Source organism: Zonotrichia leucophrys, chromosome 4 (genome assembly GCF_028769735.1).
Source record: "Zonotrichia leucophrys gambelii isolate GWCS_2022_RI chromosome 4, RI_Zleu_2.0, whole genome shotgun sequence".
NCBI lineage: Eukaryota > Metazoa > Chordata > Aves > Passeriformes > Passerellidae > Zonotrichia > Zonotrichia leucophrys.
The window spans coordinates 47,500,317-47,572,405 of record NC_088173.1 but is presented as its reverse complement, the minus strand read 5'-3'; the positions used below and the strand labels follow the sequence as shown (position 1 = coordinate 47,572,405).

General features: G+C 36.3%; 1 long non-coding RNA gene across 1 annotated transcript; it reads left to right on the top strand.

Annotated features, from left to right (window-relative positions):
- The first annotated feature begins 13,284 nt into the window (after positions 1–13,284).
- On the top strand, positions 13,285–58,256 carry LOC135447440 (uncharacterized). Its single transcript, XR_010440121.1, has 5 exons — positions 13,285–13,367; positions 14,728–14,853; positions 24,162–24,215; positions 25,561–25,656; positions 58,193–58,256. It is a non-coding gene; the product is annotated as an uncharacterized LOC135447440 (long non-coding RNA).
- The last annotated feature ends 13,833 nt before the right edge of the window (positions 58,257–72,089 follow it).

The window sequence follows — 72,089 nt, the reverse complement described above, 5'->3', positions numbered from 1 at the left end:
CTTAAGGGGCAGTTCTAGGGCAAGAGCTGTCAAGTACTTGGAATCCAGGCTGGAAATTCAAAGTCACGGTGGTAAAATAAAAATTTTGTGATGAAGAAGATCAGTGAAGACAAATGCAAGTGATAATATGGGGAATAATTAGGTATGCAACAGTGCTGCTGAAAAAATAACAGCACACTGCAGTCCAAGTCTGCAATATGTTGCTGTTCCAGGAAAGCCAGAAGTCATTCTGAAATGTATTAATTAATGTGTAAGAGTTATTATACTGTATTTGAGGCTGGTCAGGCCTCAGCTGTAGGAAGGTGAAGGGCTCAGAAATACCTGTAATAATGCTGATTTTGGAGAGAGAAAATAATGAAAAACATTTTCGCTACATAGTAAAATTTTAAGGTGGTGTGGGGATATCAGCCTTGCAATAAAGTTTGTTAGAAGATTTTTTGGTTCTTTGAGGTTTTGGTTTTGTTTGATTGGTTGGGGGTTTTGTTATTTTTTGAGGGGTTTTGCTAATAGAAATAGAAAAGAGCAATTTAATTTTTCTAATATCCAAACCAGCTTAAAAAAAAAAAACTTTCCATCTGGAAAGTGAAGCCCTCAAGCAGCTCCTGCAGGAGACACCAGTGGTGTTTTAAAACAAATCCAAACAGAACCCAATCCCCAAATACTACAGGGATGGATATCTCACCTGAAATATGGGACAAACAAATTAAGTTAGCATGTCATACAGATATTTGATATATCATAAATAGACTGTGAATTACTTTAGAGTAGAATTAAGGTTTTCTGCATTTAATCATAAATTTGTTCTTTCTGTTGCTACAAATTTAATTTAATAGTCTTTTTAACAAAAAGTTCTAGGTTTCAACTAAAAATTATTTTTTTCTGTTTTGTAATAAATTTTTACTAAGTTTTAATAGCTTTAATAAATTATAGGTTTCAAAAAAAATCTTAATTTGTCATTGTTATTCAAAACAGATATTTATTTTCCATTTAAAAATAAAATGTCTTCACATTCCTGGCTAAAACAAGGAATTAATCATTGGCATACACAAAGCCAAATACACATTATTCAATTCCTGTTTGCCAATGAACCCTTTTTGTACATCTTTGAGCAAAGCCTAAATTCCAGCTGTGCACCATTAAGTCATACAAATAGCCCTGAAGATTTGGGTCTTTTAATCAGTTAAACTCTAATTTGCCTTTTTTAGTGCTGAGAGGAGGTTTGTCAGCCCTGCTTTGAGTTCAGAGTGCATCTGGTACTGGATAGCTGATGGTAAACAGGGAGAAATTCTGCTGCTTAATGTACCAGTGGATTAATATTGATATACATATTTATAAAACTTATAGATGTAAATAAAATATAACAAAAATTATATATAACTTTACATCTTAAAAATATTAAACTTTCATTTTTAGAAATTATATTTTTAAAATATATATAGTTATTTCAGAAAAATACTCAATGGGCAGGTCTTATAAATTGATTACTTGATTATACCATAGGCCACCTGTGCTGCTTCAGTGTGGTCAAACTCAAATCCAATCTCAGGAGAGCAGCACAGAAAAAATACAGTAGCACATATAAAAACCCAATATTTAGGAAAAAAAATTATAGCTTTATATTTAAAACATAACCAGGTTGACCCTTAGACTGAGTGTAGAGATAAACATTTGCTTGAGTATATTCTGCTATGTACTATATATATAAAATTTTTAATATGTATATATATAAAAGTATATACTTGGAACAGGAATGTTTACAGTGCATTGCCTGATGACCCTCCCTGTCACCTGTATTTGCCAAAACATCAGAATTGGTAATCTACTTGTTTTTCAAAGTTTCCCTGAGCTTTTCTCTATAAGTATTTGGAAATTATTTTGTCTTTTTAATCAACTTTCAATCTGCCTCCTGAGCATTTTATAGCAAAAATGGCCATTAAATATTCTCTCATAGTTTAATGCAGGAGTCCAAGATGGCTAGAGCTGTTAGGTGTAATAAACATTGTGAAGGGTCAGTAAATGACACATGAGCCTCCTTTACAGGCTAAACTAACCCAGAGGTCCTGCACTGGGGTGTCTGTGTATGATGTTGCTGTGGGAATTACCTGCTCACCACTCAGTGACTTTTGAAGGACTACAAACAGGGTAATAAGACATGATTTAAGAAACCTTTTGAAAATTAATAGCCAGCTGTATATAGTGTTTGATTAACTATTTTAAAGAGTGTTTGATTGATGCACGCTGTCAGCAAAGGCTCTAGCTAATTGTCCAAGTCACATTGTCCAAGCAATTGGATTTTATTAGTGATTAAAGATATGTGTGTTTGTGCATTCAGTGGTGTTTCAGAGGAAAGCCTTCCTTCAATGTCACCTTTCTTTCATTTGCTTTCACCTACATACCAGTTCCTCTGATACTTTGAGATGCATGCATGAATGGTTTTGCGATTGATACAGAATCAAAGAGTGGCTGAGGTTATAAGGGACCTCTAGAAGTCATCTGATCCCACCCCCCTGCTCAAGAAGGGTCACCTTGAGATAATTGCCCAGGACCATTTCTTTGTGGCCTTTGAGTATCTGCATGGATGGAGACTCTACACCTTTTCTGGGCAACCTCTGCCACTGCTCGTTCATGCTGATAGAAAAAAAAACCTTTTTTCCTGATGCTCAGAAGTAACCTCTTCTATTTCACTTTGTGCCCATTGCCTTGTCCTGCCATTGGGGGTAACAGCCAAAAGTGTCTGACTGTCTCCTTGGCACTCTGATATTTGTACACATGGATGAGATCCCTCCGTGTGTAATCCTTGTTTCATATATTTATCTTGTCTGATTGTGAAGGGAAGTTTACTAATGAGAATGTCCACTCCTATCCTTGTTTCATTTTCTTTTTTTGAAGTGGACTAAATGTGCAGAGAAGATTTAGTGATTGGATTAGTGCGCTATCTAATTCTGTGTCCTCTTTCAGAGGGTCTAAAACATTTTGGAGTTTTTAATTAATTGATAAATATGCAGAAAGTATTTTGGAAGGAAAGACCTCTGACTCTCCCAAATCTCAAGGAAGTTTTTCTGCTCACAGGACCAATTCATAAGAGCCTGTTTCCATGCTTTCTGCATTCATGGCTGATCTGTAAGTACTAAAAGCTCCAAGAGGATAAAATGTGAAAATGTGTGCCTCAGACATGAAAATTTGCATGAACTATGAAACCATCTTTTATGTAAGGTGAGTTCTTCATAGTAGTTTACAGCTTCTGAAATCTCTTACTGTATAAAAAAACCTTCAAGTTTATCTCTGAAAAATACGTGTACACAGAGTAAGAGAGCAGGAAATAAACTGTGTGCTGTATGTATCTATCTGTCTGGATATATCTAAAATCTATATTGACTGAGTAAGAATTTCCCCCTATCTTGCTAATGTACATTGTAATTCAGTCACCTCTGCTGTGTTGACAGGATGGAAACTAGTAATTCTCATTGCTTCTTGCAGTTCACTGCTTTTCCCATTCCTTCTCTGCAGTTGAATCAATTTTTTTTTTAAGGCATTATTAAGTTTTCCCTTGGAAATGCTAATTTTCTGAAATCAGAAGATTTCTTCATTATGGCTTCACGAGAAATTTTTGATTGACTGCTGAATGCACTGCACTGTGTGCCCGGTCAGCCTTGCAGAGCACTGACAGATTGGTCTGAGGGAGGGGGAGAATCTCATCCCATCCATCCTCAGAGGCCTTGCTGAAGCCATGAGTGGGGGAGCTGGCATCTTTTGACCTTGGTTTGATCACACAAACTCTGTTCTGACTCCTGTGGATTTACTCAATTTTAATTTCACTGCCTCTTTTACAGTGTCCAGTCCCCCTGGTCTTCTGACCTTTACTTGCAACACTTCCTGTAGTGGGGATAAAGTACAACAACGTTACATGTGTCCTGATAATTCCATGTTTTCACAGCTCAGATGTGTTCACACTGCCTTATACTCATGAAAGAGCTCTGTGCATTCCTTAGATTAATGCTGCTGAGTGCTTTTAGGGCTCCTGTGGTTGCCGTCAGTATTAGCTGGAGGAAATGGTTTCTCTGGAGTAGAGAGCAGCAGATTTTCTGAGAGCAGAAGGATTCTGAGTCCGAGGCTTGAGCTCACAGCCAAGTGGCGGTGCCAGAGCTAGTGCCAGTCTTGACACAAATTTCAGACTTGTTTAAGTGAGAACTTTTTACAAGAAAGTGCAAAGGAAGGTTTTTGCTGTTGATGCAAAGGCATGCTGTCTACAGGGAGGCAGAATGGAAAAAATCAGGTGGGGAAATACACTTATATGGAGTATGTAATATTTTTACCTGATCTCCACTGCATCTTAGCTAAAAATCAGGTACTTTTACAATGCAACTGTTAAAAGTGTGAATGAAGAGTAAAAATGCAGGAAATTTTTTGTTGTAAATTCATATTTCTCTAATATTATTTTTCCAACAGCTTAATAAAACTTTGGAAGGTTATCAAGGGCATGATAAGGAGGATAAATCAGATGTCTGAACTGATGTAGTCTCACTGTGATATGCCAATAGCAATAATGTATAGTGTGGCTAGGACTGCCTATCATCATTTCTTGTGAGTTGTGATAAGTGCCTGTCATGGTTTTAAACCCAGCTGGAGATGAAACACCACACAGATGCTCACTCAAGTCCCCCTTTCCTCCTCCCACCCCAGTGGAAGTGGGGGGAGAATTGAAGAAAAACTTGTATGTTGAGACAAGACCAGTTTTATAATTGAAAATATGATAAAATATTATAATAATGGTCATAATGCTGGTAATAATAATGGAAAAAGAAAACCCAAACAAGTCAATCACAATGCAATCACTCACTGCCTGTTAATTGGTGCCAAACCTCCCTTCCCCAGCCCAGACTGGCTTCTCTTCCAGGTAACAGCCCCAGTTTGTAAAAATGCCACGGTTCTTTATGGTGTGGAATACCCTGTTGGCCAGTTCAGGTCACTTGTCCCAGCCATGCTCACTCACACTTTTTTGGTTTTGATCTTGATTTTATTTTTGCGCACTTCCTCAGTAGCAGAGCATGGCACAAGGAAAAAAAAATTCCTTGAGTTAGGATAAACACAACTTAGCATAGACCCCAAAACATGGTTGTGATACGAACAAATTCTCATTCTGAATCCAAAACACAACACTGTCACAGCTACCAAGAAGAAATTTACCCCAGCTGAAGGCAGGATAGGAACAAATGAGTTCAGAATTGAAGCAGCACTCTTTCCATTCTGATTTTACAGACAAAATCCTGCCATGTTGGTTTAAAAATTCTGTTTTGTTTCATTTCTCGCATGACTCCTATGAAAATATATCTAATATTTAGGATTTGTGCATGTGTCTTTCCCACTTCCTCCTCCCCAGTTCTGAAGAAAATGCATTTTGAAGGTGGTTGTTTCCTAGGCTATAAGTATTTACCATTCAGCTACTTGGCTGCTGTTTGCTTGCTTGCCCTTTGGATCAGCATCTGTCTAGCACACATCTTTTAGTGTAGCTGCTTGCCATGTGGTGGAGAAGGAGTTCTCCTTCCAAAAACCCCTCTTGAGTTTGGTTTTCTTGGTCTCACTGGAGGAGATTGTGGGGAGAAACAGCAGGAGTGTGAGTCATGCTCCTCGAGGCGTTTCTGAAATGGGAGCTTTGTTGGAATCCATAAAGTCAGAGGGTTTTTAGCAAATGGTTAAAAAAGAGTATGTAGGCCTTAGGCTGAAGTTCTGTTACAGCAGAAAAGTTTCCCAAGCAAGTAGAAAAGTTTCCCAAGCAGTAGATGTGACAAATAACAATAGGACTCTGTAGATTTGGCTTTAGGATGGCAACAAGTTTATTTAATGTATATCTTCAGAAGATTACTATGAATAGAGCTCTGTTCTTTGTCTCTTATGAAATAGTCTTTGTTTTAACTACCATTACGTATGTTTTGTAAGATTGGATGGAAGGCTTGTCAATATGTCTTGTTTTTGTGTGATTGGCTGAAATCTAGACTGAGATGATTTTGTCTCCTTCCGTATTACCCCACTTTCTGGGACATTTCCCTGTAGACCAGCGAACTGTTAACATGCTGTCTCCATTGTAACAATGTTCTGAGACTGATGCGCCAACAATAAAAAAGGCTCTTCCCTGGTCTGGATTTGTCCAGTGTTGTCCATATTTGGACTTTTTGCCGCGGCAAGTGGGTTCCTCTCTTAAGACGTGGGTTCCTGATGCCATTGGACCTCTAGCTACCCTTTACCCCAATAATACCCCTTCAGCTACTTGGCTTCTGTTTGCTTGCCTGCCCTTTGGATCAGCATCTGTCTAGCACACATCTTTTAGTGTAGTTGCTTGCCATGTGGTGGAGAATGAGTTCTCCTTCCAAAAACCCCTCTTGAGTTTGGTTTTCTTGGTCTCACTGGAGGAGATTGTGGGGAGAAACAGCAGGAGTGTGAGTCATGCTCCTCGAGGCGTTTCTGAAATGGGAGCTTGGTGAAGGCTGTGCTGTGCTGCCTGCACTCCCAGCACAGTGAAGCAGAAGCTGTTGAGTGTAGGGAGAAACAAGGAACTTGTCACAGCTAACACAAAGGTTTTGGAATGAAGTTTTTAAGGAGTAATTGATTCCACAGTGGTTTACCCAAACAGAGAGGGTAATACCATGGGGCTTCAGCCGCCTCAGTTGCAATTGTGAAATGTTTTTCAGCATTAAAAGGTATCATGAGTTTATTTTTCTTGAAAGATACTGTTCTATAAGGAGCTCAGGTGTTTTATATAAACAATATTAGCTCCTGAAAATAAATCTACCAGACTCTTCCTTCTCATCTCTTGTATTTGCAAGATGAAGGAGGGAATGATGCATCTGACTCTGTGTTCTCAGAAGGGTAATTTATTACTTTATGATCCTATATTATTTTAAAGAATACTATACTATAGTATAGAATACAGAAAAGACACTTCCTGAATGTTAAAAAGATAATAATGAAAACTTGTGACTCCTTCCAGATTCCCAACACAGCTTGGCCCTGACTGGCCAAAGAGTGAAAACAACTCACAGCAGAATCCAATGAAACAATCCCCTGTAGGTAAACAATCTCCAAACACATTCACAAACACTAGAATCCAATGAAAAAAATCACCTGTGGGTAAACAATCTCCAAACAATTCTTATCTCATTTGCTTCTCCTATGTTTTACTCATGTAAATGAGTAAAACATAGGAGAAGCAAATGATATAAGAACTGTTTTCCTTTTCTCTAAGACTTGTCAGCTTCCCAGAAGAAAAATCCTGGGTGAAGGAATTTTTTCCGAGAATGTGAATGCCACACTCATCACCCTGGCCTCTCCCTATAAGCCATTCTTGACTGGGTTGCTGTTCTGTTTACCTTTGTGTTTATGAATGCATTAATGCAAAGACCTTAAATTGAAACTAATACAGCATAATGTATTGTTATTTTATCAGGTTAGTCCCACAGAAAAAGGTATGTTTCTTCTGCTTAAGCCTATAGCAGTTACAAAACAAGGTGGAACTTGAAAAATTGAACTGAAGGACCTTTACTCATCCACATTAATTCCCATTCAGTGATACTTTTAGCTGTCATACATTGAAGTTTTAGATTTTATTCAAGATCATTACTGCAAAATAAAAATAAACAAATGCAAATAGTGAAATGTTTACAGCTTAAACTTGCAGGGTTCTTGGAACAGTCATGGCTTTTATTATTATTTTATCTCCTTGGAATAACTGAGATGTTGATAGTAATAAATTAGTATTCCTTTAGATCATTTAAGACATGGGTTTTTTTTGTTCTAATTAAAGTAATTTTATTAGTGTCAGTTTTATTAGTTAAAGAACTCTTTATTCATTTAGTTTTACTCTTTCAAAGTCATCATTATCTTAGGTTATGCAGCTGGAAATTACAGCCACAATGTGAAACAACATGGACTAATGACTACAATAGAACTTGCAAATTTGGAAAAATGCATTAATAAAACTTCAGCTTATTCCTATCGGCAAAGATATATTTCTTTAATCCTTTATTGATTCAATTAAAGTATGGTTAAATTTCCATACAGTAGAAATTTTTTATCTTGGGGAAATAAAAGTAATTAAATTGGAAAATTAACATAGGACATTGGGATTCACATAAGTGGGTTGTTCTGAGGTGAGTTTTCTGTGTGTCAAAAGGTTTCAAGTGTGGTGGCAAAGCAAGCAGGGGGTCCTCCCTGACTTTTACTCCTTGATCTTTTGTGGGATACTGTACAGCTGTTTATTTTGTTGGTGTCCTGGTGTTTGACCTTTGGCTTATCCTTGTGTGTTGCTCTTGATATTGTCAGTGTTCTATAAATATAAAGATTTTGATGGTATGTAAGTTTAGGGTCAGTGCCTGGATGCCTTCCAGAGTTAGTGGAACCAGTGTTCCACTCTGTCCAGTGTGGTGGTACTCTGTGTGTTGTGGCCAGCTCAGCTGTGACATGTGCTGTGACATTTGGGTTAGCTGTGTTTTGAAGCTATGTAGACAGATATAAGGCTAAGGTAAATGTTCACGTGGGGAATGGACACAAATGAATGACTGAAGATGTGTTGTTGAAAAATGTGCTTTTACAGCCAGAACATATCTAAGTATTTCTGCTGAGCATATATTTCTTTATATACTATACCTAGAGCTATAGATACAGCCCATCTGTTGTATCATAAGTGTAAAAACTGAAGAAATAGTATATGTTATATTTGTTTGCTGTAGTTTTAATTGATGTTTCTGTGCACACCATGCAGATAATATCATTATACTTCTGTAGACAGGGACAAGCCCATTTACACCCTCTTCTATGGATGTTTGGCTGTCTGTTAAGTTCTGAGAATTACTTATAAAACCATAAGATAGACAAATGGAATAAGTTCATAATTTTGGTCTGAAACTTCTTAACCAGTTTGCTAAGGCAGGATCACAACTCTGTCTCACTGTGTAGACTTAAGAGGAGAAGAAAGCCAACAATCTGCTCAAGATTCCATAGCCGGTCATGTAAAGCTGTGTTGTGGCCTCGTTAATCAAAGCAGAAAATAAAGATATAAAGGATTATTGAAATATATCTGGAGCATAGGATCAAGTCCAGAAAATGGAGTTTGTAAGCCATATGTAGGTTGTGCCTAGGATTCTAATAACGTTAGTGCTCTGTTATTCTAGCACGTGTCAAGAAATGACATGGTGTGCTTCTGTAAACCTCTCTAATTTCGGTTTTGCTAAGTGATTTCTTGTTCATTTTCCTTAGAATTTTAAATTAATTTTAGTTTGGTTTCAGAGAAAAGTTTATGAATAGATTAGTTTATGTGGAAAATTAGTATTGTGGAAGGTTTTTGGATTTTGCTACACTTTTTATTTTCAGAAATATTTGAAATATTTCTTTGAGAAAATAGACTTGTAGTTTAAGACGGTTTTGGTGGTGGATAGTGCCTAAAAGAGTACAGCATTTCCGTGATGGATCATCATAAAATTTTATCTTTTAAATATTCTGGGTTGGAGTAAGCAACAAGAAAAAAAAAATTAATGGTTAACAGAAGGTAACAGACATCATTAGAGATAAGTGAAACTGTTCAAATCAGGCTTTGAGACTTCCTTTTAAATGTGCTATTTCAATATTTACAGAATGTTTTCTAGTAGATGCAGATATTTTTCCTCTTGAGTTGTATATGAATGTTATTTTTTAAACAACAAAATATTATTTGGATAAAAACCATGAAACAATATCTAAATGTGATGCCTATGATGCCTATGGGAAGCTGATTCTGGGAATTTAGGGGTTTTACCTGTGTTTGAGAGATTCAGTATGGTCTGTCTCACAGAGGAAGGCAAGGACAGCATCTTCAGGGTCACTGATGTATATTTAGTATACTCTGCTGGATTATTAGCTGGTGTAGGAGGAAATGCTTTTATCAATAAAAATTGAGTAGTGAGAAATTCAAATATATAAAGAGAGAGATAAAAATAATTCTACATCATTTGGAGTGAAGTATGAGATGTTCCAGGTTTCACTGGGCAATCTTGCCATGCATCTGTCCTTAGGACATTCAGTTCTAATTCAAAAGCAGCCTTGAGGAACTTGCCATTGCATTTAGAAGCAGAAATTAATAAATATAGGATATCTAGCCCATTAGTGTACTGTATACAATGAAAGTGTTTTGGTATGGCACCTGCTTTTTTTGTCCCTTATTGTTTATTTAATTTATCCATGATTTTAATATAGGTTTTTAAATCTGTTATAAATGGTTTTCATATTTTCTCATTTATCATTAGTCAACGTACTTATAACAACCTTGGACATCTCTCATTTTGTCTTTGCCCTCTGCAGCTGAAGAGGGGAAAAAAAAGGTTTTTGTTGCCTTAAACACCTTAGAGCAAAAAGTGCAAAATCTCAGTGCTTTTTAACTGAAAATTTTAGAAATAGACTGTGAAACTTATTTAGAAGTAAAACTTTTTTAAAAAGTACAAAGCAAGAAACCCCTGGTTTCCTGGTATACGTAGAAGGCCAGACTATGGAAGTTGTTTATATGTTTTCCTCACTTTGAAAGTAATGGGAATTAGATAGCTAAGTGCCTTTTGAAGTCTGACCCAAACATCCAGGTGAAAATTTGCCAGAATCTCAAGAAATGCTGCTTATTTTCCCCCTTTCAGCTCTGTGACTTTAGAGCAGCTGAACTGAGGTCGACAATTAAAGTGCTTCAAGTTGCCTGTGAAGGAGTGTGTTTGTCTTGAGAAAACAACACTGTAAATGTAAATTTTGCTCTCTTTATTTTCAAAGTACTCATCATCAAAGAGTCTCTCAATGACTCCAAAACTCTAAGGAGCTCATTGCTCAGAGTTGTCTCTCTGTAGACAAGTAGACAGAAATATTTGGATTTAAAACTCTTAGGCAGGGGGTATGTTTGTTTAGATGTAAGCACCTGGTCAGTCCTTAAATTGCAGCAAAGTTCATGATATGGACTTCTGTGTGAAAAGTCATTCCTTCTTCTGTGGAACAAAATAACTAAATAAGGACAAAACTTCTGCAAAATGTATTCCACAGTTCCTAATGGGAAAATATTCCAAAGTAATACATTACACTTCAAAGATTTTTTTCTTCTCTGATTTTATGGGCTGAGACTACGTGAAGTTGGTGTTTTTCTTCAAGCATATCATGTCTTTGGCATTTTTTTAATGATTTATGTCCATATGTTTATGTGTTACTCAGGCTCTTAGAAGCGACTTCTTCAGTATTTCAAGATATATTTCTCACACAATAAAAACCAATACCCTCACAATTTTATTTTTTATTAATATATATCCTTTACCATTTGTCCCTCTCTATATATATATATTATAGGCATTCTTTAGACTTCAGAGAGAAATAGGTTTTTGGTACTGAGTAAAGAAGTAATTCCATAAAGAACTGAGCAAGTAATTCAGTTGAATACTGTGTCTTTAAAGATTTAAAAGGATTTAAAAATCCTTTATATATTTTCTTGTCTTGGCTGTATGAAGCATTGTTATTTGTTGTTATCATGGTTATTGCAATATTTTCATCTCTTTGTTACATTCTTCATCAGCTGCAGCAGGTTGTGTAAGATTATCTGAGTTTTATGTCAGCACAATCTCCTCTTTTTTTTTTTTTCCTTGTGCTATACAGAGCACCCTAGACTGTTGTAGAGGAAGGTTGAGTGGACTGTTGTCTCATTTGGATAGCAACTTGATTTTATAAAACCTTTACTCCTCTTTCTTTCATGTTCTGAGTCGTTTTGTCCAGGCGGCCACTTATTGCTGTTGTTTCTGGTTATATACCATCTTCATTAAATGGAAGGTTTGTATCATTTTCTTTCTTCTAAATGCAAATTTCTGAGGCTCTTGGCTCATCCCTTGTTTCACAGACCATAATCACCTAATCTATTTAATTGAAATTTCCTCGTAATTTCCTCGAAATTTCCTACTTCTCCATATTTGACACAATGTCAAGTGACTCTGCTCGCAGAAGCAGAGCGCGTCCATTTTGTGTTGTCTTTTCTTGCATGCAATGGCAGTGGTTCAAAACCACTTCTCAAATGGCCCTCAGCCATGTGGACAGCTAATTGTTTGTATTCCATTCCCCCTGAGTCAGGAGAATATTTGGCTTAGAACATGAGAAAATAAGGAGCACGAGAAATCTAACCAAACTGATGAAATAAGATGGTTCAGAAAATTGCAATATCCAAGAAAGAATTCCCTGGCCCACCCTCACCTCTAGTGTTATGTTGTTGCTTAGCAAAATAATAGACTGCAATCTTTAGTTGTTTATTAAACTAATGCATCGACAGAACAGAAGAGAATATTTCTGGTGGAAAAGACAAAAATGATCACCCAGTTTAACTGCCTGTCCATTTCAGGGCTGCGTAGAAGTTGAAACATGTTGTTAAGGGCATGTTGTCCAAATGCTTCTTGAGCATTGGTAGGCTTGGGGATCAATCACCTCTCTAGGGATCCTCTTCCAGTTCTGATCACCCTCCCTAAAGGTGATGCCTCAGGTTTTAGGTTTTATATTTTTCAGATTCTGTGCTGCTTTAGTGTCTAGTTCTGAGCTTTATATGAGGGGATGGTGAGCTCTCTTCACAGAGTAGGCAGACAGAACAATTCCTGCTCTAGCTGGGGACCAAGGGCAACTGATCCAAATCTCAGGCCCAAGAGCATAAACAGCAGTGGACTGAAGAGAAAACAAGAAGGATGGGACTTCATAATCTAAAGCTATAATTGGACCATGAACTCCAATATGCAAATGGACCAGAAGTTATAAAAGTTTGAGACCCCACGACCTGTTGTATATTTTGGGTTCACTTGGGGTATAGCCCTGGCTGGGCTCTTGAGCTGCCCAAGGTGGATCCATTGAGGCCTTTTAATAAATCCCTACTGTATTCTTTAACTCTGTCTAGCCTCTGTTCTAGGTCAGCCTTCAGAAGGCATCGAAGGAATGCTTCCTAATGTCCAGTCTAACTTTCCCCTGGCACAGCTTAGAACTCTTGTTTCCTGTCAGTGGGTACCAGAGAGAAGAACACAGTGTGGAGACCCTGGAAGACATCCCCTAGGTTGGGGAAGAAACAACAATCTTCCCTGAAAAAGCTGTTAAGACCCTATTGGCACCTTGTGGAGGGATAGAATGTAAGAGAATAGTTCAGAAGGTAGTCTCACACCTGAGGAGTTGCAGCTGTAAGTAATTACCAAAGATTAGGAACAGCCCTGCCCTTAATAGGCCACAGCTGCATCCAATAAGGAGATGAGTGCTAGAAAAGAGTGGGTTAGCTGGTGGTGAAGAGAGTTGGAGTTTGTTGCTTGTGCTGTGAAGAAGAAGGAGTCAGTGTTGTGAGGAACTGCCCATGAGAAATCACCAAGAAGGTATGGAGCTTTGCAATATGGCAACAGCTCCTTCCCTTGTTCCTATGTCCCTCAGCCACTTCCTCCATATTTCTTTAATGAGCCTCATCTTTGTAATGCCGCAAGACCAGGCTGACCCCTGGCCCCTCGGGAGGGAGAAACCTGGAGACTCCCCATGAGGGGGTCTGGGACCCTGGACATCTCACCATAACGCTGAATTCAACATCTGTGGATATTGTGCAAAGGTCCTTTTTGCTTCCTTGCCCTGGGCTTTATTAGCATCAATTCAACCTGCAATGACTCAGTATTTCCCTCTCTGTGTTCCCTTCTCAGGAAGCAGCAGGAAGGAATGAGGTCTCCTGTCAGATTTTTTTTTCTCCAGCCTAGGGAAACCTACTGTTCTGTTCCTAATAGGGAATTCCTTCCAGCCCTTTCACCTGCTTTGCTGTCCTCTTCTGGACTGTAAACTTGTTTGTTTGGGGTTTTTGGAGAGCACAGTTTAGTTTCCTTTTGAAGATGACAAAACTAAGAAGCTTTAGAATTACTGCAAGTTTGGTTTGGATTTGTTTTAATCAGTAAATCTTCTGTCAAATTATTTCTTATTCCCATAGTTTACTGCTGAGATCACACTTGTCTGTGCTTGATGGTATTGAGAGGCTTGATGCTACTGAGGGCTTTGCTCAGGTTTTGATTGAGTTTAGCTGCTTCAGATAAATATTGCATATTTATTTATAAGCATATGTGGTCTTCAACATCCCTAAGTCTCTCAATTCTTTTCTCTCTGGAAGCCCAACATGAACAATTTATGTCAAAATGTCACACACATTACACGGTTATTTGTATGATGTAATCTAGTTAAATCAACTGGAAGCTAAAAAAATAGATATTTCTTATATAATAGTGGTTTTAGAGGGTGAGAAAAACTTGTAGCCCACAGCACAAGCAGGTGTCAAAAATATAAGTTTTCAAAATGTACTGTAACTGTTAGGAACTAAAGTAAGAAATGTATTTAACATGACAATGTATTGAAATCCACATTAAAAAAAAAAAAAAAAAACAGCAAAAAACCCACAAACCTCACCTCCAACCCTAAAAGTTGAGCCAACCCTATATAATTTTTTCAGAGCTAACTTCATTGAATTTCTCTAGTAGACTTCTCTTGAGTTTTTTTACAGAAGTGAGAGAGCTGATGTACTTAAGGCTGTTAAAATATGGATGGGAGCAATTTCATTCCATTAACATTTAAGCAGTGCATTGGAAGTACAGCTGTACCTTACAGGATGGTATAAGTCCTGGTGTAAGAGAGTAGATGAATTATAAAATAAATTTGGTGGCAAATGGTCCCTGAAAGGTATTCATTTGATCACATCCTTTTTTACAGGATTCCTACACCACTTAGCAAAGCTGGTAAAGTTATTTTTTAGCCATCAGAGAACAGGAAGGAGAGAAATCTGCTAAGCAACCTCTGCTATGCTGCATGCCAGGCTACAAAATAGCTGTTCAATAGGTAAGCAGATCTTTCCCATTTAATTATAAAATAAACAGAGGTGTGGAGATGGTGGAGGTGGAAAAAGCTGATGAAATTCTCTAGGAAGGGAGGAACTCTGCTGTATCTGAGTTCTGACACAGCATCTATTGTAAAACCATTTGTTTCAAGTCAGCTGTGAGATTTTTGGTTAGGAACTGTGCTGTAAATACTTAAGAAAAAAACCCCAACATTTTCTGTAGAAAGAGATTTGTCTTTGAAAAGGCTGTCCAGAGCTAGAAGTCATTTAGTTTAGCTGTATATAATCAAGGAAATGCAAGGAGAACCAGAGACTACATAAATTCCCTGAAAGACTTATCTGAGAGAGACTTAAGGTAATATACTGATGAGTACTGTGGAAATTTGAGTTTAAATTTGCATATTTTTTTTCTTGGACACTGCATTTCTGTATTCATAAAGCAGAATGAAGTAAGAACTGCATTCCCTGCATAAGGAATTCTTTTCTCTTTAGTGTAAGTCAGCATTGAAAGAGACACAACATCCAGCCTCCAACATTATTTTCCTTTCTCTCTGTAGGTCAACTTATTCATTATTTGTGGAAATTGTGGTCAGTGTGTATTCTTGAAAAATGCTGTTTATCTCTGAACATTAGTAAGAAAATAGGAAAGCAGCTCTCAAGAGTTGGCAAAAAGCAGGAATGCATGAAATAATGCATAACTTCAATTTTATTTTTCTCTAGTAACAAACTGATGTTGCTTTCTCTGTCGGGAGCAGAGAATGTGCAGGATTTGGCCCTTGTTTAGGAAAGCCACTTATTAAAACTTGATATACTGAATTATTTCTCTGCCCCCTCCTTCATGTAATGCTTCTAAAATATTTCAATGGTGTATTTTTTGTGTCGTTGAAATTACAAACTAGATGCTGAAGCAATCAAAGGTTGAAGTGTGCTGTTCAACATGCATGTATTAGACCTGCAGGGGTAGGTAGAACTTTCATATACAAATACAGTGACTGAATTTAGTTCACAGTGTGTAAATGGACTGTTGAGAAGATTTTTATGTTGCACCCTGATGTCCTGTAATGCATTCATACTGTGAAATGCTCATTTGTTGTGCCATAGTCCTGCTGTATCCCTGAGATTTTTTTTTCAGTGGCCTTCATCTACAGATGAAGAAAAGCAGGGTATGTTAAATAAATACAGTGGGAGTTTTTCAAATGACTAAGAAATAAATTAAGTAATCAGCATTTCACCTGCTGTACAAAAATGGATGTCATTAGAAACACTACAGGGTAGGTTTCCAGCACATAAAGACTCTGAGTAGCTGCAATCTTTGATAATGATGAGAGTTGCATGTTTAATTCCCTGTGTGCCTCACTGAGAATTAGTTAGTAGCTGTATGGGACTTAAGATCAGCTAAAGCTGTCTGTAACTCCAAGTTTTAATTTCCTAAAGTTGTGCATACTTTTTTCTTTTGGCTTACAGATCTGTAGACACTCTGCTCTGATATTTTACATGCAAATTTGAGTCTTGCTGGAACTTTCTGTCTCAGTCTGAGCTGATGAGAAAAGCCCCATGATAACCATATGTTACACTGACTCTGTAAAGGGAGCAATGGGATATTCTGTACTTTTTGTAGCTGTCACTGGATAGGTAACTTTTTCCTGAACTGAGTATTTAGGCCCCCATGGAGAACTGGATTTAGAATCCTGTGCTTCCTGAGATACAGTGATTTTGATATGAAAACAAAAGAAAAAAGTTTAAGACAGAAAACAATATTCTGTACAACTGTGAGGGGACAAAAAAACTCAATAGCTGGAAATGCATCATGAGGATAGTTTTTTCCAGCTTTCACAAAAAATCAACATGTGAATTTGTCTCCTCTATCATTTTCATTTTTCTTCTTGAATGAAGGATAATAGATTCTCTGGGATTTTTTTTTTTTTATTTTTCAGCATTTATGTTAAAGACTAGGGTAGGTATCTTCAAATAGCTTCAACAGTGTTTACTTGCTACTCCTGTTACTGAGAGAGCATTCCCTATGGTTCCCTCTTAGAACCTGTGACAAGTTTTCCCCATTCATTGACAATTCTGGATGTTTTCCTGTTCCAGTAGTTAGTTTGAAATGTGCTCTGACTATTTTCAGACAAACAGAGACTTGCTGATTTTCTGTTTCAAAACCTTGCTATGTGGTTAGCATTTTTATTTCATCTCATTTTTCTAAGCAACAGTTGGTGCTTGGTGAAAATGAGCAAAAAGTTGCCAATCAGACTTTATCAAACTGGGATTAAAATTACACAGATTGTACACAAGGGTAGCAGCTATTTACCTTTTATTTCTTTGTAGATCCTGTTCAACATTGTACCTGATCTAAGACTTCTCAAAGGCTTTCAAGACCTACTTGAATATAGTGCCCAAGATTTTCTTAGATATTAAAAAAATTGTAAGCGCAAAATTGTTTCCCCTTATTTCTTTTTTGCTATGTACTTTAAGGTCATACTGAAACCACTTATATATTGAAACTAAATTTTAGAAAATATTTCCAACACTCATGAAAATGATAAGGACAGCAGCAATCATGGAAGAATTCTTATTTGGCATTAGGATTTGACTTGATGACCTTGGGGGACTTTTCTGACCTTAGTGATTCTATATTTTTAATATATTTAAGCTATGGTATAGTTAAACATAAAATAGGCGTGGGGGGATGTGGAGAGATCAAGCCTAAGAGATTGATTATATGAATTTTTTAGGATAAATAAGATGAGGAATATTTCACGGAGTAAATGTGTAGCGAGTGTCACAAAGAGCTCAAGATGGCCTTGTCTGCTGAGGAAACACCATTTTAGTTGTAGAAACAATTTTTGTTTTGCCAGAGAAGCAGAATTTTCACAGTCACATGTTATTTCTGTATCTAATAATTTTCACATGCATTTTGGTCATAGGAACTTGTTTTGAGCATATTTGACAGCCTGTTAAAGTGTCAAAGCAAAATCACATTGAAACAAGCAGATGGATTGCGTGCCCAGATGAGAGAGATGCTGCCTTACTTGGTTATCCAGCAAAAATGTGATAAATGTCCTAGGCTCGGGAGAGGTTTATGTGGAGTTTAAATCTACAGTACACATCAAGGTCAATCAAACACAGGTCACAAATCTATAGGATACCAGCCTTCATTAAAGCTCCTAGTGTCACTGTCATATTTTCTAAAAAAAAATCCCTTCACCAGGATTTCTTCTCCTGGGAAGCTGAGAAGGCTCAAAGAGAAATGAAAACTATAATTATCTGATTGCTTCTCCTTTGTTTGCTGCTTTGGAATCTGGTCTGGAGATTGTTTACCAACTACTCATTGATTGGTTTCATGTGAATTGTTTTAACTTATTGGCCAATCACCATCAGCTGTGTTGAGGCTCTGACGAGTCACAAGTTTTTCATTATCATTCTTGCTAAGCCTTCTGTTGTGTATCCTTTCGCTTTAGTATAGCATTCTTTAATATAATAGAATATCATAAAATAATATGAGAACATGGAGCGAGGTTCTCATCTCCCGCCTCATCCTGGGGACCCCTCACAAACTCAACACTCCTAGGATTGCTTTTGTGTTGCTGTTTGGAAGCAGGGCTTAGTGAGACTTCTCTGTAAAGATCTTTTCTTCACTGATTTGCAGACAGATGATGTTTCTGTCCATTGGACATCTAGTTTTGCTGCCTGGCTTAACTTTCATCTTAAAGTATTAGCTTGAAATAACACCAGCATATGTTTTAGAGAGTATAGGGGAAAATATTTCAAGGGAATGTGAGAGAGTAATTTGGATGGGGTGAAAGAATGAAGGCACAAGTAAGAGAGAAGAGGGCAGCCAGGGCGTAGTTAGTGGGACACTTTTTATGCTTAAAACAGATGTGTAACATCTTGTCTTCAGGTTGTTTGCAGGTGTTTGGTTTGCTGCAGTGTGTTATCTCTTCTTTCGGATAATTTGGGCTCTTTCTCAGTTGTGTTGTGATTAAAAGACAGTGCATTTTCTACTTTGTGTAAGAGGAATCCTGGCAACTTGCCACCCTCTGTCAGAAAGAAAAATTGTGCCCAGGTAGGGCTATTTTGATAAAAAGACAGAATGGTATAATAGGGAGGATAATATTGTTATAATTTGTGAATGTCATCAGGAGTTGATGAGCACTCTCAGAGTGAAATCATCACATAAACTATTTAATTCTCAGAAGCTGAATATGTGAGTATTTTGACATCAGCCATCTACTGAGTAAATCAATGTTAGCTGAATATTTCTTACACAAGTTTTTTGTTTTTTTTTTCCATTTTCCTTCCCCCATTAGGAATTAACAGGGCTGATTGCAACAGCTTATCAATATTACAGACAAATCTACTAACCACCAAGGTGGTCCTCTTGCTGATGATTCAGGTTGCTAAAGAAGTTTTTATTTATGTAAATTTATATCTTCTAGTTTGTTAATATTCCCACACTGGGTGAATGTTATGTACAAGGAGCTGGTTTATCTGGTATGAAAAGAAAATCATCATTTTAGACAAATATTAGTCAAAAATCTTATGTGCATTTATTTATAATAATAAAAATATTCAGACTACCTGAACGCCACCAAGGAAAGTTTAAAATTCATTTCTGTTGTTAAATAATATTAATAGAAATTTCCTTACTTACTACGATGATGGCTTCTTCACTTTTTTTTTTTTTGTATAATTTCTTCTATTCCATAGAGGAAAAATTATGAAGGAAATTTGAACTATGAGAAAGTAGATATGCAAAAACTGGGGGGGTTTAACACCTACTGTGACATGGTTACCTGTATTAAAACCCAAGGGGGATGAAAGTGAATGGAAAGAAGGAAAATGTCATTTGGGAAGCATCATTTGCATTTTCAAGATTGTTTATTAAGCATTTGTTTTAATGAGCAAATTTTTGTCATTTCATAGGTGTTTGGCAATTATCAATGATGGTGTCATTCCCAGACCAGTCATAAATATTTACATCCCTGTACTGAGCTTAATCAACTAATATATGTGTGTATATATATATATTCTCCCTATTTTGCTGCCCCCAGAGCATATTTTTCAGTTGTCAAACTCTTTCTTCTTCAGGGCTGTAAATCAGTTCAGAAGAGTTAACTCTAATGATTTAATTAAGTCTTTTTATTATAGAATATGGCATTAATTTAATTTCTAATTTAAGATGCTTAAATAGCCTTATAGACTCAATTAGGTGAATCACATTGAATATCTATCTTTCAAATAAATAACATGGGCCTTTGTATAAATGGCATCTAATCTCTAATTATCTTTTTGTAAGGATTTCCTCTTAAATATTTTATGTTTTGTAATGTTCATGTAAGATCTACCTAAATATTCTCAAGGGACTTCCTTCTAGAAAAGTTGCTGATAGACATTGACTGTGAAGGGTGAATGTACTTAATGCATTGAGTATTACAAATATGAATAACTTGAGTTCAGCACAGGGTTCTAGAAAGCAATTAATATTTATGGAACAAAATATTTGAACATGTGCATAATTCTGAATGCGTGTGTGTATAGACTTCTGTTATGTACATAAATTTGCACATCATAGTACCTTTATGAGTCTGAGACATATATGACCAATTTCTTTAATATGATAACTAAAATTATTTTAGGCTAATGTAAAGACAGACCTTTTACTTACTTTTTTGTGTTGTTAAATTACCAAATTCATTCAGAGAAAGATTAAACCAGAACTCTTCATCCCCTGTGATGGCAATATGTAGTAATGAAAAGTTACAGTGCTTTGGGTACTTTTCATTCAGTTTAGTTTTGCCATTTTAAAATTTATCATTAAATTATTATGATTAAATTCCATTTTAATGAAATCCAAGGTTGAAAAGCCAGTTTCTTTAATGTCTGTTCCTTACCCATTGTTTGTAAATACAAATCATGGCTGTTCTGATTTTCAAGCTTATTATGTCACAGTTTCATAAAAAAAAAAAAAAAAAGGAAATGGAATTACTGGGATGATAAAACACCCATTTCCATAGTAATTGTGTTTTAACACACCAAGCACCATGTCTAGTGTTTTCCCTTTCTGTAGTGCCAGTTGGGTTTTTTTCAGATGGTTTGCTTTCAGGGCTTTATTTTGCAGAAGGGAGAATGGATTTTAGAGATCTGTCAAGTGCTGCTAGCTGGAGGTGTCTGAGCAGATGTGCTCACTTGATGTGTGTGTAAAGGACATAAAAATGAACAGCAGGAGTGGTAAACATGCATGAGGACTGTGCATCATCACAGCTATGCCAGCTCCTTTGGTCCCTCATTGTCATAATTTACTTGTGGGGAATTTTGGAAGGAATTTGAGGTGGGACCGTTGACTTTTTACATGATGGAGTTTATTTTTTTATCTTTTGTATAGGCAGGAAGGGTTAGTTTGGCTCACATCTTTACTGCATGGCTCAGAAGGTTAGAAGACCCTTAGTTATGAGACTTTCTAAGGAGTTATTGACTAATAAAACACTGCTTACAAGGATTTTTATGCTTTTGACCTAATCTTTAAATATTTCATCTTATGGACACATGCTGCAGTGTAAGCTTTCTTTCCTTGCACTTCAGATTCCAACACTTCCTTAGCCTTTTAAGCCTTCCAGCAGTTCTTTACTGATGAAGACTCAATAGATTTTTGCTGTTTGGTATCCCAGATGCCCTTTGAAGCAAGAACCTTGTTCTTACAAAGAAGAGAAGGGCAAGTTCCCTGCTCTGTCTCTGCACAGTGCTTTGTGGTGGTGTTTGAGGGTCCCCAGGATGAGGGAAGAGATGAGAATCTTGACTCCATGTTTCAGAAGGCAGATTTATTATTTTATGGTGTTATATTGAAAGAAAATGATATATTAAAACTATACTAAAGAAAGAGAAAGGAGGCATCAGAAGGCTGGCAAAGAATGATAATAAAATCTTGTGACTGCTCACAGCCTTGGCACAGCTGGACCTGTGATTGGTCATCAAGTAAAATCAATCCACCTGAGACCAATCAAAGATGCAGCTGGTGGGTAAACCATCTCCAGACCACATTCCACAGCTATCAGATAATTATTATTTACATTTCTTTTCTGAGGCCTCTCAGCTTCTCAGGAGAAAAGATCCTGGCAAAAGGATTTTTCATGAAATATATCGGCAACAGTACTTGAAAATCTTGGGATGGTGAGTGGACAGGGCTGTGCTCTCCCACAATTCACCTTTTCAAAATTAAGTTTTCAGTGAGCTGTGACAGAAGGAGAGAAAAAGGATAGGAGAACAAGGCAGGGAAATTCCACTTGCACAGATTAGCCTCGATGCACATTGATCAACCACAACAGTAAGAGCTTTTGAGAGAGGCTATATAGCAAAACAATAAATTTTCCATTTTATAACAGAATGGAGAAAAAAGGACATGTGTAACTTTATGAATCAAATTAGATAGCCAAAATTGAAAATTATATGCAATAATAAGAAAAAATACTGCTTTGTTTATTTTCAAAAGAAGCAGAAGTAAATTTATGGAAATTGCTTCTATTTTCCAGCTCCACTAGCTTTCACAGAAAATCCCATTAACAAAAGATGAAACTAAACATATATTTTGTAATAAATGTGTGACTTTTCAAAAAATGAAGAAATTATTGCAAGAACCTGAACTTCAACTCTGCTTTTTCCTTTTTATTTTATTTTCCCATTGAGGCAATTGGGAATTATTTAATTTGAATATCCACAACAGCGGCAGCTGAAATATTATTTTCACTGACCCACTCCAATTTAGAAAAGTCTCTTGAGATGTGTCCTTGGTGCTGGTTTTTGGGGTTTTTTTTTTGGTTACAGTGTTTTGGGAAGAATCTTTTTATTCCTTTGTTGAACCTCTGTTTCAGGGCACCTTGGATCAAGGCCTTGTCACACCGATAGTTTCCAATTTAGTTTCACTTAGCCAGCTATTTATTTACAGCTCCAAAAGATGGGTTTGCATGAATATACACAGAATAGAGTAACAAATCAAGCTGCACAATTCATCTACCTGAATTCCTGTACTATACTAAGTCCTCTGATCCATACATTGCATTTCAGCCTGCCTGCCACGCTTTACTTCATAACTGGAACCTTTGCAATATTTAGTCAAAGTTTCTTGACTTGCTAGCAGGAAAGCATGAGTGATACACCCTGGATTGTAATATCACTGAAATCTGTTTAACATTAGAAAGACGTAATTGCATGAACTTACATTTAGAAATTACAATATTAATGCAAAAGAAAAATCAATGTTGGCATCATATTTGTGTAAACTACTTTGCCATTCTGGCATCATGCCTATTTAATTAATATGTCAGTATCATTTAGTCCCTTACAAGAATAGAGATGTCTTTAACTAATGACCATCAAAAAGAAATTGAAATGGACTCAATTTCTTTATATCAGTGTGCTTCTTTATATTTCACTTATTTTATTTCTCCTTTCTCCATGATTTCTTGTAGGTGCTTAAGCAATTTGAGTATAAAGAAATCAGCAGAAATAGGCCAATGCATATTTAATTTTGACCTATAGCCTCCTTCGTGGAATTTAAATCTCTTATGCTTTCAAATTAATGGTAATTTATCTGAATGAAGAATCATGTTAAATATGCCAGCAATGCAGTTCTGGCTAATCAAAGGAAAGCAGTAATTTTGCAAAACTAAGGTTCCTGATTGAGCACCTTTATTTTTATGGGAGTGAAGATGTTTGTGCTCAGACACTTATGCAGTCCTCTGCTTACATAATGTGTGTCTGACTGAATATGCATTGAAAGCAGTTGGGTGACCAGTGCCTATCCATCCCCCCTTAACTCATCCTTTCTCCTTTTCTTTTGGACAATAATTTGCTCTGAAACAGACCCAAGGATAAGTTTGATGGATGTGAAGCTTTGATGATAAATCAAGCTTCAGACACACATTCATTAAAACTGAATGGCAAGTCTACCATAATAAAAATCAAGTGTCTCAAGTGTCTAGAATGGAAACATCTACAGATGTTCATTCCTAGAATATCCAGCCACCTTTGGAGCACCCCAGATAATTTTGCCTATCCTTTTTCATAAGGTTGCAGCTCAGGATGAACTATAAAGGCCATAATATTTCATTCCTTTATAGTCTCTTAGTTTATAATGCCTCTGCCTGAACTCATGTTTGAAGTCTCTGAGGCAAAGGCTCTTTTTTTTTTTTTTCAAGAAATGTCCGTGACTAGAGCTCCTGATGGTTAAATACTCCCAACAAAGCATTGAAATGCTGTTCTTCTACAATTTAAAGTAGCTTTGTGGTTGAACTCATTTATTTTAATATTTCTGTTGCAGACTAATAGCATATTCTTCTCAACCAATCAGCCAGTCAAGACTAACCACTCAGAGGTAATTTGTTCTTTGATATGGGAAACTCATTGGAAGTTACTTTTTTATTCAGCAGATGAGCAATCTTCTGATGGCTGCAAAATTCATTCTGTAACATGAGACACGCAGAAAGTTTTAAAAAAGTAGAGAAGAAAGTGCTTTGATGGTTTCATAACAATTGAGGCTTTTATCTCAACCTGAAACTTGAAAAGTATTCTAAGGAAGCAGCACTTTGACTACAAGACTGTAAATGCAAAATAATGATAATGTTTTGTTGTTCTGTGTACTTTGCTAAACAGACTTTCATTTGGCATTTATTTTCTAGTACAACATAATAGATTATTATGATGTCTTGGTTTTTTCCTCTGATTATTGTAAGCACTTACTATGGTTTAAAATAATAATTCAGTAAAAGTTCCACAGAGTAAAGTGTGTAGCAGCAATACAAATTATTCAATTCACTGTGATCTGGAATACTATTCTGCTCTGATTAAAGCACTGTAACTTTACTAAAAATCCAAATTGTCTTGATTAAATAATAATAATAATTTTATATTGATTCTCCACTCCAGCTAGTGATGATTGATTTTTTTGTATATCATTGATCAATAACACTAAAGTCAATGTTATTACCTATATATATATGAGAAAGATAAAGCCTACTTCATTTTGGTTTACTTGTATATATGTGAAAATGAGATTTTGAGCTTGAAAAATCTATTTTTTTGTAAAAAACACAACAAGTAGAGGACGTGTCTTTTAATAACTTTAAGGAAGAAAGGTGAAATCAAGGGCTTTAATAAGTTTCTCATCAGCCCTCCACAAACTCCTTCTGTAGAAACAAACACAGATTCAGAGAGGCTGGCTCACGCATGTGATTATGTGCAGGGTGACATGGTGGGAAGTGGAATGAAAATGAAATTACAAAAAAGAAAAAGTAATTATTAGGAAGAAAAAAATATCTTGGATGGCAACTTTAGGGTGGTACCTGTTTGTCGGGGGCTAATCAATGAATTTTTCCATTCTGACCAGTAGAGTCCTAGGCAGTAAGTTCTACAAAATCTGTTTGTTGTTTGCTTGCAGCTATTTTTCTTCATCTTTTTTCCCTTTTTATCCTTCCTTGACCTTTACAGCATAACATAAAGGTCATCTGATGTCTTGAACTAATGGGTGTACTGGGCTATATATTTGTGTGAACATAAGAAACTTCTTTATTATTCCTAGCTGTTTATCAAGCAAATGTTGTATATTTATATTCACGACATTATGCACTGCTGTTGCCCAGAGTTAGAAAATTGATTCATATGGAAATAGCTGTGAGAAATTTGAGATATAAATGCTCTGACAGCATCCATATTCTCCGCAGCATTGTCAGGAATTTGTCTGGCATATTTGTAAGTCATCAGAAGGCATGCTGGTTCAGAGACTCCCACCTGGCTTCCTCCAGCTTGGATGTGTAGAGGTGAGTATTTCTGACGTGGGTTACTTCTCAGAGCTCTCTCTACAAAACACCTGCTGCTGTTACCCCTGGGCCATGCAGGCACACCTTTCTGTCACCATCATAATTTCTGAAAAATCCCTTCACCAGGATTTCTTCTCCTGGGAAGCTGAGAAGCCTGAGAGAAAAATGAAAACAATATTATCTGATTTGCTTCTCCTGTGTTTTGCTGCTTTGGAATGTGGTTTGGACATTGTTTACCAACTGGTCATTGTTTCATTGGTTTCATGTGAATTGTTTTGACTTAATGACCAATCACCATCAGCTTTGTCAAGGCTCTGGAGAGTCATGAGTTTTTCATTAGTATCTTATTAAGCCTTCTATCTGTATCCTTTCTCCATTCTTTAGTATAGTTTTAGTATAGCATTCTTTAATATAATATCATAAAATAATAAATTAGCGTTGTAAGAGCATGGAGTCAGATTGATCTTTCCTCCCCACGATGGGGGACCCCAGAAGATACCACACCTTTCAGATTTCTACCAGTGGAAGCACCTTGTGGCAGGGGCCATTCATTTTTTTGCAGTCTAAAGCAAAGACAGAAGGGTCAGTTGGGCGAGGCAAACTCTCAGGCTGTGAGCTCTGAGGAGCTGGGATGTGCAGACTCTGGCACAAAGAATCTTATCCTGGCTGGCACCTCAGGATGATCAACAGCAGAAATGTTGTTCTAAAACCTCTGTGAAGTTTTCAAAAGTTGGTTACTGCCACTTTGTGTCCACAAGGCAAAGACTTATGCACATATTGATTTCCAGCAGGAAAGGTGGAGTGCTTTTCCAGCCTTCTCTTTTCCCAAGACATTGCCAAGGACTATTCAAATTATCACTTTGTTACACGCATGGCGAATTCCTCCCCCACAAACCAGGCAGTGTGACACAGCATTCCCTTGACAAACTTGTGAGTCTGTGGTTTGGCTGAACTCTGTTGATATGCATCTAATTTTCAATTCACAGCAGTTTACTGTCCTTGGGCTGATGTGCTCAGGACAAGTCAGACTCCAGAAAAATCCTAAGTGAGGGCAATTTAAGCAGTCACCTAAAAAATCTGAACAGCAATAAAATAGAAATTACAGTGACTTCTATGGAACTTGAAGGTGTTTCTTTATATATGCTTTTAAGACTTTGAGATAATTGTTGTCATATAGACAAATAGCGTGATGCTAATAAATGTCTCCAAAATTAAAATGTGAATGTTACAACAGTTTTTTTTTTATTTAACTCTGCTTATATTTGACTTGCAATATCACTTACTCCATAGGTTTTGTGTGTCATAAAAATGCTGTGCAGCTGAGTATGGCCCATGAAAGCAGCATGTAGGATATGAATGCAATGCTTCAGCAGCAGTAAAGAAAAGCAAAATACATATTTTCTTTGTAATCCTAATGGAGCACTTTTTTTAACTAAGCATCAGGGAGCATGTATTCACAATGTGTATTACAGAAGTTACATTTCTCATTAATTATTTTGTAGCTGAGTTCCTTTCAACATCAGACATAAAAGTGAAGGGCTTTTTGTTTTTGTATTAATTAGGATCTTTGTGATAAACCATTTTTTGCTCCGATGGCTGATAAAATAATCAGCATTAGAGTATGTGTATGAATATTCCCTTAGGGTTCCCTTCAAAGACTGAAAATGAGGAATAATTTCATGAGCATGAAGAATTGTTCCAGAAATGTATGACATGTTGTTTGATAAACACTTGTGAGGTAAACCTTGTAGTATGCAATATACAAACAAGGTATATGTCCTTTTAAAATTTTTGATTAGAGTAAAAATGTTTTCTTCAATATATAACAAGGGAAGGTTATTATAGCCTAGGGGTTTCAGTGATTCTGCAGATTGGCATATTCTGTGTGATGTGATGCTTAAATTTTTTCTTCTAAACTTAGAGATTTGAGGATTGTAGAGCATGTTAATATTCCTCCTTACACACAGGGAAGCTTCACTGTTCCTTGAGATCAGAAAGGAGCCAAATCTGGCGTACTTAGCCAAAGTTCCCTACAACATACAATATCTGTTAGCATTTTTTTTTTCAGTATGAATATTTATACTTTCAAATTGTGCCTCTGTATTTATGATTTTGGCAATCAGCCTGAACTTTGCATACAGATGAACAGGTCTTTAAGACCTGAACAAATGTGACTTAGGATGTTTAGAGATAGATGAACATTTCTGATGCTCTTCATCACCTAGTACAGAGTAGGTGATAGATGTTACTGGTGCAGTAACATGTACGTGTTGTAGTTACACTGAAAAAAAAAATCACATAAGGGTTGTGTTATTCAGGGAAAGGTTTACCTGTAAGCAAATCTTTACCATTATAGAATTTGCAGAATTCTTTGTCTGGTCATTGGGGAATTTGTAGGGAAAAAAATATAAATCTGAGATTATCTACTGCATCTGAAAGTTTACACTCTGCCCCTTAAAAGCCCATTTTATTATGCAGCTAATGGAGAGCTCACGAAGTGGGAAGTAGTGTGGAAGTAAGATCTACCTGCTTGCAAGGTATTTTCATCTGCAAAATAGTGACAACAATCCACTGGGTTTGAGATGCAAATTTTTGCAAGAAGAGAAGAAAGGATCACATGATGAGGCTGTTCCTGAACGCACCAGTGAACATTGCACTACATCTTGGTTATGACTTTTAATTCTGTATCTGCAGTTTGTGTTTCCTCCTTGCTTCACTTCAACAAAGGTGGTTTTGGTCAAATTATGGCCTCTTGGCCACTTGTGTAATTTAATTTTTGTTAAATTTCTATCTGTTTGGGGTATGTTGACAGTTCTTGGTTTAAGCATGGCTGAAAGGAAGCAACAGATTCCTGAGTATATGGCCAAAGTTATATCTTCTTGAGATATAATTTTTTTTCCTTTGCAATCTCCATCCTGTAATTTAACTCATTTGTATCAGGCTCCAATTTCAAGTGCTCATCAGAATGAAAATGCAGATGGGAATTTTTGTTTCTGTACTACCTAGAGAGATGGTACATTAGTTGAAGTATACCTTATTATAGTGCCTGCAGTACCTGTTGTCACACTCCTGTCTTTCTCATGAGGGTTCTTTTATTTCTGTAAATCTTCTGTAAATCAGACTCTGATACATGGGTTTTTTCTAATCAAACTTGATGTCTCCTCTTTTGAAGATGTGACCAAAGTAGCTTGCTTAGTGCATGCTGATTGACATTTTGCATGGAATTTTGCAGTTTGTGCCCATGTTTCATTAGGCTTTTGTCATTGTTTTCTACTCTGGCTATGTACTGTAATGTCTCTGAGCATGACTGATTGTTGTTTCTCTTGTTAGTATTACATGTACTGATTTCTGACATAGATTTTTTTCTAAAGAATATCTAGACTCCAAAGAGATGAGGGTTTTTTCAAATGCTAAAACAGCTACTTTGGTATTGGAATATGAATCCCAATATTATCAGTTAGATTGTGCCTGGGCCAGTCTGACCCTCGCTGCTGGGCCAAAGGCGGCAGCTGTGGTGTATCCCCCCAGAGACACCTTTAGCTTGCTGGTGGTTGCAGCTGGGCACTGAACAAGTCCAGGCTTGTTAGGAACTCCATTTACCTTAGGAAGAGGCTTCAGGTGAAGGTGAAGAGAAAAAAGTAAGGATTCTGCTGGAGGGTTATATGCAGTGGTTTATTCCATGGTTACAGAGGTCTGAATCTTGGGAAGACCTCCAACAGAATCAGGAGCACATGGCGTGCTTCACCTTTTAAGCTCAGGGGGAGGGGAGGGGCCAGGTGGGCCACCAACCAGGTGGGAGGGGTGGGGTCTCAAGGGACGAGGGACACCTAGACAGGCCAATGACCTCTGGGCCTGAGGGGCATCCTTTGAACTCGACCAACCACACAACGCCTTTGCTGGAATGTTAAACCTGATTGACAGGACTCACTCAGCAAGGGGGCAAGTGGAGAAGGGAGACCGGTATTGGCACACCTGAGAAGGGACCCGGGACCTGGAAGTCTAAAACAGGACATTACAACACACTACAACACTTTGGTGTTTTGTTGGTATTTATAACAAATTGCAAGTATGTGACAGTCACTGGGGACAGAAAAGCTACAGATGACAGGATTTGGGACTGATATCTGGTCACGTTCTTTGAACCTAGGGTCAGTGAGTACGTGAGGCACCTGAGTATTTTCTTTTACAGTCTAATTGCTGAGTTAATTCATCCTGATAATCTTTTTAACACTACTGAACCGTGCTGTACTCTATAGTTCTTTATCTGCCGGAGACCTTTTTGTTAATCTTGAGAGCAAATTCCTCAGTGCATACTATCATATGGTATTTGCACTTTATATAATATCTCAGAAGACATTTGAATGCATAACTGTTCTAGTCTCTCTCTCTCCTCCTGATTTTTCCTACCATGGCATATCCTGTGATAAACTCTGCTCATATTGTGACTTTTTTATCAGCTTAACAAGCTTTTAATTTCTGAAGTTTTTAAAAAAGTATTTTACTACTTAGAGAAAGATAAATATATATCTGACATTTTAAGCTTTATGCCAGCATTTTTTTATTTAATTTCTCTCCTTCTGTGAGTCTTCTTAAGGTTTTTTTCTCACAGCTCTTTTTCAGGAGGTTACATGGCTGTACCTTATCAGTGCTGGCCTTGAGGCAGCTGAATTCTTAGTAAGAGATCTGACAGAGAGTGCAGCTTGCCTCTTCTTCAGTTTATTGATAAATCTGTTACACAGAATAGGTGCTAAGATGGATCCATGAGGAACCTGATTTCTGGACCTAGAACAAACCATTAATCACTGCTCGTTGTTGACTCCACTGGGAATCTTTTGTGAATGACTTCACATTTAGCAGGGAAAAAAATCCAGTCTGAACAAAAGAAATTTCCCCCACATTTAAAAATATTTTTATGAAGAAATGAAGTCAAATTGAATGTAAAAAATTGATTGCAAGTTCAGCACAAATTTTCATGATGAATCTATTTCTTAGTCTCGAATGTTGATGAAATTATTCTATTAATAGTTAGTGCAATTTAAGCAAACAGTCAGGAAGAGGATAATGTGAATTATGCTGAGATGCCTGGATTTTGTCCATTTTTACAGTTCACTGTGGCCTGTCACCAATTGTTCTGGTTCTGGCTAAGTTGGAGTTATTGTATTGCAGTAACTTTGCAAGGCTAAGACATATTCTGTACCACCTCACACAAATTTCTGGGGGTGGGACAAGGGACTCTGCCCCAGGGGGAAGGAATTCCTTCTGGTCAAGAAAATGTGGTGAAGGAAGCTGTCATTATTCCCAATTATTGGTGCAGAGGCGAAGGGTGGTTTTTTTCCATAATAATAATTTATTTTCTTAGACCCCCTGTCATTAGTATTGTTGATGTTACAAATAATTTTCTTGTCTCATTGCTGCAAATTGTTCTTCTCTCAGCTCATGATCTTTGTTTTTTGTGCCTCCAGTTGGAGGAGGAAGGGGAAGCAGCACGTGGTTTTAGTGGAAGTACAAAATTGAAGCATGACATTTCTAAATGACAAAGGGAATTAAGGTCACTGGATGCTTAAATAAAGACATGTAAACATTAAAAATGTTAACAATGGTAAAATTCTTGGTGGTGTAGCAGAATAGAACAACATCTGTCTTCAAGTACTGGTAGAGAAAATTATGCCAGGTGTTTTTCTGTAAGGATTATGTAACACTGCTCTTCCCATGGAAGAGTTCTACCTAAAAGGAATTCTGAAGTACTTCATTATATAATTTATTCCTCAGTTCAGGTGATGCTGTTAATTTTCCTTGCTGGCAGTCATTTTTGTAGCAATTTATATTGCTATAGCAGACTTCTATAGATCAGTTTTATCTATTTTTGATGCCAAGGCTTTGAAAGTGACTGCCAATACTTTTACATGCAAAGTCTGCTATGTGCTTTCCTCCTTCTCAGAGCTCTAGGGGTTTTTTTTTTTTGTGTGAAAATACTGAAGGTTTTTTTTTTTTGTATGTTTTCCTTCATGTCATTGCTTTTCCTCAGTAATTTATATTTCTCTCATGCTCCATGTTCTTTCTGTTCCCATTAATTTTGCTCTCTTTGACTGTCCTCTTTTATTGTAAATGTCTACTTTTTTTTGCTCTTGTTTCACACATGAAGAATTAAACACCAACCTTTACCAACAACACCATTTTCCTTTATTCTAGTAAAGTCTCTGTGTGCCCGGCATCCACATTTCTTCCTTTTGTATTTAACCTGAACTCAATCTGTGCTCTGAAGTGCTTTTCATAGACTTTATCCTTGACTCTCTTTATTCACTGGTTTCATTTCCTCAGGTTAAGTTTGGCCTAAGTAATCTTTACCTCCTTCCCAGTCAAGTTGGGTCCTCCGTGACCTGTAAGTCACTTTCAGCACGATCGACTCTTTCTTTATTTCCAAGTTGTTTTTCTCCTGATTCTCTGCTATATCCAAACTTGACAGATCATTTGGAGAACAAGGATATTCCCTTTAACCGTCCTTCCAGCTTTCTGTGGCACTCCTGTTCCTGCATTTGTGTTTAGCTCCTAGCTTCTAAACCCTTTTTTCCTCTTGAGCTAATTTTATTCGTAATTCACATATTTAGAGAGGGTCTATTTTCCTCCTTTTCAAATCTAAAACCCACATATAAACTGGAAAACACAGTTAGGTACAATGGTTTTCTCATGATATATCAAGCGCATCACATAATCAATAATATCTAAAATCAATTTCTCTTAACCATTTTTTATTATTAATAAGGTATTTAGAATTACTACTTTGTACTCTCTGCCTTACTCATCTGTTTTACTATTTCAGATACGAAAAGCCATTATAAAAAATGCAGCTACATTTCTGAGCAAATCCACATTTTTCACCTTCAGTTTTCAACCAAGACATACTTTTAAATGTTCTACATAATTTTGGCATCTGCACACTTGACAGAAATGTCAGAACACAACACATAGAATTAAGCAAATTATGTCCAAACATCCAAGTTTCTTTCTTTTTTGTTTGTCGTTTTGCATGTATTTTTAAAAGTTGCATTGCTAAATATATTTATAAAAATAATGTTAGAAAATAATCTCTTCAGCAAAAGGACTATTGCTGTGGCTATGCAACACACACTTTGGCAAAAGGGGAAGGGTTCTCTTTCTTTGTAGAGCTTTAAGATTTACCAAAAGGAAGATACAAGATTTGCAAATATATATGTGATATGGGGTGATTCTGATGTTTTATATGTTCTTCTTTTTCATGACATTTAATCATTGTGGTTTTCTGACTCATCAACTCCTCCATTATCCATTTCTGATTTTTTACTGTGTAGTACTTAATAAAAATAGGGCAGCAAAAGACATTACTTCTTAGTTACTCAGTACATTTGGCTATTTTCTAGTCACTGACAAGTGGAATATTTTGTTACCTTTGAGAGAGACAAGTCTCTATTGCTTACAGTTGGATGCTTCATCAGAACCTTTCCCAACCCCAAAGCATTTATTCTGAACATATATGTGAAAAAGTGCCTTAAAATACTTTTATTAACTGATTTGATTAAGTGTAATACCAGAGATCTGCTTTCACATATCAAGTCTGGTACAATGGTCTGGAGAGTAACTCTGGTTTTTTTGAGGGGATGGAATGTTGTACAGCTGGAAAGGTATTTGGATTGGACATGTTATTACCCTCTGAATAGTTCCACTTTTTTTTGGAGTGTACCTTTTTTACCGAATATTTCAGTCTTCAAACCTCTGTTTGGGAAAGAATATTATTTATTTTCAGAGGGCATTCTCCAGCCTTATTCAGAACCTTACATCTTCTGTGTTTTCCTGGTAGGTGCACTCACATGCACCTACCTGCAGAGGAAAAATTGCTGATTCAGCCTAATTTCATATGTCATAGATCAGCAATAGCTAAAAAATGCTGGCTGTAGAAGGAGCAGGATTAAACTATTTGAATGTTGAGAGCTTAGTCTCTTGCTTTTCAAGGTCATTGTTGCATATGATTGCCTCCAAATAATTTATAGTTTGCTTGCTCATTTTCTCTGTATGGATTTTTTTTTTTTCACCAAAAAAATGTCTTTTGAGAGAACTTTTATCAGCAAAGTAGGAAATTATCTGGTGAATATTAATAAGCATGTCTAGTGTCTGATGCTTGAAAGTAAAGTTTAAGTGTTTGATCCTTAGCTGCACTGCAGTCAGCTTGAGCCACTTAAGCAGATATCATGAGTAAAACTGAGAAAAAAAGGAAATAAAACAAGAAAGAGGCTGTTGGAGTTCATTACTTGAAACAAGTGGCTTCACAGGCTGGGAGTGAAGTAGCTTTGTTCTCTGTTTCTGAATGATTGAAGAGCCAATGTGTTTATTCTTTAGAGCACAATAGATCTTCCACAAGACAAGATGCAGCCCTGATATGAGAGCTTTGACTTCTGGCGTGTCATGCCGCTCAGCCAAGCTGCCTCTATGACTGAGAATTGTCCTGATGGGAGGAGGGAGGGCCCTCTTTTTCCCCTATTAGGATCCTGTGTTTCTCACCACATGGGAGGAAGGAGAGAAATGAAGCTTTTCTTTGAGTTTATGAATAGAATTGGAGCATCATGCGCACAACTGGGGGCAATGACTTCCATTCTCACAATGCCTACTCAGGGCACTGCACTGAGCCCTCAGCATGGTGCAGGGATGGGTGCATTTCACCTTGAAAGCTTTAAGGTTGGTGTCTGGCATCAGTGATTACATTTGCAATTCAAGTTAGTCTATTTTCTGCTTTTTAGCTTTTATTCAACTGATTTTAGTGCTTGTGAAAGGTGTTCAATTGTTATTTCTGGAGGCTGATCCTCCCCTTGTCCAACATTACCCCTTCTGGTGTCCCTAATGTAGAAGAAATATCTCTTAGAAGTGAGAATAATGCTTAATTTTCATGTAGCTGTAACAATTTTAATGAATAGCTCTGTATGGAAGAACTTAAGAGAAATCTGAGCCTATCCACATTATGGAGTAGTAACAAATAAATGACAATGCCTGTCACCATGTAGAATGATTGGTTTTAAATGTTCTGCATTAAATAACTGGTTTTAAATGTTCTGCATTAAATTTGTTGTAATACAAATTGGTGGGGGAAATATGTGGCCACACTTGGCTTTGTGGGTTTCTGGAGAGCAAAGAACTATAGCTTAAGATACTGGGAAAATGAATACATCAGCAGAGATGTTTCGTTTGGTTTTCACAGACACATATTTCTAGCACTGACACGCAGATTGAGAAAAAATGTAATTTGAAATAAATTATCAGACTAATTTAAAGATCATTGCCATAGAAAAAAATAAATAATATGTTCCAAAACATTAAGTGTTTTTGTAATATGGCAGTAACAGAATATAATGGTGTTGCCTGTGAAAGGGAATATACTTGCAGAGCTGAAGCTGAAATTCATAGTTCCCATTAGGAGCTGTGTTAAAACAGGGGAAAAAAGAATTGAATGTCAGTTATGCATAACTCCTGTGCAAAAAGTTTCCTGAGAGCTGCCAGGTGCTGTGTATGTTTTAAATCATTCCAGCTGCTGGAGATTCAGAGGAATTGTTCAGTGATATGGGGAGAAGGCTCTCTGCAGGTTGCTGGGAGGCAGCGTGGTCTAATGGCAGATTCATTGGTCTGGAGAAAGTGAACACAAACCTGCATCTCTAAATTAGAAAATACAGCTGAAAGCTATCCTGGGTGTTTCCTCCTAGCTCAAGAAATTAGGAACAAGGCAAGAATTATGTTCACTTTTTGATCCTTAAGAAAATTAAGTGTTCATTTATTGAAGTATTTATTTATTAAAGTATATACACAGGTACCAAATGAAGTATTTCCTGGAGGTGTTTATAAAGCAGTCCTTCAGACCCCTTGTAATTCATATATTATAATACATATACATAAAATAATACCTATACATATAATTCATATATGTATCTATTTATGTATCTACTTTGAGGTTAACCAGGTATAGACTTAAAGTGCATACCTGTTTCTGAGTGGTTCTAGAGCAATTTGAATATTTCCTTAAAGAGGGAGGATCAAATGTTAATGTCTCACATATTTGATGGGTTAACTGAACTATACATAAAAAAAGGGAATGTCATATCTTTCAGCCATGCTTGTAAGGAATCAGGATTCTGCTGCATTTCGGGATGCACACAGAGTTTGGTTTTGTGGTTGTGCTGGGAGGAAAGCATGAAATAAACACCAGGTTACTCAGCTGTGTTGAGGCGTAAACCACTATTGGTCTTCCTCACCAGAATTTTGGTAATCATAAGGAATGTGAGTTTTGAAACGTTGTTGGCCTCTGAGGTTTTTATCTTTCCAGGCTAATGTAGCTGTACGGGGATTACAATTTTAAATTTTTGAGCCATCTGTAAGTCTCACTTTTAGACTTAATGTATGGATTTGGATTTTAAAGCCTGTCTTAGCCAAATGAATGTGAACTTCACTAAAGCCTGGAAGCTGAAAGTGTGAAATTTGAAATAGGCTCAGAATTGGAAGTCTGAGCTTGTTATTTGATGTTATTGAGTGCAGTGCTAGACTACCATTTTCAGAATCTCTTTTCAGCCCAGAATTTTAAAAGAATTTTGCAAAAGTCAAGTAAGATTTCAGAAAAGATACAAGGATGAGCACTTTAGGAAAAGAAGAAGTTTGTAATAGTTAGAAAATCTAAGTTGATGAAACAAGGGCATAGAAATATTTTGAGTACTCATGATAAGTATGTTTTTGGGGATGAGCTATCCAGCAGCAAGTAATTCTTCATGATACAGGAAAAAGTAATGCCAGATCCCATTTGCAGTTGAAATTAGGTAAATTAAAATTAGAATTAAATGTGTATTTTACCTTAAAATACTGCAGCTATTAAAAGTATGTTTGAGGATTAATTTTATTATATAAAATCTGTACATTTAAGACTGGATGTGTTTCCAGATGAGTGGTAAATCAAAAAGTTGGACTAATTGCATACGCATGCATATATGGGCTCTTTGGTTTTTCATGCAGGAAATAATTCAAAATTTTCTAAATTCAGCTAACTGCAAGATGTTGCAGGCAAAACTATTTGGCACTTCACATTTATTGATGCTAGAAAATGCTAATTCCCTCTCTTCTAAAATCAGCATGCCAGGGCAGTGTGTAAGCAGCTCTCCTGTGGTGCATGATGGACCATAATTGTTCTCTCAAGGGAGGTCAATTCCCCCCATTTTTAACCCTCTTGTGTGGCCTTTTACTGAAGGAAGACATAAACCCTCAAACTGGTGAGGTGAGCAGGGAGGCGTTGTAACTCAGCTGCACAGAGCAGGAAGGGGAAAAAAAAGTCATTCAGTGATCCCTGGCTTTTGCATTGTCAATAGTACCAAGCCAGGGAGAAGAAAAATTGCTTTTCAACATCTGTCTCTGTGCACTGAAGTTATTCCAGCTAAACTACCCAGGCAGCAGAGAATGGAGACAGGTTCAACTATCTCTAGCACAAATATGGCATAGGAACCTACACTTAAAGCCTGCTGATTGGAATAGTTTTGGCAGAATTGTACTTTGTTAGTCATGTCTTTACTTTCAGATAAATATTTTTGCTAAATATTAATGCCATATGATCAGCTTAGTGTTTTAAAATTTTTGTTTTGCAGCAAAATAAAGTGAGATTCCTTGCATGAGACATAAGGAATCCAGAAATGCTCACAAACAGTAACTGCTGATTTCAACCCACAGACAGAAAATATCTGAGCTGTGTTATGAGAGCAGAAGATGCATTCAATTGAAATCAGGATTGCTCTGTGAACAAATACCAGAGAGAATAAATTTGCACTGATTACAATTAGTGTCAGACTGATGTCCTAGAAGATTAAATCTTACTTACAATGCCAATTTAGGAAATGCTTAAGCACATGCTTAAGTATAATTAAGCATATGCTTGGCCCTTCACTGATTTGGGGGTTTGCACTGAAATGTGTGCACAGGGCCAGCAGCTTTCCTGGTAAATTCTGCAACCCACATAACTGCCAGGCTTACATCCTGATTTATTTTAGTGTTAGAAGAGAAACTGTAATTCATTATGCAATTACTTAGTCGAGAGTTGTAGCTCCTGCTGGCTGTGACTGTGTGTAAAAAACACCAACAAAGGCACATTAGGAATTACCTTGGAAAACAATAAAAAACAATCACTGGGTACTTAAGGATATTGACACTAATTGTGTATTTTAGAGGATAAAGTTCCTGATTCAAGTCAGGGAAAAAGAACTGGGTAGGCTTTCCCTGTGCAGTTGTCATGATTTATGGGGTTTCTTTTGTGAATGATCATAGCAGTGGGCAGATGGACTGTTCCTGTAGTGCTGGAATCTTGACTTGATGGGTAGGTTTTTTTAACTCCAGATACAGAACTCTTTTAGTGCTTCATCAATGTCTGTGTCCTCATTTCATATTTCAATGCACATGATAACAATCCCAAATGAATATATATTTATTTTTAAGGCATTGTTCATCAAACCTGAGATAGCATGGATGAATACATTACCAAGAATAACCATCCTCTGCTTAGAAAATAAAGTAACAAAACCTGAGATCGTAATGGTCACTATGACAGCTTTTTTCACTTGACTTCTTCAGGAAAAATGTTAATTTAAATGTGTGCTGGATTTTCAAGGTGATTTCCTTTTATTTTCAGTATATCACTGAAAAGTCTCTGAATTAATTGAAAATGGGATGCCATCTCAATATAATTTGTTTTCTATTGATGATGCCCTGTGTTTTGTCGTTGTATATCTTGGAATTCCTTTAGCATTTTCTGATGTCATATCATTCCCAATAACAGCTTTTCATCCTTTATAAATGGCACCTCTTGATGACCCTGGCCTCTTGTGAATATGGGATTAAGAAGTACATTTACTTTCATTCATATCTTTGCTGTCAGCTGTTATTTTTGCCATCTCTCTGATCCCCACTGATCTGTCTTCTTCTTAATGTGCTTAGGAAAAGTCTTACCTCAGCCTCTTGCACAGTTTATGCCCATTTTCCTTATTTGTCTCATCTTTCCTCATTTCAGCTTCTACCTGTTTTATATTATATCTAACATATAATGGCTTTTTATTCTTGATTACATTATGCAGGTCTGATTTCATCCAAGCTGGGATCCTCTTTCCTTTCTCACCTATTCAGCCAAATGTAATGCAGAAAGACTGAGCATATTGTGCAGAAATGCCCTATGAACAAACAGTTCTTCTTTGCTTTCATAAACGCTTTACTTTCTTCAAACCTGTTGTTTAAAAGTTTTTATATGGATTTGTTTGGGTTGCTTGAGGTTTTTTTAATGTTTTGTCTTTTTTTTTTATGTTTTAGAAGGTTAAGCTCTACAAAACTTGGCCTCATTTAATGTTTAATCTCTTTTGGATGCATATTGTTATTTGTATTGCCTACATTGCCACAGAATAAGCCAGATTTTTTTTTTTCCCCCACACCATTTTCTTAATAAGAAAAATAGTTTCTCTCTATTCCTAAGTCTAGGAAGAGTTTGATTTCCATAAGCACTTGTTGTGCATTGATTTATATCACGGCAATGAAAAAAGAATTAGAATATAAGAATTTATAAGAAGATATTTCCTTTCAGAAGTCATTGTCACTGATAGAACAGAGTGCAAATCATCAGCTTGCTTGGTTTGGTATCAGTGTTTCAGGAGAATTCCTTTAGTTCATATGATCAATGTCTTCCAACTGTTTTAATTTTGTATCACTGTAACACCACTGATTTCTAAAGTGTAGTTGTATGCATAGATTGTTCTAAGAATGGTGAAAATATTGGGACAAAACACAGAATTTTACAGATAACTTGAAAAATACATTTGGGGTTCAGATTACATTGAGAAACATGGGGTTTTTTTGGCTGGGTGAGGGATCTGAAAGAATCTCACTACTAAGAACAGAGCTTAGCTCATCTGTGGATATGTTTTTGTATCTTAAATGATTTGATTACACTTGAGATGAGCAGTATGACCATTCATTGCTGCTCAGAACCTAGGTGAGGCTGGTTGAGTGCAGCTACACACATAACTTTGCGCCAGCAACTGCATCTTTAACTCTGAAAGTATAAATCTGGCACTCCAAAATGGCACTCGGAATCACAGAATGGACTGGGTGGGAAGGGACCTTACAGACCACCTAGTCCAGCTTCCCTGCCATGGGCAGAGACCCCTCTCTCTGGAACAGGTTGCTCAAAGCCCCATCCAGCCTGGCCGTGAGACTTCCAGAGATGGGGAATTTCTCTGGGCAACCCATCCAACCACTCACCACCCGCAGGTTAAAGACTCTCTAAACCTACCGCATTTTTTTGCCCCTTTCTGATAGTGGCTGGGTTTTTCTTGGAGTCCGAAAGGAGATGCTTTTATCTGTGGAGAATGGGCTGATGCTGCTTTCAGTACAACATGGTCAGACAAAATGGTAAAAAAGTGCACATCCCCAAAACACGGCTCTGTGTCTAGACTAGAAGATTCCTGGGGATGCTAACAGGCTTCAGCATTGCTACCTAATCAAGGAAGTTGCAAGCTTTAAAATCTCATCAGCATCAGCTGAGTCAGCACAGCTAAAGATCATCCTCACAAGTTAACCTTCCTTGATTGCAGTGGCTGATATTTGCTAGCTTGGAGTGTGGGAGAAAACAGAAGGGTCAAATGTTAATTATGAATGTTAAGTCATTATTTTTTTCTTCATGAGTATATTATTAAATATACTGTACAATTTATTATATAGTATATTTATAATAATATATAATTTATTTATTGTATATACAATTATCTATAGTATACATATATTATACATATTAAACTATTATAAAGTTATGTAATATTATATAACAATATAATATTTTGAATATGTTCATATAATAATTATATAATAATATTTTATTCTATAAGTATATAGATTTTATATAATATATAATTTTATATATTAAATTTCTAATTTATAAATTTGCATATGTATTCTATAATTATTATATAATAATGTAAGTACACTAATATATTAGAATTATATAAATATATTCTATTATATAATTTACAAATTGGCATCTTTCTGGCTTTATTTCAAAGGGAAAGCAAATTAGGCCTCCAATATAAATGTGTAGGAATGTATGACTGAGAAAAGTATTGCTGATACCTTTGTGCAGAAGCCTTCCCAAAGATATTGGGATAAGGGCAAAACAAGACAATTATTTTCTTTGCCCGTGCCCATAATTCTGTTTTATTTAGCCTTTAACTTGAAAAGAGTGAGAGATTTTTAAAGCATTACCCTTGAGTTGTGCCAAATGAGTGTGAATTTGAAATGGTGGGTCCCCTGTGATGCAGCCTTTCCTCACTCATATTGCAACATGAGAGAAAAATGACAAAATTACATTTGGCTGAAAACTCGAAAACCTCTTTGACAGTGGAAAATTGCCCTTGAGGTACATTCATCAGTTGTTCTATTTTCAATATAATATTCATTTGATAACTTACAAAGTTAGTAAATAAATGGTATCTTGTTTTCTGCTTATATACTTAATCTGCTTTGTAAATGACTTTTCTTTCCAGTTGGGTGACAGCTTTTTCCCTGTATGTCTTTTTGTTTGTCTAGCTAAAGATATGACTTTTACTTCTGTGACACCTACTAGTAAATACCTGAAAATTTAAGCTGAATCATTTAGGTTTTGGCTTGAAAGAGTTGAAAAAAATCTGACAAAGTCTAGGCAAAACTGATAAAATGTCAGTTTGCCCTCACAGACTTGTCTGTATTTGAATATGATGGTTACTGTTAACCTTTTGATCTGTTTTTGGTTTTGTTATAAGCATTTGGGTAAGAACTGATGACTCTTCGATCTAACCTATCTGTGTCTCTTACCTCTGCTAGTAAATATACTCCTGTAATATGGATTTTTTGACCATGATACAGGTTTCAAAAATATGGATTTTTTGACCATGATATGTGTTGTAAAAGCAGGCAATGACTGAAAATATTATTCTTTAGTATGCATGTAAATGGACTTCTCAAAAGTGGGTGTTAAATATAAGTTTAATATAGTTAATATAAGTAACTTATAACTATATTTAACTTATATTGACTATAGTGAACAATAGTAGAACTTTGAACATGTCTGTTCAGCTGTAAGATTTCTTCCACAGGCATAGGTCAGGAAGGATCTTCACTTATGGAAAATTATATTTAGGAGTATGTTTAGAACTCTGGTGTCTCTGATGACACAATTCTGACTCCAGATAATAACAAACCCACTTTGTTGGTTCCTGCTGCATGATGTTTTTGTTAGGGGTTGTTGCAAACCTTTTAAAAATTCTTTAGGATTTTTCATCAAAAATATACCAGACTCAACCTGTGCTGTAAAATTCTGGCTGAAAACTCTAACCAAGCAGCTTACAAATATTTTAATGAATTTTTACTGTCTGAGATGGAAAAGTGGCTGTGCTCCTCTATAAATTGTTGTTAGATACAAGTAAATTTTTCACTGTTTTCAAAGGAATATGAGTAAGATTATCTGCAGTGATCGAGACATATGTTAAAAACTGGAAAGGGCTAGCAAGTAAAGAAAAATTATGCTTTGACACACAAAACTAAAACGTAAATAATTACTCTTCTGATGAAACAGCCTACAATGTAAAAAGTGTGCTTTCCTCAGTTTCATTTAACATCAGTTAAATAAATCTGCAAGGCTCACACTTTCATCAGATCATTTTATGCTGATCTATCAGTTTTGTAAGGAGCTGTACTCCAGTGGGTAAAGGAAATGTTCTACTCAGTCAGTGCTAATAATTGTTCATCCTGACAGAGCATTAATGGAAAGTTTTCTGTTCCAATTTACAAATATATATTTGAAAAAAACAGTTTGGCACAGAAACTCTTGAAACAAAACAGCTGGTTTGAATTTTGGGTAGCAGCTGAAGTTTCATACCATGGGTTAGTTTTGCTTACTACATTGACCAATTTAATTGTGTGCAAACTACATTTCATTTAATTCATTATTGAAGTGATCACTGTCAAATGGGTTAGAGCTTTGAGTAACGCTTCAAAGTGAGAGCAGTGTGTGGTAGCTTTGATCAAGCTTTTTCCAACCAATTAGTTTTTGGGGAAAATCAAAAAAGAACAAAACTTAGGAGCAATGTCACACAATTTCATTGAAGTTTTCCTGTTGCTTTGTGGCTCTTATCTTTCTTTTTTCCTCTGGGTTTTGCCTCATGTGGAGCTGACTTTTAGGGACAGAGTATGTGCTGATATAGTGTATTCCTGATTCTGATAGTGACTTCTGCTTCACCTCTCTTTTTGTGCTGATATGCATATTTTGGTTGTCTGTAGCCCACAGATTTCAGACTGAGAATGAACCTTGAATAAATAGCAATGACACAGCCTTTTTAAAGCAGCTCTCATTTATTGGGCTGGTCTATCCTAATCGCCCAATCCACCTCTTCTGGTTTCCCCAGTCCCTTGCTTACAGAGTTGAAACTTCAGAGAACTGCAGAAGTGACTGCCCACAGCACCTTTTCCTCCTTCAAGCCACTTGTAGCCTTCGAATTTACACAGAGGAGAGAAAAAGGAGAATGCCTTAGCAGCTGTCAGCGAGTCACTCATAGATACTGGAGTTATTTCATCATTTTGACAACGTGCAGGATATTACTCAAAATTAATGTTCTTCCTAGGTGATTAAAGGAGCAAAAGCTGTGCTCAATTAGTAAAGCAAGAGAAAATCAGCAGGCAAGATTTTTCTCTAGTTTATTTTCCCCTCCAAAATATGGGAGGTGTTGATTTTATACCCACCTACAAAAACAAAAATCAACTTAACAATATATATATAAAAAATATAGTCCTTAGGTAAATTTACTCAGATTGGGACATTTCAAACTGAATGTTCAGTCTGCCTTTGAAAGAAGGAGATTTTTTTGGGAGGAAGAAACAGTTGAAGACAGTAAAAGAGTAAATAGGTGGAAATCTTTCTGATAAAGGTCAGAGTGCAGAATGGCTGGTGGAGCTGTGCTCTGCAGGTTTGACAGCTCTATGTTGAGTTGAACACATTGAATTGTTGGGTAAAAAGGAAAAGTAAATGACCTTATGGAATTATTAATGTGATGTATTTAAGGGCAGTTGATACTTGGTGGTGATTACGTTATGAACACAATCACTGCATTTTTCAAGGAAGGAAATGTAAATTTTATGATTAATTTAATTTCAGCATTTTTCAGATATGACATGATAATGACTTATAAAAGCTGGAGTGCAATTTCAATTAGGGATGTGTAGGTGGTAGGAAATTTGCGTATTAAAATAACAATTCTTTATATTATTTTGAACTCCATTAGACAGTATGCTCAATTTTCTCACCATCATGAGGCATTTGTCTTTTATCAACCTTTCCTTCTATGTGCTATTGTAGCTTTATTTGCAAGGTGTTTTATTGTATATTATATAAGGGAAATTGATGGTATAAGCCTATTTCTAAAAGTGCAACAAAAACCTTGTAGAAAGCCTTATTTGTTGTGAATAAGCACACTTGGAATGAATTCCTCTGACTTGTTTTCCATTCTAGTTGCTAAAAACCTCTGTGGTATTGCTGAGATAAAACAGCATAAGTGCTTTGTTTTGAAGGAATACAGTAGCTGGATAGCAAATTATAAGCAAACAAAAATAAAAGTTCTAGTGGTGAAGAAAGAAGTCTCAAAATTTCTTAAGACATCAGCCAGTTCTTCTGTGAGAGGAATGGCATTATCAAAGACTTGTTTTACACTTGATTTTTATCATAGCTGAAGGGGCCTGCTCCACAGAAGCACACAGCAGGAAGGCCTCACTAAATATTTCCATTTTTTTGAGCAGAAAGCTGAATTTATTATGTTTTTATTCCAATTTGAAAACTTCTTTTGAGCTGTTCTACACATGTGGCTCAACTTTATATATAGCTTTATGTAAATTGTAGAGCCATTGTACGATGCTTGCTGTGCAGTGGAGCTCTAGACATTGCATAATCTTGGTTTAAAAATGAGAATTAAAGCCTGAACTCCAATCCTTTAGCTCACTGAGCCCAGCTTTGCAGGAAAAGGGTGAATTAAATGCTTTAGAAAGAATCATCTGTGCTGATATTGTAGTGGAAGACACTATGAAAAGTAAAGGTCAGGGACAGTGAGGAAATGTCTCAAGCTTAACAAAGCAAAGCAATGTAAGCAGCAGGCAAGTAAAGCATGCACCAGCAGTCCAGGGGAAGTGTAATGATAAAAAGAAGTCTTTATCAGCAGAGGTTTCCAGACCCTGCATTGTCTGGGACAGGCTCAGGATCAAAAGATAAACTGGGCAGTACAGAGATGAAGCAGGCAGTTCTGTAATGCTGTGATGCAGAGTCACATATCCCTTAGCATCCCTAAACTAGGGATGGTCTAATGTCACATAGCTGCCTCTTGAACAGGTATCCTGGTTTTGCTGAGGAATTCTTAATTTCTTCTCAGGAAATGGAACTCTGCTAGCTTTTCAGCTCAACTCCCTTGTTTTATGCCTCTTTTCTGCTTTCAGGAATAAAAATTTTAGAGTAGTCTCTTAGTAAAAAGACCCTCGTGTACATGAAAGTTTGGAAGTTAATGAGTCATTTGTGCTTCAGCTCTCACATACTGTCGTAGTAAGATGAATACATGGGAATTTTAGCAAATTATTTTTACTATGATATATTGTCATAGTAAGAAAAACCCACTGGAATTGTACCAATTCTTGTTTTGAGAAGACATTGTCATACTCTTAGAGAAACTCAGAGTCTTTAAATTGCATCCAATCACAGATGCCTTTCTCACCCTGAAATACTTTTCATGCTGATTTCAAAACATTACATTAACTCTGTGTATTTTTTACATGAAATAAAATTTAACTTAAATGAGAGCTGTGGTGAAGGCATTCGTTCATATTACATCATCAGCCCCACCAACCTTATGCAGTAAAATTTGGTTGGAATACATATGGTCACCAAAACCTTGAGTATATAGGGAAAAAATCTGGTGGTGAATCAAATCTGGTGGTGAATTTTACATAGCATGTGGAGTGTTCCTGTAGACTGTGGGTGACATGGGGGAAAAGAAACCTTAATGACAACTGAAAACCAACCCAAAAACAAAGCACAGCTTTGTTGATGTAGTTAGGTAGTAGTACAGGAAATTTAGAAACAAATGTAAAGAAAACAAGAGATCAAGAAAGCTAAAATTATTTCAAGAGTGAATAAGATTTTTCTTTACATTTTTAACTTGGAATTCTTTCAGCTAACTAGGATGTAGAGTGCAGAAAGCTGAACACTCATTTGTGTTCTATGGTTTTTATAATGCTTATGACAAAAGGAGGATAAGAAGTGTTAAACAGCATTTGAGACTGACTAAACACAAAGTGAAGCTGAGGAATTGATGACTGCAACCCCCATTTATAGTGAGTATAATATAATAAAATTATTATATAAACCTATTGTGTTGCTAAATAAAAAAAGAAAAAAAGAAAAGAAAAATAAGTCTATATTAGGCTGCTAAAATCCTTGTTTTCCTTTGCTTGTCATTTCTTGTATTTACTCTTCTAGATTAAAGAGTTAATTTCTTATTTGCAATCCTGTGGATTAAGGAGTTAAACATGAATGGTTTAAGAAGGGTTAGTAAGCATGCTGGGTGCAATTTACACTTTTCAAATGGAACTCAAGGATTAGATAGACCCTGTGCCATATTTTTTAAAGAAGAATGAACTAGTAACTGCTTGCTGAAAAATTTCCAGTCCCTAAAAAGTCCCTTATCTTCCATGAGATTTTTCCTGTATCTGAAGCAATGTGACTAGACTTGTTTGGCTCACTTCCTTCCCCCTCTCTAACGAGAATATGCAGAAGATGAAGAAAACTCAGGGAGATATCATAACTTTTTAGCCTGACAGATATAACTTTAGTATCAAAGATACACTTCCAGTATAAATACTTGATTGCTAGCCAGACAAGGGACAGCAACATTCAGATCCAGAGTCTCAGTTCACACTGTTCTCATTGAATAAAAACAGCAGACAGCAGACAACTAGAGGTGTCCAAAGGTATTTCTGTAAAAAAAAAAGGCCAAGGAAGGGCAGAGATAAAAATACTCTACAGATGAGTGGCGGAATTGGCTTTATACTAAAAATATATATGATGTGTAGGATAGAAATAAAAGTAGCCTTTAGTCATGGAAATATCTCTGCAAAATATATTTTTAAGGAATTACATTCATAAGGAATAATCTGCCTTCTGTCTCTTAGCATTGCATGAAGCAAGAAATCATCCTACTCTGTCAGAATTATGCTTTCTAAATTATATTGTGTAGTACTCTCCAAATTATGTTGTGCCCTGCTTGCATTTCTTTTAGGTTGTGTAAGCTTTTGATAAATACAGAACACTGAAGGATTTATGGGACAAGTCCTGCTTGTCAGGTTTTTTTTTTTTTTGTATCCTGATGACTTTTCTGAAGAGTCTTTCCTAGCAAACAGCAAAACCTCATCTGGACACTAAGTTCTGCCATTCAGAAGTGATGGCAAACTGGGTATTTACAAGAATTGGATAATTTAGCTCAGTTCATATGCACGTAAAGAAAACTTGTTCTTCATGGCCTTTTGTTTCTCATTTTTCTTTGAAGTCCATTTGATATGCTGGTGATGCTCAAACAATTCTTACCTTGAATATAAAACTATTGTGGCATTAGAATATTTTTCTTGAAATAAAGCTGAAAAGATTGTGGCCTTGTATAAAACATTATCATATCATATTTTAAACTTATTATTTTATCTGTCTGTATATAAGCATTTATTTCAACCATCATTCTAAGATAAAGCTTGTTAAAAATAGGTGAGATTTTGTTTAAAACCTGTTTAAAGTGGTCATGGAGTTCTAGTTTGGTGACTCAGGCTCCATACATGATGTTGGAGGTGGTTCCTTGTTGGATGGTTTTGTGCTATTTCTGGTTCTGCAACACATTTTATGGACACCACTTTTGGTTTTTATTTGGCTTCAGCAGCAGAATCGGAATTCACAAAACTAAAATTTAAACATACCATTTCTTTATTACGGAAACCATAGTTTTTAGCTGAATGCGATCTGAATACTAAATGTCATCATGAATCATTGCAAGCTACAGTCCAATTTCTTCAGATTGCTAAAGAAAACATGTATAGTGTTTAAATGGACAGGCAAATATTCCTCCTGGGGCAGATTAAGGTAATAAAATGAAAACTACAGCCTAGCTTTCTGCTGGTATTGATAAACAGGTTATATTTCCCAATCTCTATTATTCCAATATTTACTCACTAAACAAAATATTTATGTCCCTGGTTCTCTTATTTTTAAAGCAATAGCAGTTGCAGCACAGCTGTTCTCTGGTGAGGGCAGTGTGTGTTCTGTTGACAAGAGAAATCTGTTGCTGTAGGAGATGAAATAAAATGATGCAGACATGGGAGTTTCCAAATAAAAAGGAGAATGTTTAATTTCTGACTCCAACATTTATAGATTTCCAAAAGTGACAGTGGATTGGAGGGTGACAGTGCCACCTCTCCAATGACACTGGACAAACCAACAGTCTATCAAATTTATCTTCCTCCATAAAAGAATGCAAAAAAAAAATTATTTACATAAAGTACATGAGAAAATTCGTTACAAGAATGTAAACATCCAAAAACTTTATAAAAATAAGAACAACAGAAATCTATGCATTAGTTTGCATGTCCCTTCATTGTCAAAACTGATGTATTTGGAACTTTGGATCCTTGCTTGTTTCATCTTTTGATATTTTAGCAGGATGAAACCACAGACCCATTACTCCTGTTCCACCAGAACCTGGGAATTGGAACACTTAAGGCATTCCTTCCCTGGATGCACATCCAATGGACACACCTCCAAATGCTCTGGCACCATCTTTAGGCTGGAACACATCACAATTTCCATTCTATTTAAACAATCACTTTTTTGTTTTATTCTTTTGTGCTTCATGATTGATCCTGGATGAATTTTATCATCCTGTTTATTTCCTGTGCTTCGCTGAGTGGTGCAGTTGTCAATATGATATTTTATGAAAAATCCCTTGGCCAGGATTTTTCTCCTGAGAAGCTGAGAGGCCTCAGAAAATAAATGAAAACAATAATTATCTGATGGCTTTGGAATGTGGTCTGGAGATTTCTTACCAACAGGTGCATCTTTGATTGGTTCAGTGTGAATTGTTTTTAATTAATGACCAATCCCAGTCCAGCTGTGTCAGACTCTCTGGTCAGTCATGGGTTTTTATTATTCATTCTTCTCCAGCCTTCTGATGTCTCCTTTCTCTTTCTTCAGTATAGTTTTAGTTAATCACTATAATATGTAATATATAATGTATAATATGTAATGTAATATATAATATAGAATTTAATATGTAATATAGACTGCAATATGTAATATACTGTATAATGTATAATACATAATAATATGAGCCTTCTGAAAACTTGGAGTCAAATTCTCATCTCTCACCTCGTCCTGGGGACCCTCAGAACACCACAACAGTGCAGGCCTACATTATCCACAAGAGGATAATAACTCTGATTAAAAATGACTGCAGGCACCAGGAGACCTGTGAGTGAGCACCAAGGAAGCTGTAAACATTTCTCTGTGTAATTGCATTGCACTTGGAAAGACTGTGTCTGTAGGCACAAGTGGTGCTGATATTATCAATGTGCAGCAGCCTCTGCCTTCCCAGCCCAGTCAGGAGGTCAGAGTGAACCTTAATAGCAATAGTGCTTCTCACTTGCTGCCTTCTTTGTGCCTGTGATTATTCAAACATGCACATGAATGCTTAGGTGCTCTAACAAGCCCAGTGTTCTGCACTTAAAAAAAAAAAAATAATTATTTGGTTCAGAGGAGGATAATACAGGTCTTCTTGTCGTATTCTGACCTGGCTTTAGTAAAGGAGATGCACCTTACTAAGATTGTACTTAATGTAATTTAAATTATTTAGCGTTAAAGTTTCTGTCAAAAGTTAAAAACGTGCTGAGAGATTGTTAGTTTGGCTCATTTTATAGGGAAGAGGGATGGAATGCCTTTCTCTTACCTGGAATTTCTCTATATTTGTGGCATGGGTAGGAAATATAAAGTTGGGCTATGGACTTGTTGCTCAGGAATTTCTGAGAAATGTTTATTATGAAATGTTAGAACTTTCCTGAGATTTTTGTACTGCTGGGTTGGAATTTGGAAATGGAACAAGTTTGGTGGTAGTTATCCCTAATACCATTCTGATTAGAATCTCATATTTGTTTAGAATGTCATATTTGCCCAAATTTGTTTAAGGTAAAAATAATCTAGAATATTTTTTTTGTCAGCAGTGAGCACCAAAACTTTTCAGGTAAAGGACGTTGCAGAAGTGTGCATTAAAAAAAATCCATTGAGATTTTATTTGTAATCACCTTCCTAAGTAAATTACAATTTTTTTTATTACCTTCACAGACTTCAAATTTTATGCAGTTGCCTCCAAAATGAAGGAAATGTTTCTGTTGTATATAAAGACTGGGGTGAACTATTTACAGAAAATGACTGTTGTATTTGGTAAAGGATTTCTATTTGACAAGTGGGAAGAATTGCTTTGTAACTGAGCTGCTGCCCTAGGGAAAAGAGAATGCAAACAAAAGACATTTATGCACTCCTCAGTGCATGCATCAGCCTTGTTGTGGAATGAAATTCTGCACTTTAAACAAGATGACTCTGGAGGAAAGAGCAAAAAGAGATGCATTTTGAGCAACAACACCTTGTAGCCAGGAGCTGTCAGGGTCTGTATCCTCTGTAAATTGACAGAGTAGGCAGGTCCTGTAAAGTGCATTTATCAGCATGGTGTACATTGCAGAGAGATTTGTGAGGTGAAGTTGTGTTTGAAAGCATTAGAGGGACAGATTTTCCTGCAAGGGTTATGTAAGTAATCCCACAAAAAGGAGAAGGATGACATGGCTGTGGGGAAGGATGAAATGAGGACCAGGATGTGGTTTGAGTCCTGCTGTTTAGAAAGAAACCTGCACTCATGTACTAGGGCTTTGTTCATCTTTTAATTTAAGGGTGGAGATCAGGTTTTTGATCTGTAAAAATGTAGTTCTTTGATACTGAATGCATCATCAGAGCACAATGTGTTTGCTTGTCCTAAGGAACTGTTGTGCTCAGTACTTTTAGCACACAGCAGTTCTCAGATTGTGGCTGTGGCTTCCCTGGGGAGGCTCAGCTCTCCACCAAGTGAGATCCAAGCAGATGTCAGCAGCATGACTCCTTTATTGTTTTTCTTGAGATGCACGGTAAGTATAACCTTGTAATGAGTATTTAATCAGGAATAAAGAATAAGAATCCTGAAGAGTTCTAATATTTATAACTTTATGTATCTGCAAAACTTGGCCTTAATCTTTTCTTCAATTTTCATGTTCTAGAGAACCTGCCTAAGTCATTATCTAAGTCACCAACCTAAGGTCACTGGAGTTTTTATCCCATGTTTCTGCTCAATATTTACAGTTCTCTAAAGCTTTTCTAGTGTTATATTGAATGCTTGTATGGCCTCATTTCTGTCAGAAGTGGATGCTGTCCTCAGACCTGAACTGCCTTTGGACCCTACATTTCCCTCTAAGGAAAACCTTGAATATTCCTTCCATAGAAACTTTTGGAAACTTTGCCACAACCTCCCCTCTGAGACAATTTGTGAGAGCAGCTGTGTAGGTTTTTTTTGGAAAATTGCTACCCTGGGTGGCCAGTGTAAAGGAAATAATTTGTTTTCCTTTCTTGAAAATTTTGTAAGTCATCCCTCTCCCCCTAGGGAGGAGTTGGCATAAGAAAATGGGAAAAATGACAGGCTGGTTACTCAGAAATCTGAAAATGAAATATTGCTGTCTTTACAGTAAGATTTGGTGAAAGAATTGTAGTGTCAGCAAAAGGAAGAACACAAAAAAGGGCTGCAGGTGGAGAGGCTGCTTGCTGCTGAGTGCCAGTGTTTTAGGGAGCTTCAAACAGAGTTTTGGACTGTGCATGACAGAGAATTGCACAAAAATTGTAGGATGTGTGGGTGATAACATTCTCAGGAATAAATTCTTTTGACTCAGACCTCAGAAACAATCTGTTGTTCTGATAAAGAGTGAGATGTGGCGTTTACATTGGCATCTGATGATGACGAAGCAGCATTACAACCCTCAGGTAAAACTGAAAGCTCAAATGATTGTCAGAGTCAGCAAACTGCTACTGAAGCAGTGCTGTGTGCTGCTACCAAAATGGCAAATTCTGGACATGAATTGGATGATAGTAAATCCCAGTCTGAACTGATTTTGTGGTGGAATGTTGAAAGTCAGTGTGTGCTTCTCAGGAAGAAAAGAGTTAAAATCACCAGAGCCCAGGTTATTTGGCAAAATATTTATGACTCATGGCAATATTTTTGGCTCACAAGTGAGAAATAGAAATCTGCTAATCTTAACCCTAAAGGAAACCCAGTCATAGTGCTGGATATTTGCTACAAAACAAAATTTCTGAAGTTATAGAATAGAGTTATGATGAGTTATAGAATAGAATTTCTGAATTCAGACCTACTAATAGCTGCAGAATTAAGTACTGCAAACCTAATATTAGAATTCCTGATACCAGCCCACATTGCTTCAACAGTAGAGGGATGGTCTTAAACTTCCCTTCTAATTCTCTTATTTGGCCTGTTTATTACAAGAAATTGGATAGCAATCCTTTTCTCTTAAATGCTGCTGAGCTAAGTTTTGTGGAACTGGTATTTAAAATTAGGAGAGCTTTCTACTCATGGATGGCTACCCTAGTTGTAAAAAAACTGTCTTTTATGATTCCATGCCAGAAACCTGACAGGGCTGAATTAGCCCTTACCTGCATGGTGGGGAAAGGGCAATACACTTCTAATTAAATACTGCAGGAATTTGATGTTGTGCTTGCCTCAAACCAGAGGAAAGCCCCCTGGAAAAAATTAGGGGAAGTAACAGCAGTGGGGAATGCATTTAGTAACGTGAAAAAATTTGGGACACCACCTGAGAAATGCCAAGCCCAAGCTGTTAAACAATTTGAATCACTAAAGCATCATTTGTCAGGGAAGCTGGTGGTGTTGGCTTTTTCCAGGAATGCCAGCACCTCTATCACTGAGGATCAAAGGAATGAGTTCCAAGTGGGGAAGTCACCAACAGATTTACAAGGAAAAACTCTTAGAAAACAGCCAGAAAGATCAGATAATCATTTTTCCCTTAAGCTGTTTTAAGCTTGTGGTTACTGTTGTGTTGTAAGAAAGAACAAAATCAGCACTCTGAATTTTCCCTATTCTTTCATAGGAACTGCTAAGAGAAACTGAGGGAAATTTAAACTGCCCCCTTAATTGATTGTATTATCAGTTATAAATATTTGTGATTTGTTTCTGTGTTCATTGAGAGGAACTTTTTGGGAGACCAAATATTAGTAGAATTATATGAGACAAATCATTTTATATATCATTAATTTGTTCTTTTCTATTACATTAAATATTTTATTAATATTGTTTGAGAAAAGGTTTTACTTTTGTGGCCACATACTTTGTGTTTTACTTCTATGGACACATACTTTTGTTTCAGTGAACTGATAATTAGAAAATCCAAGCAAATATAAGCTGGGAGCTGGTAAAAGAATCCATCATTGAAATGTGCATTTATTGTCTTCTGTTGAGCAATGTGATATTCTTCTAGTGCCTCCTTCAAATCTAAGAATAATACTGGACTTTTAACAGTATTAGTACATCCATTGCATGGGGTATGGCTTATACGTGTCCCTGAAATTTGGAGCATGGAGAAGGTTTATGTACAATAATGAGGTGAATTTTTGAACTTGTACATTGCATTGCAATTTGAAGTGGCTTTGGCTGGCAGTAATGAAGAGATCTGCAGCTGATTTCCACTGCCTCAACCAAGCCACCGTGATTATTATGTGTGCACACTGACTGTGAGCTGGAAATCATGGTTTCAGTTTATGAAAGCATTGTAGAACTCTTACTGTTTAAAGAACTTTATTTTGTAGGCCCAACTTATAATTTTATGTTTTTATGCAGCAAAAGACCCATAAACAACTTTTATGATCTAGCCACAGTAGGAAAGAAAGCCATGGTTGTATCTGTGTGGGATATGGAGGCATTGAGGTTTTGCTAAAGGATGGTTATTATGGTTTTTGAACAGTAATTACTTGAACTAGCCTATTTGATTATGCTAATGAATTTGTGCTTTGATATTAGGGATGTTAAAATTCTTTAGCTCTCTGTGGAAGTGACATAAAATAATTCTGATCCCTTTTAATGACTATGACTTCGTCAAGGTATTGTGTTCCCTAGGAATTAGAGCTATTAACCTCAAAGAGAAAACAGTGCAGAGTAATTTTTGCTGCAACCAGTCATGGGTTTTAGTGCTCAGGAGAGGAGAATGGGGATAGCTATCATTGTTTTTAGACAGAACTGCAAAATGCCTGATATGATTCATCTTTCACCAGTTAAAAAAAGATTGGTTATAAAAGGGAAAAGAAAACAGGGAAATAAAAACTAAATAATAATATCTGCTTGGGAAAGGTAGTTTATTTATTTTTTTCTTTGAACTGAGGTAAAACAACAAAATGCAGAGTCTGTTTAGTTAATATAAATGGATTTCAGATTTCTTATGCAACCTCAAAAGCAGAGAACAAAAAGTTATTAAAATTTTTAGAAGATAAATCCTGCAGTTTAATTCTAGTATGCCTAGCCTTTGTACTAGGATTTTAATATCTTTTTACTCTGGGCAAATGAATGTACACAACTGTCATTCCTGCTTTTTTGGTGCAAGTTTTGTGTTTTGGTTGACTCAATGGTGAACTTCTGTCCACAAAAAAATAGGACAGTTAAAAAAGGCTACAAAAATCCAAGGTGTCATTGTATCAAAACTTACTGCAGGCTTCTGAATGCCATTAGTTTTTTTGCCATAACTGGATTACTAAGCATGTGTTTAATTTAAAAAGCAAAATCATCTCAATTTAAAGGGTCCAATCTAATTTCCTTTTACTCACACAGGGAATGCAGTTGAAGTTGAAGAAGGGTGTGGAAATCTACACCTTCTTGCTGAAAGGTAAGATCTATTCAACAGTACTCTTCATGGGCTTTGTAGCACTACCTTAATTCAGTATTTTTCTGTGATATTTTGCCTTATTTTGAAATGTAACCTCTTTGAAACAAGCCCAAATCTAACCAACAAAACAATAAAAAGGACACAAAAACCAGGAGGCTAACGTTTGAATTCTAAAATGTGCTTTTGAGATCTAAATATGCCTTTGCCCATAAAAGTGAATATATTTAATACTTGGAAATTGCAGTGAGACAGCCTTTCTTTCAGTAGTACCTACTTAAAGATGGTGCTTGAGGGTATAATTACTAAATTAAAAATACTACTCGCACTTCTGTGGTCTGGAAATTAAGCTGGAATTTTTCTAAGGGGCAAATTTCATGGTGAACACACCTCTGGTTTTGCTTGGTTAGAATAACTCTCCTTGTGAATTATTTCACACTTCTTAACAGTGCTTTCGTAGGTTTCCTTCATGGCAACACGTGGAAATGCAAAGCAGTTTTGTTTGTTTTCTTGCAGACCTTTAAATAAATCAGGTGCCCTTTTAAGCCCATGGTTTTTCAAGTTGTGTTTAATCTTTATGTAATTGAGTCCAGGACAAGCTCCAAGCGAAATGCTGGAAATCCTAAAGTGAAGGATTTAAAGTATCACTGAAACCCTTCCACACTGCCCAGGCCCAAGATAGATCCTGCTTGAGAGATCAGATACTAATCAAAAAGAGTAGATTTTGGAAAAGGGCTCAGCTTTTCAGGGTTTTAGCACTCCCAGGTTGTGGGTAGCTCGCTGCCCATCACAACATTTGGAAGAATCCCCATGGAAGACTCAACAGTTCAGCAATCCCTAATTTCAAAAGGACATCATCAAGAAGCAATCTAAAAAGGTGTCCAGACTACAAATGCCACAGAGGGGATGGCTAGGACTTTATAGCTTGTGGGGTTTTAGCATTTTAGAAATTGACTTTTTATTGCCTATAGTATTTGTTTGATGATCAGTCAACAGTTAAGCAGAAATTCTGTTGTGTTTTTTAATTCAATTCTGGTTCTGTGGGCAGCAAATATTTAAGACTCCCTAGTGAGTTAAAAACTGGAGGCAAAATAGTACTCTTCCTGTGTTTGTATGTAAATCTGTCTGTGCTGAGGAAATTTATCAAAACAGTGGCTGGTGGAGACACAAACTGAAGTCTCAGGAAAGGCATTCTGAATCTAGAACACAGCTTGTTTTGGAATGACTTTAAATTTTTCAGTCTGTTTAGTCCCACAATAAAAATATGTTCATCCTTCATTCCTTCATGCCCCTCGCCAGTTCCTGGCCTAAAGAGATTCAAAATTTTTTTTCCATTGTTTATTCAACTGTTTGCATAGGGATAAATTTCAAAATAAGAAGAACTCAATTAGGGCGAGGGAAAAAAAAAGTATATTTGTGATTTGCCAAAAGATGAATGTTCTTTTTTGGCATTAAATTTCAGCTGCTGGAATCTCTGTGGCCTTGTATGGATTACATGGGTGAGAACTGAAGGCATCATTTGGCACTTAATTGGACTGTGTGTTTGGGAGCAGATTTCCTGTAAAGCACTAAGCATGCTTTAACTCTGCTTTCACTGAGACATCTTTGGGATTGTTAGGAAGAATAACAAGGATGTCTGAAAGTAGGTTTCTTAATTTTGGCGTGCAACTGAGGCAGCATTAAATGGCAAAGCAATTTAAAAGTGCTTGCTGCTGTGAAGAGGAAAGTTTTCTTTTCAGTTTTAAGTATTTTGATATGTACGTGTTTGTTCTCAGAAGTGCAGTAGAGCTTTAATTGCTTTGAATAAAAATACCTGAAACCAAAGTTTGCTCTCAGTGCAGCTGAGTTTAAACACAGTGGAAGGACCAGGTTTATAAATCTTAAGTAACTTCCTTTCTCTGGAAGTTTCGTTAGGTTTGTTTTTTTATTTTTGTGGGGTTTTTTTGTTTGGTTTTTTTTTGGGAGGGGTTTTGGGATTTTTGTTTGCTTGGTTTGCTATGGAAAATAGATCTGAATAAACCAAGAATGATGTGCAGGCTGTGAGGTGTAAGTAAATGTGTCATAGTGGTGTAGGTAGACCTGATCTAGTCCCAGTGAAATAAGAAATGAATTCCATTGCGGTTGTTGCAGAAGCGAGAATATCCCAGCACTGAAATTTGGGGTAAATTATCTGATCATTTTCTCTTCCTCTGACACCAAAATATAACTCCAGCTCCCTGATGAATGCTGCAGTCTGGAGCCATATGTGATTCTACTCCTTTGCCGACTTGTTTTTGGGTTTTGCTGCCTATTTTTCACTCTTGAGAGGGAAATTTCTGAGAAAGATAAAATAAAATTGTAGATTTAGACCAAAAAAAATTAAGCATGTTTACTATGAGAAAAAGTCTGTCTCAGAAAATCAGTATTGAACTTTTAGAATGTTTTATTTAAAGAAAGTTAATTTTCTTAGATAAAGTCAGAGGATTTTAGTTTGAGCTTTATTTACATTATTGCTCTTCTGTTGAGAAATAAGGAAATTTCCAAGCCATGTGAATTACCCAGCTATAAAAATTGCTGAGATTTGTTCATTTCTCAGAACATTAAAAAATTGAAAGTAACATCCAGCGTGGAGGTGAACAATAGCAAACTTGTTTTGATTTTATTTTTTTGTGGGTTTTATTTATTTTAATCTATAATGTTCTGTGCAAAACTTGAAATATATGGACATTTAGATTTTTTTAATGAAGAAAAGCTCCATTGAAAATATAGAAACATTGATACAATACAGCTTTGAACATTTTTATATTTTTCTTCTGAAAACTGAAATTTGCATTGGAGGAGAAAATTCTGTCAAAAGAATAAAAAAATTATGAATACAGATGAGACAATATTATGGGAGATGGGTGTAATGTAAAAAAAAATTGAAGGGATCCCAGAGGTAACAATTTTAGAATTTTATAGAAGATAACAAATTGCTGTTCTCTCCTCCTCCCCCTTATAAAAAAAAGAGAAAAACAGCTACTTTTATGAAGTAAAAAAAAAGCAGCTTCTTTTATTTTCCTTTCTTAATTATTTAAACTAGGCTGGGGCTTTGTTACAGTAGGTTCTTCTAAATTTTGATATTTGAGAGGATAAATCTTGCAATATTTCTAAGTTTTTTGTGGATACTGTCATGAAAAGATTTTCTTTTATAAACATTTGCAAAATATTTTTGCTAATGTAAAATGGACTTCTGCATTGTAACTGTCTCAGGAATGGCATCCTGAATCTGTCGAAGTAGTGCTTGGGCTGGGATACACAGTGGGTTACAAAGTGAAAGTCCATAAATTCATGATGTGATTGTCCAGATTGCTCCTGGCACTGGCAATTGAAGGGGTCTCTTTGCCTGTGCCTCAACAAAAGAATGGCTTAAGGCAATCACGAGCATTTTCTTGCTTTTAGCTAAATGAAGCTGTTTCATTACTTTCAGCTGATGCGTGTGGGCCCGTGCAATCAGGAGGAAATAATGTGAAGGGGCTGAGCTGTAAAAAAAGGTACAATTTTTTGTCTTTTTACAGGAGAAAAAGCAGGAAAGAGTCCAGTGGTTTCTTTAAAAAAGGTCTTGTTGCTTATGTTTCATTAGAGTATTAAAAAGTGTCAACAATTCATTTAGTTGGAAATTGCTTCACCTGTGTGAGAAGAAAGAGACAGGGAAGAATCAAGAACTTTGGGAATTCTGGCATTTTATTTGTTGTCACATAATATTTGGTTTTTTCTAGTCCTGTAAAAGTTTTCTACCTGCTTGGGCAACAGTTTTACATCCCTCTCCCATGCTTGCTTTGAGACTACTCTACATCACAGTGCCAATATGAAGTGATCTGAAAGAGGGCAGAAGTTATCCTAGCACAACTGATGCAATGGGTGATTATTTTTCAGATGAGGAATAGATTCTTCTCTTCCTTTGCCAATACATTAAGCTTTGGTACTGCCAGAAAGAAGAGCAACCAAAAAATGCGCGCTGGTAGAAAATTTTTCCAAAAGTATTTAGAAATATTTAGGTCTAAAAATATTTCTGAAAGGTTTCATCAGTTTTTTTTTTTTCCCTGCTATTTTATTCTGAACGTTTTTGAGTAATTTAGGGATAGCAATGCACTAAAGCATTTGAGGAAAAACAAGGTTTGAGCCATTGGCATTCCAGCCTCATTGGAGGACTGATCTATTTTCAGTGACAACAGCTGAGGGGAAGATGACAAAAACATCTGCAGCACCACCAGATTTTAATCTTCCCATTCAGAGTTCTGAAATCATCCTACAGATGTCTGCACCTCATTACATGGCTGCTGGGGGATTGTTTCATCTGGTACCCTTTTGCAGCCCTGGTGTACCTTTAATAAGCAATCTGGCATTAGGCTGTTTGTGCCACTGGAAAGCAGAGAATTGTGATATATCAATGATACTGTTAATTACACTGCTGTGCCAGGCATCATTAAAGCTCATCATGCTGAAAGGCATTTCTGGAGGATTCACTTTTCCTTAAGTGAATCAGCACTGAAGGACTCCAGGAAACTGTTTCAGGTCTCTTTTTCCTGGCAGTCCATGATTCAAGATGAAAGGTGTTTGCATCAAACCTCTTTTTTTTTTTACTTCAAATATTCTTTTCAAAGTAAAAGGAAGTAGCAGTTTTATTGGAGACTGTGGACCAATGATGGAGCTCTGTGGTTTTAAAGAATAAAGAAAGCAATATCATATGGAATACTTCAGGTATTCCTGCATGAACCTCACACTCATATAGATAAAAGGGACTTGTTTTATATAAATTTTGATCAAATGCCAGGAGTGGAGGAAAAGAAAAAGCAAGAAACTTGGGACAGTATATTATGTGTGTGTATATGACAGAATTCTACAGACCAAATTACGCTTTTTAACAAGCTAGACATAGTTCCAGTGACCCAAAAGTATATAAACTAGCAGAAAGTTCTTTCCAGTCAGCACTCATTTTGATCTGAAGACTACTATTTTTCATCATAGGAAAAGTGGAGTGACAACATGAAAACAAAGTTAGCAGCAATATCATATGAAATACTTCAGGTATTCCTGCATGTACCTCACACTCATATGGATGAAGAGGACTTGTTTTATATAGATTTTGATCGAATTCCAGGAGTGGAGGAAAAGAAAAAAACAGGAAACTTGGGACAGTATATTATGTGTGTGTTTATAACAGAATTCTACTGAGCAAGTTACAGAAACTGCTTTTTAACAAGCTAGACATAGTTCCAATGATCCATGTGGCATAAAGCCTTTTCCAGTCAGTACTCATCTTGATCTGAAGAATATTATTTTTCATCATAGGAAAAGTGGAGTGACAACATGAAAACCAAGTTAGCAGTTATGTGTGCTTTTAGGAAAGTGTAATTCTTTTAATACCTTTTAATGAAACATAATATATAAAAAATAGTTAGCAAGAAAAGCCAAGTTGAATAATTCATAATATTTACATGACATTTGCAGTTATTGCCCAGTTTGCTTGGCTTATGTGTTAACTTGTTCCCTCAGCCTAAATTTGACTTTTAATTAAATGATGTGCCCTTACATTGCACATTTGAAGAGCATGACTTTCCCAAGTGCCTTACAATAACATAACTGGAATACCCGAGCTGCTGGCATTCTAATCACTGTCTTGACAAACTAATTGTTACAAAAAAGATGCATAACATCTAGTTAAGCCATCAAGTGTATGGATTTTATTAAATATTAATTAAAATTCTCTTTAGTTGAAATGGATTATTACTTGCTTAAATTAGTCACATTTTCTTATCTGCAGCATCCATGTCTGAAGCTTTTAGATATTAGAAGTGTCCAGTATATGTGAAGAATTGCATCCTGTTCTCTCCAAAAGAGAAACACCTGATTCATCACTATATTGTCTTCAAATTTTTGTCCTCCTGTTTTTACAAAAGGTTAGGTGTCAAAGAAGGGAGTGTAGTGTGCTGTGAAATATTGAATTATATATTTTTAATGAGCATAAAGTTGAAGGGGCTGATACAGTATAGTCTAACATTATAAAAAGCAATTTTTCATGTTTGAGTAGTTAGAAAATCAACAGAGATACTCTATGTATTCCTCTTGTGGCTTCTTCTTAATTTAGCTCTAAATGTGAGAGGTTGACTGTATCAGAAATCAGCGAGTTACTTTTTTGCCATGCTGAAAATAAAAGCTGAAATCCTACCTTTGATGTAATCTAGCAAAACAACTGTTGCCTTCTGTTTCAGCAGCAGTTTCATGTGCCCGTATAGCATTAATTTGGATTTCAAGACAGTCTGTTGAGAAGGACACTCAGAACACAGACTCTGAGTTGGGTAAAATATCAGAAGGATTTTTTAAAAATTTATTTGTACTTTAAAGGATTGTCTGAGTCTGTGATGGAAATTGCTGTGTAAGGAAAATCTGCTGCAATTTTGTGACAGATTCTGGAAGAAAGGGTAATTCACACCAAAATATGTTCACAGATAATTGATAGTGGAGAAAAAGTTTCTTCTTTACTAACCATTAAAAATAATAGGACCTTCAGTATCCCGATATTCCTGCATTAATAAGATTGGACTGGTGGAGAATAAAAAGCCATTATAGAATCTAATCTGCTGCCATCACAGGCAACTATGCAGGAATCTCCATGATTTACAAAACTAAGAACTCTTCTAGTCTTTTATAAAATAGTCCAGATCAAAGAAGAGATTGGAACATATATAGAAAAACATCAAAAGTTATCACGAAACTCTTCAGTATTCCAGATCCTTGGATCAGTTTGGGAATTGTTAGGTAAGGCTCTGACAGTCCTGATATTGACCAATACAGAGAAAAAAACAATTGCTTTAATTATGTTGTCCTAACTTTATATAAACTCAAATCAGGAATTTTATTACTTGCAAATTTTGATTTCTTTTAACATCTGTTCCTTTAACCTGCAATTTAAGCTGCAGAAATTATTCACAAAATTTTCACTCAGTGAGTATTTGTCAAATACTTAAATCTTTCACCATATATCTGTGTAGAAAATATTTCTTCATTATCATAACCTGTTTGATTTGAATGAGGAAAATATAACTGGTCAGTCTGAAACTTCCACTTTCTGTCAATTGTCTAGAAATAATTTCACTAGTAATCAAATGCTCTCTTGCTAACACCAGAGCAGCCAATACAATAATCTACAAAGGCAGAAAGGTGACAAAAGCTTGTGACTTCAAAAAAATCTTTATCTTTTCTATGCCTCTTACCTATATTTTAGTGAGAGGATCTAATACACAAAGCCAAGGTTTGAATATGTTCCTTAAAAGAATAAAGCATATTGTTCTTACCCAAAATATTAACAACACCAACAAATTATGAAAAAAAAATTCCCTAACTTTATCCACCTCCAAAAATAAATATATATATGTAAGATTAAAAAACACTCAGTTTTTTAAAATTACATGTTCATATTTATTTTTCTTAATTGGGCAGAAGAACTCAATCTTCTCAAGGCTGTGTTTGAAATTATGCCGTGATGGAATTTCTAGCACAGAAACTTTCACTTCAGAAATAACTCTCTGACTCAAGAGAGGTTTGAACAAGTTAAGGGAAATCCTATAATGATGTTCAAGGGGTACAAATGATCACATCAGTCCCATCTGGTTTTTAGAGCATGAATGTGAGATCTGAAAACTTAGCTTAAAAATAGAAGCTGAGAGCCTCACAAAACATCTAACTCCTAGAGCTGATGCCTTAGTAAAGCCTCTTAGAAAGCTATTCAGACAAGCATTAATACATAGGTTTATTGTTCTATTTGCCCTTGCCTTTTCTACAGTTTAAATAATTTTTCTGCTGACCAATCTCATGACTGTTGCTTTTAGCTCTACTGACAATTCTGCTGTATCTGAGGCCTGCCTTTTGCAGCTTTCCTCAAGTTCTATAATATAATATAAAATTCTGTATATAAGAGCACTGTTGTAAAAATTGTCAGAGTGATCATATTATTGGCAGATGGCTGATGAGAGTTGTCTCTGTTTTCAAGGGTTCTCCAGCTGAGTGCTCTGATGAGAGATTTTCACTAAGACAGGGGCTGTGCAGCTAGTCCCAGTGGAATTACACTACTTTTCCTAGGATAAAAGGCCTCCCTTATTCCATGATGTGATTTTTTTTTTTGTCTTTTCCCAGGTAATGGGAGAATGCTGGTGAAGGGACATTTATTCTTGTCATGGCTGTCTAGAATAGTGCTTCCATATTTGAAGAGGGTATAAAAAACATTCCTTATTTTTCTAATAGACTCTTTTCCTTATCTTTCTCTATTATTTGGATGATGGTTAAAACTGCCCAGGGGTCAGATTTGTCACAAGAGGTTTGGTTATAGGCAGGAGACATGAAGTAGGGCTCAGTTTGTGTATGCCAAGTTCTATAGAGACACAATGACAGAACATGTTGTGGGACACAACAGAAAATACTTTATATTATATACTTTATATTGCATGGACATGGCAGAAGTGGGCCAGACTGAGGATAAACCCGTGTATGTGCTGGCACAATTATTTCCAGTAGAATTCAGCTGTTTAAAGAATCTGGGCCCATAAGGTACAACCTCCATTCTCCAGAGCTCTTGGAGCTCCCCTAATTCCCAAATGTTTCTCTCAGCCTAACTGCATGTAAAAGTGGGATACAGAAGCAATCTCAGTGAGAAAAATAACTACAGGTATTGTTGATTGCACTGACACTTTAACTACTGTTCATCTTCTATGGTTTGTTTTTTTTGGCTATAAAAATTGGGCCATTCATCAGTATTACTGATATTTCTATAGTTTGAATGGTTTTTTAAATATTGTGTTCAAAGTACTGTGTATTCTTAGTTTTAACAGCATGCCATTACAAATCTCTCATTTCACTTATATTCAAAAATATTACAGGAAAAAATGAAACCCTCTTAATTGGTGGTTAAACCTAAGACCAAGACAAAGCTCTGTAAAGAAGGACAGATGAAAGACACGCTCAGGATAAAATTCTGTTGCTGTCTGTGATTTGGACATGCAGTAGAGAGAAAAAAATCCTTGCAAGGGATTTAGACATACCCTGCTGGAAGACTTGGGTTAAAATTTAAAAAACAAACAAACAAACAAAAAAAAAAAACAGAAAGAAACTAATTTTCCAGCATCTGAGGGAGACTCAGTAATGTGAGTATTGCCAAAACTCCTCTCAGTCTCCTCATCTTAAAAGCAATGCTCGTGAGAAAAATGTTTTTGTTTTGAGGAAACAACATCTTTTCCTTGAGCCAAGCTTCCACAGGGTAAAAGTGGGATGAGCAATAAAATCTTTGTGTTTTATTGGATTGTTAAAATTCAAGTACTACTTCAGTAAATGGTTTGCAAGCAGTGGAAATTAATGTTGGAAAGTAATTATATGCTAGTTATAAAGATATAATGTGATTATACATATGATTTATGTGGTCATTATAAAAATTTGCCAACCTTACTTTGTGTGTTTGTAACATGATCTATATTTTAATTGTAGAATTAAAAGCTACTTTAAAAAATCTAACAACTTCAAGCTGCAAAAATACAGCTCACATTACTAACCTTTTTAACTCCATGAAAGAATCAATGAGGTTTAAGTAACTGCACACTTGGTAGACTGATCTTAGTATTGTTCAAGCCTAAAAAGTGATTTTTAATGGAAAAAATAATAACTTGAAGGACGATCAGACAGCATTCTGTGGGCTTGAGTGAATGCAATCAGTATCTTAGAGAAATAAATGGTTGGCTGAAGATGACTGTGAATTGCCACTGTGATGAGATCACAAAAAATTCAAATGTATATTTGGGAAAATTTAATTTGCACAGATGTTGGTGGATATCAATTCCAAATTAATAATTTGTCCCCTGTTAAAATGTTAAGGTAATAGAAAAAGCTGCATTTGCCATTATACTTATTACAGATCCATCTGTCCCTAAAAAATAAAAGGCACCCCAAGAAAATTTCCATGCTTAATTTCTGAATTCTTTCATCTGGCAAGAAGGTAAGATGAAAATGATTTACTTCAGATAAATGCCAGTCAAAAGCTAGACAAATATTTGGGAAGGTCAGAGGAGGTGTGAAAGATAGGATTAGGCTGAGGAAAGGAAATATTAGATGAAATATCAAGTCACAACTCTTTCTTTTATTTCAATAAAAGTATTCTTCTTTCACAGTAGATCAGAGCTCTTTGCTCATTCAGAACTAAGCACTGAGATACCTTCTATAGAGAGCAATTTTATATTGCCAAGGACAAACACAATATGATCTAATAAGCTTTGTCTCATCACAAATTTCTTTTTGCAGTACTTTAATATGGTGATTTGGAAAATTTAAAAGAGAATTGCAAACAAGATGTATGCTTGGTTTGAATTTGATTCATATTTTTGCTATTTCTCCTCATGGCACATCCATAATTATGTTCTTGTGGGTTTGCTGAGATCGAACTTCTATTTGTCAAGTACATTATCAAGCCATTGACCTGCATCACTCACAAACTCAAAACCCAGTTATATAAAGTAGAACCTGAAGTACTTTAAGAACTTATCTCTTCTTGTATGACTGGGTTTATCCAAAACAGAATAAACCCAGAAAAGTCACTTTAGTCTACTTCACACTACTGCTTTTCTTTCATCAGAGTAACTGCTGTTAGGTGTGGAAAAGACTCCTTGTGCCATTTATTTTTGTGCCTGGGGAGGTAAAGGCCAGGCAGATTTCTTTTCCTAGTAGCTTTTGTCTGGGAGCAATTCTTGGATTTTTTTGAGCTCAATTCTCTTTATTTCAGCTTAATGAGAGCAGAAAACTTTGAGCCTGAAGCTGAAAAGACACGAAGCTCGGGGAGGACCAAAAGCATTGGATGGAGAAATTAGTTCCTCAATTATGTTGTTTGTGATAGCTACAGAAGTGTATTATTCTTCAGAAATAAGAAAAAGCTCTGTGCTTTTTCTCATGGTAAGACTTCTAGTTTTTATATCCAAGGTCTCACATTTCATATATTCCTTTGTATATTTGGCTCAAACATGTTTTATTCACCTCAGATTGCCCCACTCTGTTCTGCGCCGGTGCAGCCTCACCTTGAGTGCTGCATCCAGGTTTGGGCAACACAATATGACAAAGATATCAAGTTGTTAAAGAGCAATTATTCTGGGAGCAATTCTTGGATTTATTTGAGTTCAATTCTCTTTATTTCAGCTTGATGAGAGCAGAAAACTTTGAGCCTGAAGCTGAAAATCTTGAAGCTCAGGGAGGACCAAAAGCATTGGCTGGAGAAATTAGTACCTCAATTATGTTGTTTGTGACAGCTACAGAAGTGTATTATTCTTCAGAAATAAGAAAGCTTTTCTCATGGTCAGACTTCTCTGTCTTCTGTGCTTATTCCCATGGTCAGATTTCTAGTTTTTATTTCCGAGGTGTCACATTTCATATATTCCTTTGTATATATGGCTCAAACATGTTTTATTCACCTCAGATTGCCCCACTCTGTTCTGCGCCGGTGCAGCCTCACCTTGAGTGCTGCATCCAGGTTTGGGCAACACAATATGGCAAAGATATCAAGTTGTTAAAGAGCATCCAAAGGAGGGACAGGAGGATGGTGAAGAATTTGGAGGGAAAGCTGTATGGGGAGTGGCTGAGATTTGTGTTCATCCTGGAGAAGAGGACACTGAGGGAGACCTCAATTTGGACTTAAGCGTCCTCCCACTGATCTCTTCACTCTCATGACCAGGGACAGGATTTGAGGGAATGGCATGAAACTGAGTCAGGGCATGTTTAGGTTGGATGTCAGGAAAAGGTTTTTCATCCAGAGGGTGGATGGGCACAGGAACAGGCTCCCTAGGGAAGCAGCCAGAGCACAGGACGATCCCCAAGAATGACACACGTGCACAGGAGAATTGTCCAAAAGCTTCTTGAGCTCTGTCAGGCTTGGTGCCATGAACCTGGGGAGCCTGTTCCAATACCCAATCACCCTCTGGGTGAAGAAGATTATTCTAATATCTAAATTAACGTCCCCTGACACAATTTCAGGCCATTCCCTGGGATCCTGTCACTGGTCATAATGGGAGAGATCACTGTTTGCCCAACACAAGGATATTGGTGACTGTGATGAGGTTCTCCCTTTAGTCCCTTCTTCTGAACAAACAAGATGACATCAATTACTTCTCAGACTGTTTGCATTCCAGGCCCTTCACAATCTTTCTTGTCCTCCTTTGGACACTTAATGTCTTTTTTATATTGTGGCACAATCCCTTCCCTTGCCCAGCTGGTGATGCTGTCCCTGATGCCACCAGGACAGGGCTGGCCCTGCTGGCTCCAGAGCACTGACTCACATTCAACTTTCCATGGATCAGGACCCCCAGGACCCTTTTTGTGGCCCTGCTTTCCAGCCTCTCATTCTCTAGTCTACACATACCCAGGGTTGCCCAGTCCTGTCTGTAGGATCTGGCATTTTCCTTGTTGAAATTCATTTGGTTGGTGATTGTCCAGTTGTCTAATTTGTTGAGGTCTCTCTGCCCTTGAGGGATTCTGCTCCTCCCAATTTTGTGTCATCTCTGACCTTGCTCAGCATCCCTCAGTCCAAGTCATTTAAGCAGATGTTGAAGAGCAAAGGGACTTAAAATGAGGTTATGTGGAACCCATATAATCACAGGTCACCAGCCTGATGCTATCCTATTCATTATGAATGATTTCTGGATGAAAGTGCACCATTTCCTAATTCTATCTAGATTATTTTTTCTTTTTAAAAATATTAGCTCTTTCATTTCAAGCTGCAGAAATTTATTCTCATTTCAGGAATAATTAGGATCCAACTAACCTGTCAATTGCTTCAGTGATTGAAATCTCCACAGGTTGCTAAGTGGTTCTTGATTGTCCCAGCTGGCATCTGGAGACAGCTCTTTTTGTGTTTCTCGTCAAAGTCCATGTTTAGAATACAAATGGAATTTTCATGTGTTAGCCAAATACAGATCTTAAAGTTCTTTCATCAAGTCAAGTCGATAGTTCTGAAATGTCTGTGAAATAATAGAAATGCTGGCATTGTGATATGGCTTCACTTCAGCTGTGTATGAAATTAAAAATTCTAACTGTGGTGTGTTTTGTCCATGTTTATATATCTCATAAAAACATTAAAGCCCAGTAGATGCAACTTCTTTAAGCTTAATCATGGTAATATTAATTAGGAAGCAATACATATGAGGAGTCAAACCAAAATCTCTGTTTGCTTATGGCTGAAACTCATACCATTAATTTTTCAATTATCTATTCATTGTTAATGGGAACAATTGTTCTGTTTTTTTTCTGTAGTGCTCTCTATGTATGTCATGGGAGATTTTTAACTCAAACACATAAATATGATAATTTCCTAGGTTAATATCCTCAGCTCTTTCTCATGCTGAAAATAAATGATTGTGCATGTGAAGTCACATCTCCTTAATTCTCCTAACAAGTGCCAAAAGGGTGGAGTTGGAGGAGTGGCATCCAGTGAAGGGACAAAATGGGGCAAAGTCTATAAAATTAAATACGAGAAAAATTTAATCTAAGAAAAAAAATTCCCAGGAGGGCAGTCAAACACTGAAGCAACATTCCCAGGCTGGTTATGGAGTTTCCTTCCCTGAAGATTCAGAACTTCCCTGGCCATGATTCTGAGCAGGCCTGCTTGAGTTTGCCCTGATTTGACAGTGGGAAGTGGACAATGTCCCTACCAGCCTAAATCCCTCTGAAATTCTGTGAAATCCTTCCTTAGAACTGTTGCCTTTAATTGCAGCTGGTTTCAATGAACAAGCTGCAATTAAAACAATAGAGAAAGCAGGTTTTGGTTTTTTTTCTTTTTTTTTTTTTCAATGTTGAGTATGTAAGTCAATGGCATTGTGTATTTAGATTGTTGTGCCAGTAATCTTTAACAACGCCAACATCTGATTTCAGATTGTTCCCCTTAAAATATTTGTTATCCTTTCTCTGGTTATTTTATCTGGATGTCCAGAATCTGAACTAATCTTGAATTGAACATTTGTAGTATAGCATCCAGAGTTCTTGTAAAACATAACAGAAAGGTTTTTAAAAGTTGTTATTAGTATTAATGGGAGCTTAATACTTGGATCAAGGAAAAGAAAGCTCTTTTGTCAATGTGTGCAGAATTGTTACAAAAGTATTTATTAAAGGAATTCTTAAGAACTGTTTTAAAATAAATTTAGGTAATACACTGGTCACATTTCAGGGGCATTTTTAAAAAAGTAAAATTTTTAAAAAGTGTGAATAATGGTAACTATGGCAAATTGTACTCTGTCCCCAAGACACTCTGTGCTATAAAGAGGCACTCTCTCTATGCTATAACAACTTGTGATTTGATGACAAGGAAAAACAGAGGACTATTTCAAAAGAATTTAGTCAACTTATGCAGACTTCAGAGAAATTAAATATTATCATATTTCCTTCTCTGGCAGCTGGAAAACAAAGTACACGCTTTAAGTGCAGTGTGCTACTTCAAAAATTGAAAACAAAGCCAGAATTGTGGTAATTTTCTGCACAATATTTTTTTACTTCTGTTACAGCTGTGCAAATCACTGAATTATAGCAATAAGGGCTGTGCATCCCACTCTGCAAAAGTTTTAAACATAATCAATTTTTTACATGTAACCCTGTCCCTGCCACCTCTGTCTCCATTCTGTTCTGCACACTTTCAAATAAGGATGGCTTGCTGTACTGCCTAGCTCTGTAACACTCTGAGTGTATTCCACAATAAGTTTTTTTTAAATTGTACATCTAATGCTTTTTTCTTTTTCTCCAGGGGCCATGGAGAACACTTAAATTGCAGATTTTCTAATAGGCTTTCAATGGAGGAAAATTGTTGTGGGTGTTCCTTTGAAGGTGTCTTTCTCTAGACCAAATCTTTCCGTGTTTATTCATATGTGAGTGAAAAACAAACAGCTTTTATATGTCTTATTATATTTCTGAAGGTGTTTGTTTGTGGCTTGTTCCTTATTTTTTTTCCTGAAATGTCCTACCCAGCTGAAGCATGGTCATCTAAATAGGATTAAAAACCCTGAGCTGCAGAAATATGTTCCCTGTTATATTCCTACTGTGTTACCTCTGAAACCCTGTAGTGACTTGACAACAGCTACTGCAATTTTTAGAAATACATTTAAGATTGTTTTAACTTTAAAAATTTAAAACATGAAATGCTGTTATATTAAGCTCATCAAATCTCACCAATAAGTTGGATAAACTTTTAATTAAATACTGATGGGAATATTCTGGGATCAATGGGAATATGTGGTCACAATACCAAAGTTGGACACAGATATTAGATGGCTGAGATTTCTCACTCTGTCTTTTATACTGGCTAGTTCAAAGATAAACACTTTATTTATGTAGCATTTCTGTTGCATCCAGTGAATAATTGCATTGCTGTTAGTTTTGAGATATTTCAGATAGAAAATTTCTGGCTCTGTAAATGTCCAGAACAGGGTAAGGTAGAACAGAGATATATATGAGCAGAGTTGACAAAGAGGCATTTGCACATTGTATTTCTCTTTACCGGGCTGCAAATGAAGGTACAGAAAGCAAAAAGGGATTCAGAGAATATTTTGCTGGTTAAATATAGACATGACTCTGACCTTGACCACACAAAATCTTTACACCTCTTTCCATAATATTCTAACCTTAAAACCCTGAGGTTTTGCAAATTCTGTACCTGGAGCAAACACTTATTCTGGAAGAGAGGATTTCACCTATCTGCATTATTGCTGCCTTCCTGAGCAGGCAGAAATTAACATGTTGCCAAAACTGAGTGAAGGACATCTAATTCCACATTCTTTATGTGTATCTCTCCCAATTTGATAGAAGTGTACACTTGATGATGATTGGCCTCCGTTTTTCTTTGTGTGGCTTCAGTGTCTTTTTTTGATGTATTGATTCCCCCTTTAATTTTTTAAATATCTATTGTATCTGCTAGGAAACTAATCAAATTTTGTCTGTAGACATTATAAGAAAAGAATTATAAGTTGCAGAAGACCAGCAAAGAATTAGTGAAGAAGCTAATAAAAAAGCTAATCAAATTTTTTCTTTAGACATTATAAGAAAAGAAGTATGAGTTGCAGAAGACCAGTAAAGAATTAGTGAAGAAGCTACCAGGCTGTGATAGGAAATGCATGATAAATAAGCACAATATGTAATCTGCTGAATAAATAGGAAGTTGTATATTGACATCAGAGTGACTTTCTAAATTCAGCTGAACTCCTCATGCTTATGTCAATATAATATAAAAACAAACTTGCAGTATCCTTGATCCAAATAGCAGATGTGAGACAAAAGAGACAGTATGTCCTTCAGCTCTGATAAGAAGTATCTGTTTATCAGATAAATAGAAGAAAAATGTAGATGGTTCTTTCTTGGCTGTCTGCTCTAATGTGTCATTGTAAAGTTTTGAGAGTGCTGCTGTAAAGCAATTGTGATGATATATGGGTGATTTTAAAGTGCTGGCTGAAGAAAAATATTTCAAATAATAATAACCTTATGCAAATGGTATATTACAAGAGCTGATGCCATTGAGTGCTGTGTTGCAAACGGGCTTTTGCTGGTGTGGTGTCTTCCCATTCTTCTTTTCACACAAGATACCATGTTAAACACATCACACCTTTCTCTTGGTTTATGTGGCTTAAAAATTGCTTTTGCAGGTTGCTAACCTCTTGTGGTGTCAGTTTACCCAACAGAATCCTGCAGAGGTGGGTGCTTGGTGAAAGGGAAGAGTTCCTGCAGCAAAATGTGAGCAGGGAGGCGTCAATAATCCTGCTGGTCTGGAGGGAGATGGACCAAAGCAAAAACACAGGGGATTACATTGAAGTTATAAAAATAATGGGTGACAGTGAAAAGAAAAACCCAGGAAATTAATTTTGCAATCTGTACTGCTTCAATTATGTCTGTGGAAGATCCTCCTCCTCTGCCTGTCATTTTTTTACTAAACTTCTCTTATTTTTTTTTTTAATTAAGCTTCTGAAACTGCCATTAACAAAATGCAAACATAAGTTATGCTTATCCAGTGTAGCGTTTCCTATCAGCTGCTTCACAGAGGTGTTCAGGAGCTGGTAATACAAAATTTATAGCAAAATCCAAGTTTTTTGCTTCCTCCCACTTTGCCTCTAGCTGTGTGATAGCTAATTTGAGTGAAACACTTAATTATCTATTAGCCAAGGCTATAATATAAAATTAGTCACAGCCCTCTATGAAAAATAGCTAACAACTTTCTCCTCATAAAAAAAATCAAACACAGACTTACCCATTTTCGGTACAAAGTGACTGGAGTAATATCTGTTTGAATGATTGTATTAAAACTAAGCTGAAAAAAAAAATCCCTAAATTAAAAA